Genomic DNA, 60,948 nt, shown 5'->3' with positions numbered 1-60,948 from the left:
TAAAGGTAAAGGTTGATTTTTTTAAAGATGAGTCTGTGCAGGATTTCAGCCAGCTCTTCAATCCCTCACAAATGGAGGGAGAAAACATTGTAGTGGAGGCTCCTTTCTATAGTGTTTCCATCCTCTACCTCTCAATGTCCACATATAATGTTTAGCTGTGATGTGATTTTTCTCAATGGCTACCATGTAGAAGCATCACTCTTTACTGTAGATCTCCATAATTCCTTTTGTGTGGGATAAAGAGAAAAGCTATATTCCCCTCAACACATCATGAGACCCTTCCATCTAGACACACGCCACCCAAAAGGAAATTGATAGATCTATGATTCATAAATTACCCAATCTTTAGTAGCTGAGAATTTTGCCATCTGAGTCTCCTTTGTCAGCCACTAAAAGTCACAGTTTCCCAGGGTAACATGGCACATAACCTTAAAAACTGGCATTTCTATCTTCAGGACAACTATATTAGTTAGAACAATCATGTTTTCAGAGAGAAATCCATTCTCTGAATTCTGACCTATGCCTAAAACTACCCCCTATCCTGTACCAGGCTCACCAATGTCAAAATGATCAACAAAGCCCTATCATGAAGCTTTCCAAGTTATCTGACCAAAATCTCACCCTAAACTACAGCCAGAGATACCTGTTTAACCAAGGCACAACTGCATTTCTAAAACTGGCCTCCTAATGATGTTGCTGGGTGCCAAGTAGGAGAAAATGAAGAACTATAGATGATGCTTCCACCAAAGATTCCAAAAGGACCAATTACTAATTCTCTGAGGACTTGAGAAATCAAAGCATTACCAAATCCCACACTTTGTGAAAGTCTATTTAAATACTTTTCTAAAGTCAATGAAACAGAATTATAGGATATTTAAGTAAATGACAGAAGCAGAGCATACATATATATATACCAACCAGCTTAAAATTTATATGGGAGACACTGCTCCTAAGCTTAGTGGTTTAAAAGCAGGAATAAAAAGAACTTTCTCCATACTGCTCATGAACTTGTTGGGAAACATAAATTTGGCAGGATTTGAAAAAAAATATATCCAATCAAGTGGATCCAATGCACTTATACATTTTATAGTTCCATATACTAGCTTTCTCTGACTTGAAGATTTTGCTTTGTTCCCATTATTTTTACTTTAGATTAAATATAGTTCTGAGATCTGAAAAATATGTTTATTTTGAAGATGTGCTTACACTTTCATAGAAGGCCAAGAAAGTGAGTAGAAATTAAATCCTAGAGCTATTGAAGTTTCCTAACATAAAAAGCTGATAATTTTCTGGGTAAGTTCAGACTGATAATGGGAACCAAAATAAACTAAAATGACCAAGACTGGAAGAGTTGTCCAAGAGAGAATTCCAGTGTCCCACCTGTTAGTACACAGAGTGTATATGCAACTGTGGAGCTATGCCCTCAGGAGAAGAAAATAACTGGGTGTGGTCTAAAAATAGTGGAATCCACAATCAACTAGATCCAGGTTGGTAATAACTAAATCTTTTTCCCCAAGTTATAAGCAGATTAATTTAATTTAGCCATGTGTTTTCACCATACAGTTTTTTTTAAAGATTTTATTTATTTATTCATGATAGTCACAGAGAGAGAGAGAGAGAGAGAGGCAGAGACACAGGCAGAGGGAGAAGCGGGCTCCATGCACCGGGAGCCCGACGTGGGATTCGATCCCGAGTCTCCAGGATCGCGCCCTGGGCCAAAGGCAGGCGCCAAACCGCTGCGCCACCCAGGGATCCCCCATATAGTTTTTATAGCTAGATTCTGTGAATTACATGTAGTGTTTTTCCCTAAAAATGAATTTGAACATAATGACATGAAAATACAAGTAGAAAATATAATCTATAATGCTGCTACACAAGATGCTGTTGAGAACCACTAAGGTCACTTTTTTAACATTATGGTTTACATGTATGTAGAAGTGGATTGCTTGGTTACGTTTCTATATGTGATAATTTGAAATTCTTTCCCCTTTTCATGACCTCCATGTTGCCACAGTGAAGTTAGAATTCATAAATTAAATCTATTAATACTGATTAAGCACATACTTGCCACCTATAGGAGCCATGGGAAGAGAAGAAACAAGTAAAGAGACTGAGATTTCTGGAAAACAAAAGATATCTTTCCTTATCTTTATTGAAGCTGAAAGATCATGATGCTGACTTCTGTGTCCTGGAAGTTTTGAGAAAAAAAAATATGTGGTTATGTTTTTTTTTTTTTGGCAGGGATTGGGGAAAGAAGAAATAAAGGGGGAGAAGGAATAAAATATCCCATGATCATTTGTAACATGTACCCACTCTTTAAAATCCAAGCACAGATCATTCAAAAAAAAAGAGTATATTCTTGTATATATTCAATTTTTCCACCAATTGGTGATGAAAACTTCAAGTTCATTTTAACTGATTAAAATTATGTCAAAAAGAAAAAATTGTATTTATCTTAGATAGTATTTCTGTCTCAACAGTAGGAAAATCAGGGAAACCTCATGACTCATTTAATTCCATTTGTAAAATGTGACTACGATTATTTATGTATTCCAGAACATTATTCTATATGTGATGAAAGAAAAATTGCACAGGAAATTCATTTAAGAAATATTGAGGACTTTCAGGGATCTTTGTATCGCTTACATGTCTGCATCTAAAGATGTGAGAAGAGTGAGTATGTAATAGCCATGTTGAGCCAGACACAACATCCAGGGCCAAGTGAATGTGACTCAAAGAGCTGTTATATAGTTCCTTGGCATTTTGAAGGGGAAACACTCCATCTGCAGCTCTGTCTCTGTGTGTATGTGCATTCGTTTAACAGAAAGGAATCACAGCTCAAAGAACAATGCTTTTATAGACATAGTAAGGATGGCACTTTCCTATCTGTTATACAGTTGACTTTTTAAGAATGTTGTGTTCATATACCTATATTCATGCCAATGAGCAAATATAATTTCAAAATATTGATGAAATCTGTCCCAAAAACAATGAGAGAAAGCCATCTGTAAGGTTTCAGAGCCAGAATCTGGAAGTCAATCATAAGTCAACATTCATAATAACACGTTGCTTTTATTCTAGTGTTTATGACATATTGTCACTATTCAATGTATATGAATAAGAGAAATTTAACCTTTTGACTCTTTTTGACAACTATCTCCAAAGCAGTAGAGGTGAATGGAAGGTGTGATTCCATCAATGCCAGAGACGAGGACCAAGAAGTGATGGAAGATTTTCATGTTGAGTTAAAAATACTGGTCAGAAATCATTATATGGTTTCACTCATACAGGAAATATAAGAAATAGTGAACGAATTATAGGGGAAAGGAGGGAAAGTGAGTGGGAAAAACTAGACATGGTGACAAAACATGAGAGACCTCTACTCTGGGAAACGAACAAGGGGAAGTGGAAAGGGAGGCGGGCAGGGGATGGGGTGACCAGGTGATGGGCATTGAGGAGGGCACTTGACGGGATGAGCAATGGGTGTTATGCTTTATGTTGGCAAATCAAACTTCAATTTAAAAAATTAAATAACTAAATAAATAATCTTTTTTTTTAAAGAAATTCTATGATCTTTCCAGATGGACCATGTGCTCATAACCCAAGCTGACTCCATGGAAAGGATGAACAATGTAACAGAATTTGTTCTGCTGGGCCTGACCCAGAATCCAGAACTGCAGAAATTCTTATTTGCTGTGTTTTTAATCACCTACTTGATCACACTGGCAAGTAACCTGCTCATCTCAGTCACCATCTTCATCAGCCCAGCTCTGGGTTCTCCCATGTACTTTTTTCTGTCCTACTTGTCCATTATAGATGGTTTATACTCCTCTTCCATAGCACCTAAAATGATCTTTGACTTAATCTCTGAGCAGAACACCATATCCTTCAATGGCTGCATGACTCAACTCTTTGCTGAACATTTCTTTGCTGGAGCTGAGATCATCTTATTAATTGCCATGGCTTATGACCGCTATGTAGCCATCTGTAAGCCATTGCATTACATGACCATTATGAGCAGACCTGTCTGTGGATTCTTGGTAGGAATGGCTGGAATTTTGGGCTTTGTTCATGGAGGGATCCAGGTTTTGTTCATGATCCAGTTACCATTCTGTGGCCCCAATGTCATCGACCATTTTATGTGTGATTTAATACCTCTCCTGGAGCTAGCGTGTGCAGACACTCACACTTTGGGGCCCCTGGTTTCTGCCAACAGTGGATCACTATGTTTGCTCACTTTTTCTATGCTGGTTGCTTCTTACATTGTCATCCTGCGCTCCCTGAGGACTCATAGCTCTGAAGGGCGTCGCAAAGCCCTGTCTACCTGTGCTTCTCATGTCACTGTTGTCATCTTATTCTTTGTACCTTGTTCATTCCTGTACCTGAGACCCACGACCTCCTTCCCTGCTGACAAAGCTGTGACTGTGTTTTGTACCCTAGTAACTCCTATGTTGAATCCTTTAATCTATACCCTCAGAAATTCAGAAGTAAAAAATGTCATGAAGAAACTCTGGGGACAAATAATGAAAACTGGTGATAAATGAATCTTATGATTAGACTATTTACACAAAAATATCTAGTAATAATTTATAGAGATTTATTCCCTTTATTAGTTGATTACACTTGGGACAATCAATTATCCTATCTGGGTCAGTTTTCTTCAGGAATACTTATATTATGGGCAGGGTCAATGTACCCATTAAAAAGCACAGTACACACAGTGCCTAGAGCCTGCAATAATTTTAGGAGGCCTTGGAACAGTTTAATTTCTTTTAAAATATGAAGAAAAAATAAATATAAGCTAAATGCAACTTGGGGAATAGTCATCTTTATGCTAACACAGTCATAAAATATAATTTTTGATATTTTTATGGAGGAAAAGGATTCATAAGGATGAAAGGAGCAAAGGGCCACAAAAGTCATAATGCTGTCCTGATTGTGGGTATGAAACAGATCAGCAGCAATATTATTGAACACACTTTATATCCAGCACTACAGCTAGAATTAAATGTTATTTTAAAAGAGGAAAAGCAACTATATATGCAAAAAATATAGAACACCAAGGAGTCTTCAAGAAGTACTTTCATCCAAAATGTTTTTTTCTTCCTAAACTTGAAAGGATAGATGTTATAGATGTTCCTGCACAGCAACAATAAAAAAAACTTATCACTTGTCACAGTCATGAGAACACTTGCTGTGTTCTTTTAAAAATTACATCACCACCATTCCCTGTAGTATACAATTGTCTACAGAAAGAATTAGAGGCAGAATTGGCTGGTGCAAAAGAAATACAATTGATCAAGTCTGCAGAGTTAAGGCAGAAAATATCTGTATGTTAAAGTCATGTTTTAGACGTGGACAAAGGAAGACTCTGAACAGCTGGGGCAGGAAATTACCAATAATGCCACAAAACTGAAAAAGGACCACAGATCTGGATTACAGAAAAGAATTCATAACATGTACATAATGAAATTCTAGGAAAGATTCAGAAATAGATGCTTTGAAGTCAGAGATTAAGAGCTTTGGATCAAATAGGCTTCATTTCTCATCTTGTCTCCCACATTAATTAGCTTTGTGAATGGAAGTAAATTGCTTCATTTCTCTATGGATTTTTTTATTCTATAAAATTAAAATAGCATTACCCACTCTCTTAAGTTGTAAGAATAAAATGACTTAGATTGAAAAAACAAATCAGCTAAAAATTAGTGAAATTGCTTAGACATGGTTACAGCCTACATATGTCACCAGGACAGAACGTATGCCAGGAACTATAGTTGCTGACAAGAGGAGGCCAAGAACATTGCTACTATCATTCATGATGGAAAGCATGATCACAGGAGGACCAAACATCTGTGCCAACCCCACTTCACTTCAAAATAAAAATAAGTCACATGCTTATGAGTAAGGACAATATAGAGGAGAGTTATCTCCACAAGGAAGCTAATGGAACCTGGGAGCAGATCTCTGGACACTAAAGCTAGCCCACCAACAACTCCCTATTCTGGGATAAAATGCCCTTAACACCGCTGCAGTAACAAATGGGGAAGCTGGATAGAGCAAGTGTGAGATGTTTAAGCAAAACTTATTTCAAAAGCTCTCACTAATGATGGATCCCACTCTGGTGCTCTGGAAGGAGAAGGGAGAACCCAATGCCAGGGACCAACAGACACATCTCTGTACAGAGCTTATGATTCCTGAGGAAGAGCTCAGAAGCTTGTCTTCAGAAGGTGATTTCACAACCAGGGATTTGAATATCATATGGTGCTAACATTTCTCATGTTCTCAGGACTTCATATCAGGTTAAATCTTATTCCATATGAAGGCCTTTTAAAAATAAATGTTTTGCCATAATAAACAAACAGATAGTTAAGAGAGCAAAGTGGTGGTTGCCGGTGGTAGTTGACAGAGGTGGTTGTGGGGGGAAGAGTGAAATAGATAAAGGTGATTAAAAAGTTCAAGCTTTGTTATAAATAAATCAATCAAGGGAATGAAAAGCACAGCATAAGGAATATAATCAATAATATTGTAATATTGTAGGGTGACAGATGGGTGACTACACTTGTCTTGGTGAGCACTAAATAATGTACAGATCTCTCAGATCACTATGTTTTACACCTGAAACTTCATAACATTGTATGTCAATTACCCTTCAATAATAAATTCCAAAACATAGATGTTTTACCAGAATTTCCTTTGAATGACCACCTTGTAGATGGAGGAGTATGTTTAAAATATCAAACTTATCCTTTTGGATGATCTGCCTGTAGTTCCCATCAAAGATGGGATGAAATAGGATAATGATAAAATAAGAATGATGATGCTCATGATGCTGATGATGACAGCTTATGTTTTGAGCACCTTCTGTGAACTATGTCCTAACCTGCACACTCATTTGTATGCTTTGGAGGCAGTAAATTTATGTCCTTATTTCTTTCCTTAACTCTAGTCTCAAACTGTGGAACTTACCTCTGTTTAAAACATTTATTTGAACATAATGGTGAACCTGCCCATGGAATGGTGTGAACATCAATGAAACAATGCCAGTATAAATAATTATGATACCTTATTTTTATTTTTTTATTTTTAATTTTTTAAATTATTTTATTTACTAGGTGCAAAGTGCTTTGTATTCACTTTTTTTGTTATTGAGTTCTTACTATGGCCCAATAACTGCAACAATCCTGATTTCCCCCATTTCATGATTTAGGAAACAATGGGTTGGAGAGGTTAATTATATATATATAGCTCAAGATCAATTAGCTAAAATTTTCCTACCTCATAATTCAAATCTAAGCCTGTCTGATCCAAAGCCTTTGTGCATTATCAAATCCATTTGTATCTGCTCAATACAGCCGGAGAGCAAATTAAAATTTTTACATTTCTCTTCAATCTTTGAATTGAATTTTCTTCTTGGAACCCTTTGGGTCTTCATTGTTTGGACCAATTTGAAGGTGGATTTACCTTCATAGATAGGCCAGGCTGAAAATATAGAAGTCTGCAAAGACCAGTTAGTGACTAGGCAATAATCTGTAACTCCATGAATGTTTTGATTCCCACATAACAGGAAATTTTTTTGAAACTATCTTCTCCTCCGTTGGCAATAGTTTGTACATAAAGAAGTGACCTGTGGCTTATTGCACTACTTTCCCCTGATAAAGAAATATCAAATATTTTGACATGAATATGTGCTCATTCTGCTGTCATCCACTAAAAAAGAAAGGAGGAAAAAAACTTCATGAGGGAAGAAAGTTCAAGACAGAGGAAAAGGTGTTTTTTTTTAAAGTAGATTGCCAGTAGCCACGTAACAGTAAGCACTGGAGTAAAATTCGCAAATACAGTTCTGTTTTTACGCCACAAGCTTATTTTCAACAGTTTTTAAATTTGGAAGCTAAACTATTTTTAGCCTTTCTTCCTCTGTTGCCCACTGGCATGGAAGGGCACCAACATTAGATGCCATCAACCTGTCAGGTGCTGTGCTCTTCATGCACATTCACCTTTCACAAGGGCATATACTAAGAATTAAAATACCCCTTTTTGGACAAGGAAACCTATGATAAGGAAAGTTTAAGATGGCTTGTAAGCTGAACAGAGAAATCAGTTAGCCCCAGAGAGTACCTTTCAGGATAGCAGAGCCTTAACCAAGTTTATAGAACAAATCGAGGGAGGAGTGGTGGGACAAGAAAAGAGAGGAGGTGAGGGAGGAGGAGAGAAGCAAAAGACAACCAGGATAACCAGTTATCTACCAAAACACTGATAGGGACTATCTCTGGGTAATGGCTTATAGATGGATTTACACATGCACAATTGTGTGTGTGGGCTCACACATGTGTGGATTGCCCACCTTTGTTTTCCTAGATTCTGAATTTTAAAATAAATGTGTATTTGGGGAGAAAGGTGTTTTACCCCAGACTCCAAAATGGAGATACTGCTACCTTTGTAAATAAAATTAGTAATAATTTTTAAATCATATAGAAAATTTCTGGTGATATTTACTCATGTGTTTATTCTAGCAAGTTGAAATTTTTCAAAAATAGGGAGCATTCATAAGTTAGTTGGGCTGTTGTTAACCATGATTCAGGCAACAAAAAACAAGCATTAGGATCAGTCCATTATGCTAATTGATATCTTAACTTTACTAAAAGGTGCTTGTCAAATTTCAAAGAAGTAAGTATGCTTTTCTAGAAAGTCTCTGGAGATAAAATTGTGGGACATTGTGGCGATTGTGGGAGGAAAATGATATTTTTTAATAAGCTTCATCGTGACTTCATATTTATTAGTTGATTGGAAAATTGGCTCAATGGCACTTTTATTTTCCAACAATAGAAACGAATAGGTAGAGAACTGAAGGTCTCCATTACACCTAGTTTTATTAACTAGACTATTGGAATGTGACAAAATGAAAGATGATATTAATTTTTCCTAGGAACTTTGAAAGTTTATTTTTGTTAGACTACATAGCATTTGGGAATAAAATAAGAACTACTTCCTGATGAGCTCCTGAATTTATTGGTTCTTGGAGACTAATTGTTGAATATTTGTAGTAGACAGATTATTTTTCATATTAATTCCTAGTTTGTTTTTTCTTAGTGTAAAAAGTAGATATGGTGCAACAGGATGAATTACAGATTATTTTTGAAATAAAGGAGAAGTTTATTATAAATTATAGGAGCCTCCTAACTCTTAAAGAATGAAATCTGAGAAGGGATGGATCAGAATGCTTTTTTTTTACATTTTTTAAATTTAAATTCAATTTGCCAACATATAGTATAACACCCAGTGCTCATCCCATCAAGTGGATTAGAGTTCTTAAAAGCAGGAAAAGAATGGGGCAAATGTGGACATACATTTCAGATTCCAGAACACAGGCATCCCTTGGAATATCAAAAAAAGAGTAAAGAAAAATAAAAGGAAATGCCACTTTGCATCACTTGCCCAAAAAACTAAGCCAATCTACTCTAAGCACAGCATGTATTTCACACCTAGAAGAGATAGAAAAGTGTAAGAAGGCAGCCTCTGTATGCAAGGTTAGGAAAAGGTTGAAGAACAAATCAAATAAAACATGCTGTGAGTAAATATGCCAGAACCTGGATTCTGAATTTGACACAGATTTCCTAATTTAATTCTCACAATAACACTTTAGATATGCATTATATTTATTTTTATTTTAAAGACAGACACCAGAGGTCAATAGAACTTCTGTCACTTAGGGGCACCTGGGTGGCTTAGTGCCTTAAGCGTCCAACTCTTGCTTTAGATTCTCTCAATCTCCCTCTCATCTGCCCTCTCTCCTGCCCACACATGCACACACACATGCTCTCTAAAATAAAGAAATCTTCAAAAAAAATGAGAAGAAGCAGAAGAAGGAGGAGGAGGAGAAGTAGAGGTGGTGGTAGTGGTGGTAATTTGGTTACTTATTCAAGGTCATGCTACAAGTAAGTGTAGGAAATAAAACAGAAACTCAGGTTCATCTGCCTCCAGAGCTAAAGTCTTATAGAATAGCACCTATGCCAGGGATGTCATACAGGGTGATGAGAAGGAATAGAAGCTCTGCCTAGATGGACACAGACTGCTGTACACAGCTAAGCATGAAGTGATTTGCCTTAAGTTGTATTTTGCCTCATATTTTTACAACTCAGTTATCACATAGACTTGAATGATACAACATGGGTTGCTATTGAAAGATATGGATGATGGATTAGAAATTTCTTCATTTCTAAAACAGACGTAATAATCATTTGTGCCCTATATGTCTCATACAGATGTATTATCATCAAATTATGGAATTATAGGAAAACACTAAGCCATAAAAATCTACAAAGATGGACACATAGGTAAAATGGAATAAGGTGATATTCAATAATAAAAACAAGTTTTAGTTTGTTACACTTACAGAAATAAACCCATTTTTGTTTCCTGCTTTACCACTCATTTTACACCTGCAGTTTCTTACTGAGTGAAGAGCTTTCTTATGGCATCTTTTACCTCTTCATTTCTCAGAGTATAAATGAGTGGATTCAACATAGGTGTCAAAATACCATAAAAAAACTGACACTATTTTGTCTATGGACAAAGTAGCCGATGGCCGCATATAAATAAATATACAAGGCACAAAGAACAGGGCAACAACAGTGAAGAGAGCCCCACAGGTTGACAGAGCTTTACGTCTCGCCTCCACACCATGGTACCTCAAGGAACGCAGGATGACAGCATAGGAAGCAACCAGCATGAGGAAGTTCAACAGGCAGATCACACCACTGTTGGCGACCACCAGCACGCCGATGACATACGTGTTGGTGCAGGCGACTTCCAGCAAGGGGTACAAGTCACAGACAAAGTGATTGATCACATTAGGCCCACAGAAGGGCAGCTGAAGGACCAGGAGGAGCTAGACCAAGGAATGCAGGAAGCCTCCCAACCAAGCCACCCCCACCAGCAGGGCACAGAGATGCCTGGTCATGATGGTCGTGTAGTGCAGGGGCTTGCAGATGGCCACATAGTGGTCATAGGCCATGACCATGAGCAGAATGATCTCAACACCTCCCAGAAAATGGGCTCCAAAGAGCTGAGCCAAGCAGCCCTCAAAAGAGATGGCTCTCCCCTCACACAAGAAGTCAGCAATGAGTTTAGGAGCCATTGAGGAAGAATAACAGGTGTCAATAAAGGACAAGTTGGCCAGGAAATAATACATGGGGGAAGCCAGCATGGGACTGGAGGTGATAGTGACCACAGTGAGCATGTTGCCACACACCGTGGCCACATAGATGACCAAAAAAAAAACACAAAGAGGACCCGCTGTATCTCTGCATTCTGTGAGAATCCCAGCATGAAAAATTCTGTGATATTGTGTGGCATTTCCATAGAGTCCAAGAAGAAGGAGAATGCACATATGCTATTGCCTATAAAGTCAAGAGAAGAACATTATTTTAACAGAATCGTAGGAGGGAAAAAGTGTTGCAAGGTTTTCTTGGGACACCCCCACTTCCCTTTGTCTCTCCTAAATTCTTTCTGTTCCAAAATTTTTATACCAATTCACTCTGTCAACTACTAAATGTGATCATGTGTCTATTGTTTAAACTTTAGCAACACTGGGCAGTAGATATCTAAGTTATTACATGAAAATATTAATTGAATTATGTAAATTTTAAATTAGTTTTGTTACTCCTGACTGAACACGTGGCAGATTTTCTAATTCAGCAAGAGTGCACCTCTGACAATTTTCAGGATGTTCCTCATAGATACTATGGCACTTGAGAAGATCATGAATTTTTAGGATCTCCTGAAATTTCTGCATATGTAGTCCATACCCTTTGAATTAAGTCTTTCTTCTTGAACTTTTCAATGAGGTTTTCTATACTTTCTGACGGGGTCTCTGATGGTAACAGAAACGGATGTAAAACAAACTAAAGCCTGACTGAGAGGACGTGAGTGGGAGAACTGGAGACCTCCCCAACTTCCCAGTTCTCCCCCTGCTCATCTCCTTGATGAGATGAACCCAAGCTGTGGGCAGCATCATCTCCAGGAAGCCAAATTTACATTACTCTTCCTATTTGCCCTTGACATTTTACATTTTTCTGCTTTTGCGCTCCCTTGGCTTAGTGCAATCATTCTGCTTAAAAGCTAACTTGTCCCTCTACATCTACAGGAAGGACTCAGAGCAAGAGTTTGATGATCATCAGTGAAAGATTCTCTTAAATAAGGAGTATCTGGCTGTTTACTAAAGGAAATACAGGGGCAGGGAGAGAAGATACCCCCATCTTAACCAGCTATAAATACATCTGGTAGAATATTCCCTCTCACCCTTTATTCTCATAATGATATGGAAATGCCTGGGCCTATCTGAGTTTTAAACAAACAAAAAAATGACACTAACCCAACCCACCACCAACCTATTGTTTTTCTGGAAACACAGGCCTCCTTAATAGCTGAATCTTCCAACTTGCTGAAGATCTGTATGATAAGAATTACGGGAGAGTCACTAAGTGTCAGAGAAAGAGACACCCAGATATAAGAACACTGGGGAGAAGATTCCGTGTTGATCAGCAAGTTGCCCCATTTTTCTCTCTCCTAGTTTTAGTGCAAGACAGCAAATGTAGGTTCTGCAAATGACATGTCCGATGGGGACCTTTACAGAGTAGAACATTATGGCCAAAAGCACAAACAGTGTGATAAGGGCAAACACCCGAGTACTATGTAGTTTTTGACAAGCACTATCCCTAACTGCTTTATATATATCAGCTCCTTAAATCTCAGGTTATCTCCATGAGGTAGATCACTGCTTTTATCCTCCTTTTGCTCAGCAAGAAAGTGAGACACATATTAGCAACCCATAGAAGCATAATCAGCTAGCTAATAAGTGCCAGAGCTGGCACTTGCACCCAGGTGGTCTTGCTACAGATTCTGTGGGCTTCAGTGCACTAGAATGTCACTTAAACTTATCTCAGTTTGAATCCTTCCTCTGCCATTTGTTGGCCATTTAACCATGAACAACTTCTCAGAGCGTCAATGTTCTTGTCTATAAAATGAAACTAAAAGAACTGCTACACCGTGTGGTGCAAAGAGGAGTAAATGAGAACGTGGCATGCCAGAGTGTCTGTATGGAGCCTAGATGTGATAAACATTCAATAAATGGCATCTCTGAAATCACTATCATCAACACCATAGGCAGCAAGCTCTTTATGTGGCATAAGGACCCAAGGACCTAAGTGGATGAATTCAAAATTAACTTAGTTATTTTTAAATAGCTAATTATATTCAAAACCATAATATTATAAATACAAAAAAATGCCCTAATACTGATCCTCATATAGAACACAATATAGAAAAGCACAGAAGTTAGCCAAATAATGAATTTATACAACAAAAATAGAAATGTTAAGCTGACTCATCTCTACAATCTGTGGGAGCATGAAAGAAATTATTTGTTAAAAGCTATTCCCCAAAAAAGAAGTCTCCTGTTTGAGTTATCTATGAGAAACAAAATTATTTTGTAGAAAGTAATGAGGCTTTTAGTAAAATTATTCTACTGCAGTTTTGGGTTGCATTTTTCTTTCATTTAATTTTAAAAACAGACTATAGAAAACTTACATTGACTGGATCTGAGGACAACAGGTCTCCAAGTGTTGTGTTGTGCTTTGTTTTTACACCCTAATACATGGACAGATGGATCTAGAAGAGTTCTTAAAGGATTATCCAGACCAACGCCAAGCATATCCCAAATTTCACTGTTTCATGTGATTAGACTCCTGGATGAGATTAGAATTGTTTTATCCACTGAGATAAAGCACAGACTGGGAAGGTGCTACTGATTACCAAAACTCATCTGAGCTGAAGGTTTCTTAGACTAGTACAAGGTAAGAACCCAAAAGATGGTCATTTATTTACAAGCCACTGGGAATTTGTTCTGTCATCCATTTCCCCTTTATCTGCTTAAGAACCTGGTGGCATTTACAATCATGGCTTCCAATTGACTATTTTAAAGATGGTGGATCTCAAACTCAGAGAGATTAGATGCACTGGTCCAAGGTCACATGGAAGATCTATGCCAGAGGTGCAGCTTGAACCCACGTTCAGCCTATCCCCTTTCCTTTTTTTTAACTCAGAAGTATTTATTCCTTCAAGACTATCTATATCTTTAAAAAATAGTTTATTATAACATTTCTTGAAAAACAACTATGTAGTTAGTATTAATAAAAAGATATGATACAATAAGTGGCCAGTGCTTGGTTACTTTCATTTACCATAGGAAGAAAAATGGGCAAATATAAGTGGAGGAATATTAAGATCCACAACTATAGATGCTCCTTCAACATAAAGACCCACAGCTTCAACATAAAGTTAAAATACCTGCCAGGATACTTTCAAATTATTGAGAATAACACTTTCCACTAGCCTCGGTATTTAAGTATAACACTCTCCACTGTTATTCATTTTTCTGAATATAGGTCAAAGGCCTTAAAAAGGCATTATGAGTGAAAGAAAGCAGGACGGATATGCTTCCAACCCAAACAGCAAGAATGCTAAACAACAGCAGGGAAGTAAGTGAAATGACAGAGTTGCATGCCACACTTTCAAAATACTGCAGCCAAGAAAAGAGAGACAAGAGTGGTATGGATGTGCATGGCACAGACCCTGCCTCGGCGTGACACTCCCACATACACATCCCACTGAAGTACCTGACTCCACTTTCCTTCCCTGCCCCATCCACACCAATCTGGAGTGAGGCTCACTGAGAAGGGAAGTTGTAATCCAGAGGGGAAAATTTCTAGAAATCCTGTGAGTGCAGAATGCCCTACTGACCCCCTGAGGATCTCTGTAAAGGCAGGATAACTACCAGGAGTCTTCACATTGTCTTTCCCATATGGGCCTGTCCCCTTTCCAATGCAACCATAACCTTCCATTATCTGCCTTCTCTTGAAGGAGGAGCTGACTTGCTAGCTCCCTTTTCTGCTAAGGATATTCACCAGCACAGTCTCAGAGAAAAGCTTTCTCCTTCCACTAGACAGGGCTTTTATAAGGGAGTTGGGAATGATAGCACAGGGACTGTCAGTGCCATGTGCTTCTGCCTTTCCAAGGGAGACTAATTCTCTCTCACAGGATCACTTGCGGAAGCAGTGCTGGAGCTTGTGCCTCCTTCACAGATCAGAACAAGGCTGGCACCATCATTTAATTAGTCCCCTGAATACTGTTTTGGTCTCACAAGGAAGGGACTCCTGTGCCTCTTAGAAGTGCCCAGTGTCCTTCTAGTGTCTTGAGAGAGAAACTATCAATCATCAAGAGAAAAGGAGAGTCGGGATATTTCAGGGACTCAAACTGGGGGGTGTTTTTAGAGAAATTGCTGACTGAAAAACAACATCAGGAAGGATCCATGGCATTTATTGGACATCTTCTGTGTTTTTAGACACAGGTCTTTCATCTCCCCGCTTAAAGCAGAGAGAAGAGGATGGCTGTCCTTTATCCATGCCTCTGCTGTGTAGTGCACCAAAAGATCGAAATGATATGAATTAGAATTGCACTTCCACAATTTTAATCATTCAATAGGGATTTTTTTCAGACCATACCTAATAAAAGATAGCACCTTTCTAAATGTCAGGAATACCATAGTGAATGAAGCAAACATGGCCCTTGGCAGCTTGGAATTTGTATTCTAAATGGAGTAGTAGTCCCTAAATAAATGGAATCAAATAAAATGTAATTGCTGGGTTCATTTTACACATTTTAAATGCTGACAGATATACACATATTTGATACTTATTGATGGAGGTAGCAAATTTTCTCCATAAAATATGAAACCATTTACCTTTCTAGCACTCTTGCCTTCTTGGTACATGCTCAGCTATTCCCCAGGACTGAATGAAACCTATTCTAAGCCTCCTCCCAACCTGTTTAGTGAAAGCTTCTAGAAAGAGTCACAAAATAGGGAGAATTTAGTCCACTAAAATTCAAATCATCACCTTTGAAAGGTTCATTAACATTGCTCAGGAATCCTACTCTGTTTCTACAATCAATACATTTTCCCAGTTACCCTCAAGGACCATTTAAAACCTTCACTTTCTTCAAAATTCCCTTCCCCAACTTCCAATCACTACTCTTTATTATTTATTTATTTATTTATTTATTTATTTATTTATTTATTTCCTTCCTTCCTTCCTTCCTTCCTTCCTTCCTTCCTTACTTACTTACTTATTTGAGAGGGACAGAGAGAACTTGAGCAGGGAAAGAGGCAGAGGGAGAGAGTCTCAAGCAGATAGCACACTGAGCACATAGCCCAATGTGGGGCCTGATCTCATGACTCTGAAACCATGACCTGAGCTGAAATCAAGAATTGGATACTTAACCAACTGAAACACCTAGGCACCCCACTACTCTTCATTTTAATTCAAGAATTTCCTAAGTCTTGTTTCTTAGAACTACAATGCAGTTCATGAGTTTCTTTCTTCCTTTTCTCAGTTCTCCTTCACAGAGTGGGATCTGTGTCATTCTGGATGGCTCCTCCCGCCTTCCCCCAGCAGTGTTTCCCCCAGTAATTCTCTTGCACATCTACTCTGCCTTAGCTTCTGCTTCTCAGAACCAGGAATGATGTAGAAAATATTAAGAACTCTTACAAATCAAGAAAATAAAAACAATCACATGAGATTGGAACAGCACTTCAGCAAAGAATATACCCAATGGTCAGTAAATATCTAGGAGGGTACGACTCCTCTCTTTTATCCTCTGAGAAATAGGATACAGAATCACAATAAAATACCACTGCAATGCTACCCTACATGCATAAAATTAAAAGGAGAGTCGATATCAAGAGTTTATTATCAGTATGGAGGATTGGTAACTTTCATAAGCTGCTAGTGGAAATGCATAATTGTTTTCCAAGTATATATTGGATATCCATAAATGTGCATATAATTTATGACCCAGAACCCGATTCCTGAATATAAAACCAAGACAAAGATATGCAGCTGTGCATTGGAAGACACATCACCAAGATTGTTAACAGAGCTATTTGTAGAAGCATAAAACTAGTAACAACTTAAATGTCTATAATTAATAGAATGGGTAAAAAAAATGTTGTAAATTTATACAACAGACTAACAGAATGAAAATAAGTGAATGACAGATATAACATGACTCAATCTCACAAGCACAATGGTGAGTCAAAGAATCCAGATACCATGATTTCATATAAGATTGCTGTATTTAAATTTTTAAATAGACCAACCTAGGGGTGTGTACATAGGTGATAAATGTATAAAAGTATGAAGAAAAGCAAAGAAGTTTTATCATAAAAGTCATGTTAGTGTTGACCTTTAAGGGAAAAAAAGAAAAGAAAAGAAGGGAAAAAAAGAGATATGATTTGAAAGAAATATAAGGAATCCTGAGAGGGCTAGAAATCTACTTCTTGAACTGCTTCATGGTTTTACAGGTGTTCCACTCTATAAATCAAAGATTTTCTTTCTCTTGGTTTTTTTTTTAATTGTCTGATTATGGTGTGTCTCCAATGGATTTCTTTAGGTTCATCCAGTTTGAGATTTGCTGAACTACCTGCACCTCTAAATTTATATATTTTACCAAATTTGGGAAGTTTTCAGTCATTATTTTTTTTAATTTTTTGAGCTACATCCTTTCTCCTCTTTTTTCTGAAATTCTAGTAACATGAAGGTTAGACATTTTGACATTGTCCCACAAATCCCTGAGACTTTGTCCAGTTTTGTAAATCGTTTTCCTCTCTGTAGTTCAGACTTGATAATTTCTATTGATCTATCTTCAAGTTCACCTTTCTTTCATATTCCTACAGTGCCACTGAGCCCAGCCAGTGAATTCTTTATTTTGGCCATTGAATACTTCAGTTCTCAATTTTCAATTCCATTCTTTTTTATAATTTCTATTTCTTTGCTGACACTTCCTATCTTTCCATTTGTTTCAAGTATGCTTGCCCTTACTTATGCGATCATGATTATAATGGTTGCTTTAGTCTTTGACTCTGCTGATTTTTTTTCCCACTTGCAGGTTGAGATTTCCTGCTTCTCTGTATGTTTAGAAATGTTGGATTGTGTCCTGGATATTTTGAATATTATGTAATATCTGATCTTTTAAATCAAGAGTGTTGAATTTTAAATTTTAGCAGGAATTAACCTTGTTAGTTTCAGGTTGCAATTTCCAACCCATCTTCTGTGGACTGTGATTCCAAAGTCAGAGTTCAGTTAGCAAATCCTTTGCAGTGTTCTTCAGGTCTTTCCCACATGTGCGCCACCCAGTGGCCAGTCTGGGACTTGAGTGGTGCTCTACCCTATAAAGCCATTCTCAAAGACCTTGGTATGCTGATTAAGTTCAGATTCACACATTCACAACTCTGAGGTGGAGAGTCCTGGAATTCATATACAATTTAATGAAATGACTTTCTTGAGTGCCCTCCTCTCATTGATATCCCTGGTGCTTTTTAGCTCTTGAAACCGCTTTAGTTTCTCTCTGTGCTGCGTGCTTCTGAGTCTATGACCAAGTTTCAGGAGGACAGAGGCAATAAGAAGGATTTGTCCCAGGCTCCTGAGATCACATCTCCAATAGTCAAATAAAAATATCCCCCTCCCTAAAATATTAAGGCACCGGTCCAACCGCCATTATTGTCCTTGTACTGCCTTTCTGCCAGAGGACTGACTGGGGTCTAGGACAGGAGAAAACAGAAAGAATAGGAATAGAAGGAGGGAGAGGAAAAAGAAAGGAAGAGATTCACCCCCTCATTCTCTGGCCCGCTTGTCTGACCAGCAAGAGAAAGTTTCTCTTAAATAATCCTAAAATCTGTATGGAACCAGAATGGATCCAGAAAAGCCAGACGACTATTGAAAAAGAAAACCAAAGCTGGTAGCATCACAATGCCAGACTTCAAGCTATATTACAAACCTGTAATCATCAAGACAGTATGGTACTGGCACAAAAACAGACACATATATCAATGGAACAGAAGAGAGAACCCAGAAATGGACCATCAACTCTCTGGTCAACTCATTTTTGACAAAGTAGGAAAGAATATCCAATGGAAAAAAAGTCTCTTAAATAAATGGTTCTGGGAAAATCAGCCTCATGTAGAAGAATGAAACTGGACCATTTTCTTACACCATACACAAAGATAAATTCAAAAAGGATGAAAGATCTAAATGTGAGACAGGGATCTATCAAAATCCTCGAGGAGAACACAGGGAGCAACCTCTGACCTCGGCCACAGTAACTTCTTTCTGGGCACATCTCCAAAGGCAAGGGAAAGAAAAACAAAAATGAACTATTGGGACTTAATCAAGATGAAAAGCTTCTACACAGCAAAGGAAACAGTCAACAAAACTAAAAAGCAACCTACAGAATGGGGAAGATATTGGCAAATGATATATCACATAAAGGGCTAGTATCTGAGATCAATAAAGAACTTATCAAACTAAACACCCAAAAAAAACAAACAATCCAGTCAAGAAATGGGCAGAAGACGTGAACAGGCATTTCTCCAAAGAAGACACAAATGGCCAACAGACACATGAAAAAATGCTCCACATCACTTGGCATCAGGGAAATACAACTCAAAACCACAAGGAGATAGCACCTCACACCATTAGTCAGAATGGCTAAAATTAGCAAGACAGGAAACAAAAATGTTGGAAAGGATGTGGAGAAAGAGGAACTCTCTCACATTGTTGGTGGAAATGCAAGCTGGTGCAACCACTGTGGAAAACAATATGGAGGTTCCTCAAGAGGTTGAAAATAGAGCTACCCTTTGACCCATCAGTTGCACTGCTAGGTATTGACCCCAAACATACAGATGCAGTGATCTGAAGGAGCACCTGCACCAAATGTTTATAGAAGCAATGTCCACAATAGCCAAACTATGGAAAGAGCCAAGATGTCCATCAACAGATGAATGAATAAATGATGAATGAATAAAGACGTTCCACACAAGGAATATTACTCAGACATCAGAAAGAATGAATACTTCCCATTTATATTGACATGGATGCAACTGGAGGGTATTATGCTGAGTGAAATATGTCAATCAGAGAAAGACAATTATCATATGGTTTCACTCATATGGGGAATATAAGGAATAGCACAGAAGATCATAGAGGAAGAGAGGAAAAACTGTGTATAAGAAGTCATAAGAGAGGGAGAAAAACCATTAGAGACTCTTAACTGTAGGAAACAAACTGAGGGCTGCTGGAGGGAAGGTGGGTGGGGGGATAGCATAATTGGGTGGTAGGCATTAAGGAGGGCACATGATATGAGGAGCAGCTGATGAATTATTGAATTCTACATCTGAAACTAATGATGTACTATATGTTAGTGAATTGGATTTAAATTAAAAAGAGAAAAAAGGATTCTCTTGGAGCTCTTCCTACATGTACCCAATGCATACTTCCAGGTCAGACCAAGTCATATAGAGAAGGGGGGGAGCTGAACCTTCAAATCTGATCTTTCTGAATAGGCCTACTATCATTCAGTCTTCAAAGTGTTCAGATGGCTTCTCCGTGCATTCTGTCTAGGGTTCATAGCTGTATCTCTGTGGGAGGGAGAAGGTGGACTGTGCTTACTCCATCATGGCTGGGACTGGAACTCTTCAAGATGGGGAATATTTTGAAGTTGAGCTAAGAATATTTGCTCAAGGATCAGCTGTAAGATGAGGGTGGAGGGAAGGGAAGAGAGAGAGAAGGGTCAGCATGACTCTAAAGTTTTGGGCTGAGCCAAAAGGATGATGAATGAAAGACTGGGCTAGAGAATCCTACCTAGAAAAGGAATATACATATAGCTACATCTCCTCGACAAAACTACAGCAGATAATGGAGCCGAATTGGTACCTCCTGACTCTCATTCACAATTTCCATGGAACACTGTAGGTGCTTTATATTGAGGAATAGATGCAATGAGTTTCACCTATAGCAAAGAGCTAGAATGTAAACAAAGCGAGACAAGGAGCAAGTGGACCCATCCCATTGACTACAGAAGGCAGAGTGCTTAAGCCTCCAAGACTTACCTTTTGGGGAAAAGGATGCCATACTCAAGAGAAAGTGTCTTCACCATGGATAGAACTGTTTTAAAAACTGAAGTCTCAAGATTAGATTAGAAAAACAGACTTGACTAAATTAAGTTCTCTGTTCTCAGGTGAAAATGAGAGTTCAGAGAAGCATGGTACGTTTCTGCAGGTCTAGTTATGTGTCCATTATAAACATACATACGGACAGCTTTATGCCTTTTCAAAACTTCTAAATACAGTGTGTATTCTTCTTTACAGTTGAGTAAATAAGTAAAACATTTCTCCTCCAATCACTATTTATCAACCTTAATGTAGAATAGATTTAAGTGCTAAGATGTGGGCCACTTGAAGGCACCCTGAGGAAACTACTTCTCCAACCTGCAGACCTCTATACATTGAGTTTTCTAAGCACAATGAGCACCATGGACCACTATACCTACTCCATGTGATGATGGGAAGATGTAAAATTAGGTAGGGTAAAGAAATTCAGTGGTAAAAACCTTAGGAAAAGCACTCTGAGTTGGGTTGTGCTGGAATGGGACAACTGCCCCACTCTCATTGGGTGACATATACAATAGCTAATAAAAGCACCTCAAACGTTGCTTGCCAGAACCTTCTTATTTTAAATCATCTCCAGGACCCTAAAAGAATTGTAATCACTGATAGATATATATTTGAGAGCTGAAAAATACTTTAGCACTATGTACTGAGATAATTATATGGTTTTTCTCCATTGGTCTATTAAGAGGAAAACCCATTATATTAATAAACGTCCTAATATGGCTTTCCAGGGACTAGGTCCTTTTCTGAAGATAGGATTTGTGTGTGATTCTATTCAGTGTGATGTCCCAGAATCTAGAACCACATCTGGGATGTTGTTTTTTTGTCAAGGAACCAGCTTGAGTTTGTTTATGAGTTACAATATATTCTGTTTTTAATGTGTCTGTAGTTTGGAGAAATCATGTATGCTTATTATACATTAAAAATAAACACAAGTAAAAGTTCAAAGTAAAACAGAATCATACCACAAAGTACTGTTGGCCTTATAAACCTACTTGCAAACACACATCCCTATCCAGAACTGAACAAGCAGATTATAAAATTTTACATCACCAGACCACATGATGTTTCATTACCTGATATTTTAATTCCATATCATGTCATAAACACTTTCTATGATAACAAATAATGATAAATGCTATCTTTCTTAAACAGATGAAGAAAATCTTCATACCATGGAACATAAAATCGTAGGGGAATGTGTAAGCTACCGGCATTAGCTGGAAAACAGGGAAATTATGAGCTGCTGAAACCAGGAAAAATACCCAAATGTAGTGCACAGGAAATGCTATTACACCTAATGAGATTTTTTGACTTTATGTCTATATTTTTCTTCCTGCCAAAGAAAGTTTTTTTTTAATTTTCTTTTATTTATTTATGACAGTCACACAGAGAGAGAGAGAGGCAGAGACACAGGCAGAGGGAGAAGCAGCTCCATGCACCGAGAGCCCGACGTGGGACTCGATCCCGGGTCTCCAGGATCGCGCCCTGGGCCAAAGGCAGGCGCCAAACCGCTGTCCAACCCAGGGATCCCCTCAAAGAAAGTTTTTTAAAAATTCCTTTCACTGTATTATCAATAAAATGCAGCCCTCAAACAGAATACCTGGGACAGCTGACTAGAGAACTCAATAAATTCAAGTTATAAGAAGACATACACATGGGAAGCAAAGTCTTTCCACAGTAACAAGTGAGTGGGAGCAAGCATCTTAACATGTAGATTAGAGAAAATCAAAGCCTCATGGATGTTATACTGGACAGTGACTCTGGACTTTAAATCTGGGCAAGTGCATATCACAGACTGACAATAAGAACATTAATAACTGATTGGGAAATATCAGAAAGGGAGACAGAACATGAGAGACTCTCAACTCTGGGAAATGTACTAGGGGTGGTGGAAGGGAAGGTGGGCAGGGGGTGGGGGTGACTGGGTGACGGGCATTGAGAGGGGGCACTTGATGGGATGAGCACTGGGTGTTATTCTATATTTGGCAAATTGAACACCAATAAAAAATAAATTTAAATAAATAAAGAAATAAATAACAGCATAGAACCTTCTCAGGGAAAAAAAAAAAAAAGAACGTTAATAACCGGAAGCTTACAAGCAGGAAACAAAGTAAAACATGCAGAGAAAGATCAGCAGATAGTAAAGCAGTGTGCATTTTGGCAAGATCATACTTAAGGCAGAAAGATGTGAATTTAAATTCTAGCTCAGGGATCCCTGGGTGGCGCAGCGGTTTGGCGCCTGCCTTTGGCCCAGGGCGCGATCCTGGAGACCCGGGATCGAATCCCACGTCGGGCTCCCGGTGCATGGAGCCTGCTTCTCCCTCTGCCTATGTCTCTGCCTCTCTTTCTCTCTCTGTGACTATCATAAATAAATAAAACTTAAAAAAATAAAATAAAATAAATTCTAGCTCAACCTTGGCTAAGTAAATCAGCCTCTGTGAATACATTTTCTTCATTTTTAAAAAGAAAACCATGTCCACATCTTATAAGGATAATATGAGATCCTATTTATAAACTGATGTACCAAATCAATGCTCAATCATTTGTGTGTTTGTGGTCACATAATGTTTAGACAATGTGGTACATAATATTTACACATTTGCTGCAGAATTTCACAACATATTAGAGTTATGTTAATTTTAGTGTAAATCTATTCTGTGCACTTCCATGACTTGGGCTCAATAATTCCTCATTGTATTTGCTGTATTCTCAGAGCCCCAAGCTACAGATCCTCTCCGACATTATTGTCCCCAAACCAACTTGTCCCTCCAGAGACAGCATTGATGCTCAGAAAGCCTCTGCCTTCACTCTTCCCTCAAAGTCAAAGGAAAAAACAATAACACTCAGGGAAAAGATATTTAACTATTAGTATCCAGGTTGTGATTTCAAAACTGTTCATGGCGTGAAAGATTTGGACCACCATCTAAGAATCCACATGGCAGATGGAAATTGCAGATTATGTAGTAAGGACAACTTCTATCTCAGGGCAACTGAAGACTGGTCAGTCCCATCCAGTGTTCTCCAGAGTTGGTCACTGCTCTGCGCCTTGTGGTCTTCTGTCCAGGACCCAGCAGTGTAGCAGCCTCTGTCTGGCACATGCCAGATAAAAGCAGTCTTGACCTTTTTGACTCCTGGCAATCTTGTGAAGCTTATGGACACTTCCTAGCATATTTTTAAATGTAATAAGATCACATTAAGCTACAGTTCAGTACAATTTCAAAAATAAATGTAGACAGAATCAGATAGAGGTGAACCATCAGTAATTACTCTGATCAATATTCCAATGTGCAAAGTTGGAGGACCAGGTTAGTAACATTTCTATAAGGGGATTATACCCATCATTGTTTCCCCAGGCTGATGAAGGTTCCATCTCAGACAAAGGCAAGGGAGAGAGAAAGATAGTGTTTCCATGTCCTGCAATTTAGTGTAAGAAAAAATTGAAGTTGTGTATACTAATCTGATTGGTCAGTAACATAGGACATGGATAGATTAGCCATAATTTGAAATGTTCAAATCAGTTTTATTTTGAAATTTTCTGATATCTCTAAGCTCTCATCATAACAATATGAATTCTTACTGAGAATGATAGGGTTTTTTTCCCCCTACTATATCAGTATCCACAATTGTTCATTTTTTCCATAGATTTTTCATGGCATTTTTCACCTCTGCATTTCTCAATGTATAAATCAGGGGGTTGAACATGGGTGTCAAAATACAATAAAACACAGCCACTATTTTGTCTATGGACAAAGTAGATGATGGCCGCATATAAATAAATATACAAGGCACAAAGAACAGGGCAACAACAGTGAAGTGGGCCCCACAGGTGGACAGGGCTTTACGTCTCGCCTCCGCACCATGGCACCTCAAGGAACGCAGGATGACAGCATAGGAAGCAACCAGCATGAGGAAGTTCAACAGGCAGATCACACCACTGTTGGCGACCACCAACACGCCGATGACATACGTGTTGGTACAGGCTAGTTCCAGCAAGGGGTACAAGTCACAGACAAAGTGATTGATCACATTAGGCCCACAGAAGGGCAGCTGAAGGACCAGGAGGAGCTGGACCAGGGAATGCAGGAAGCCTCCCAACCAAGCCACCCCCACCAGCAGGGCACAGAGATGCCTGGTCATGATGGTCGTGTAGTGCAGGGGCTTGCAGATGGCCACGTAGCGGTCATAGGCCATGACCGTGAGCAGAATGATTTCCGTTCCTCCCAATAAATGGGCAACAAAGAATTGAACCAGGCAGCCCTCAAAAGAGATGGCCCTCCCCTCATACAAGGAGTCAGCGATGAGTTTGGGGGTCATACACGAGGAATAGCAAGTATCAATGAATGACAAGCATGAGAGGAAAAAGTACATAGGAGAGCCCAGGGTGGGACTGAAGATAATGGTGATCATGATAAGTAGGTTGCCTCCAACAGAAACAAGGTAGACAATCAAAAAGAACACAAATAATACTCTCTGCACTTCGGAGTTTTGTGAGAGTCCCAGCATGAAAAATTCCGTGATGTTTCGTGAACTATCCATGAATCGTGAGCTACAGCAAGGACTTGGGTTAAAAGAGATTCACCCAAAAAAAAAAAAAAAAAAAAAAAAAAAGAGAGAGATTCACCCAGAAAAATCTGTAACTCCTTCTTTCGAGAAACTTCAAATTGAGGAAAAGCAGTGTTTCTGGAATAGCGTTATTCCAAATCCTGAATCCCAAAGCAAGAACCTGCTAATAATATAAATAATTTTCTGCATTCCTAATTAATAATTTAACCAAGTACAAAGTTAAATAACAGACATAATAACTCCCAAAATATTGCCTCTCTTGCATTTTAACTAGCACGAATAAATTATGTTTTCTGATTGAAAAAATCTTCATGGAGTTTTTTTTTTACTAAAAACTGCAATACAGGGCAGCCCCGGTGGCGCAGCGGTTTAGTGCCACCTGCAGCCCAGGGTGTGATCCTGAGACCCAGGATCGAGTCCCACATCAGGCTCCTTGCATGGAGCCTGCTTCTCCCTCTGCCTGTGTCTCTGCCTCTCTCTCTCTCTCTCTCTCTGTGTCTCATGAATAAATAAATAAAATCTTTTTTAAAAAACTGCAATACATATAAATTTTAGTTCATTAAAAATAACCATTTATGGGAAAATAATTTCCCTAAATATTTGTTGTAGTTGTTTTTTTAGAACCACACAACCAGCTCCTAATTGCACTTCTCACTGCACATGGGCATCTCCTCAAAAAGTGATTTCCTCATCTCAACCCCAACTCAACTTGCTCTTCCTTCTATATTTCCTCCATCACCCACCACAAACATAAGAGTAAGTCATCCTTGACTTCTCCCTTTACTAATCCATTTCATAATCTCAAAATTTGTCATCATACTTTACCAAACCTTGTTCCTTAACTTTCAACCATCCATCCATCCATTCATTGATTCCACAAACATTTTGAGCACCCACCATGCCCCAACCATAGTTCTCAGCACTAGACTTAGATCAATTAACAAAATAATCTGATGGTTGCTCCAACAACACCATAACTAGTCTCTCCTGCCTCATATCTCACGCAGACACCTGTTCAGTCATCCACACTGCAGCCAGTAATATGTATAAAATTCAATCATTCAATCATGTCATCATCCAGTTTAAAATCCAGTAAAGGCTCTCCTTTACATTTAAGATAAAATCTAAGCATTTTGGCCTCATCACAAGTCCCTGAATCTTAGTGATCCACCCATGTTATCCTTCCCTGTCCACTACCATGTGCTTTAGCCATATTAAACTACCTTAAATTCCCTGATTAAGTCATACTCACTAACATCTCATTGCCACCCACTTGCTATCCCACCAACCTTTCCCAATTCTACTCCCATACATCCTCCAATAATAGGCTCAGATATCATCTCCAAAAGGAAGATGGTCTCTTCTCCCAGCCTAGGCTAGACTATAAGGACTTGCACTGTATTCCTACAGCACCCAGATCGCAGCTCTATCCTAGCTCTTTGCACACACTATGTTGTACTAGCGCCTGTCCACCTTCCAACCCTACGCTTAAGAATATCTTGAAAGAGGATTCTTTGTGTTTAATAGCTATATCACCAGACCTAAGCAGTGGTCAATGACTATTTGTTGAATGAATAAAAAAATAAACCAAAAAATATAGGAAGTTTACAATACCTGGATCTAAGGAGGTCAGTAAGTTCTTATCAGAATTAGTTACTTTCTAACATGGCACGTTGATAGAAACAACACTATTCTTAAAAAGTCATCCTTCTGCATCATTTGGTCCTCTTTCTCCTGCTTTGAATGATGCATATTGTTCAATGCCTGAATAAGATTAAAGAAAGTTCCCGCAGGGAGGAAATAATGTTTCATAGTCTCTTCCCTGGTTTGGAAAATTCTCACAATCCTTAAGTGATCATAGTTCAAAAACCAAATAAGGGATTTCATCGATTTATGGGCTACGGGGGACCTCTTAAAATATCACTTCCCATATTCTTTGTCAATAAGCCTTTAAGGATAATCTTATTTGTATGGTAAGCTGGTACAAACATCTTTGGATTTCAAATACTAACATTTTGACCAAGAGATATTAAACAGCCAACCCAAGCCACAGGAAGTGAGGTTGTGGGGTACTGCACACAGATCCCATGTCTCCTGACTCCCAGTCTGTCTCTCTGTCCCACACTATCAAACACCTCACAATGCAGAGTACTGTCATGGAACAGACGAAAGGAGCAGAAGGAGAGACAAAGTTGCTGACTCTGGTTTCTGCTAAGGCTGTGTACCAGCAGATCCTCTTAGAAAAAGTGGTGGAAAACTAATTACAAACCTATCAAAATACCATGGAGTTTCTTCAGAGAGTTAGAACAAATTATTTTAAGATTTATGTGGAATCAGAAAAGACCCCGAATAGCCAAGGGAATTTTAAAAAAGAAAACCATATCTGGGGGCATCACAATGCCAGATTTCAGGTTGTACTACAAAGCTGTGGTCATCAAGACAGTGTGGTACTGGCACAAAAACAGACACATAGATCAATGGAACAGAATAGAGAACCCAGAAGTGGACCCTGAACTTTATGGTCAACTAATATTCGATACAGGAGGAAAGACTATCCATTGGAAGAAAGACAGTCTCTTCAATAAATGGTGCTGGGAAAATTGGACATCCACATGCAGAAGAATGAAACTAGACCACTCTCTTTCACCATACACAAAGATAAACTCAAAATGGATGAAAGATCTAAATGTGAGACAAGATTCCATCAAAATCCTAGAGAAGAACACAGGCAACACCCTTTTTGAACTCGGCCACAGTAACTTCTTGCAAGATACATCCACGAAGGCAAAAGAAACAACGAGAGAAATTGAACTATTGGGACTTCATCAAGATAAGAAGCTTTTGCACAGCAGAGGATACAGTCAACAAAACTCAAAGACAACCTACAGAATGGGAGAAGATATTTGCAAATGACATATCAGATAAAGGGCTAGTTTCCAAGATCTATAAAGAACTTATTAAACTCAACACCAAAGAAACAAAGAATCCAATCATGAAATGGGCAAAAGACATGAACGAAATCTCACAGAGGAAGACATAAACATGGCCAACATGCATATGAGAAAATGCTCTGCATCACTTGCCATCAGGGAAATACAAATCAAAACCACAATGAGATACCACCTCACACCAGTGAGAATGGGGAAAATTAACAAGGCAGGAAACAACAAATGTTGGAGAGGATGCGGAGAAAAGAGAACCCTCTTGCACTGTTGGTGGGAATGTGAACTGGTGCAGCCTCTCTGGAAAACTGTGTGGAGGTTCCTCAAACAGTTAAAAATATACCTGCCCTACGACCCAGCAATTGCACTGTTGGGGATTTACCCCAAAGATACAGATGCAATGAAACGCCGGGACACCTGCACCCCGATGTTTATAGCAGCAATGGCCACAATAGCCAAACTGTGGAAGGAGCCTCAGTGTCCATCAAAAGATGAGTGGATAAAGAAGATGTGGTTTATGTATACAATGGAATATTACTCAGCTATTAGAAATGACAAATACCCACCATTTGCTTCAACGTGGATGGAACTGGAGGGTATTATGCTGAGTGAAGTAAGTCAGTCGGAGAAAGACAAACATTATATGTTCTCATTCATTTGGGGAATATAAATAATAGTGAAAGGGAATATAAGGGAAGGGAGAAGAAATGTCTGGGAAATATCAGAAAGGGAGACAGAACGTAAAGACTGCTAACTCTGGGAAACGAACTAGGGGTGGTAGAAGGGGAGGAGGGCGGGGGGTGGGAGTGAATGGGTGATGGGCACTGGGGGTTATTCTGTATGTTGGTAAATTGAACACCAATAAAAAATAAATAAAAAAAAACAAACCTAACTCATGGCAAGTAGACAGAGTTTAAAAAATAAAGAGAAAAAAAAGTTAGTACTACCATTCAAAAAGAAAAACTTGCCAAGTTTTTCATGTATTTTTCTTCCATTCCTTCATCCATCTATGATTTTTTATCACTTTTCATTGACACTTTTGAAATCACACCATATGTTTCATATATAATCCTGATGAATACAACTTAAATATTTCCCATATCATGTCTTCAATAAATGGTGCTGGGAAAATTGGACATCCACATGCAGAAGAATGAAACTAGACCACTCTCTTGCACCATACACAAAGATAAACTCAAAATGGATGAAAGATCTAAATGTGAGACAAGATTCCTTCAAAATCCTAGAGAAGAACACAGGCAACACCCTTTTTGAACTCGGCCATAGTAACTTCTTGCAAGATACATCCACGAAGGCAAAAGAAACAAAAGCAAAAATGAACAATTGGGACTTCATCAAGATAAGAAGCTTTTGCACAGCAAAGGATACAGTCAACAAAACTAAAAGACAACCTACAGAATGGGAGAAGATATTTGCAAATGACATATCAGATAAAGGGCTAGTTTCCAAGATCTATAAAGAACTTCTTAAACTCAACACCAAAGAAACAAAGAATCCAATCATGAAATGGGCAAAAGACATGAACAGAAATCTCACAGACGAAGACATAGACATGGCCAACATGCATATGAGAAAATGCTCTGCATCACTTGCCATCAGGGAAATACAAATCAAAACCACAATGAGATACCACCTCACACCGGTGAGAATGGGGCAAATTAACAAGGCAGGAAACAACAAATGTTGGAGGGGATGCGGAGAAAAAGGAACCCTCTTACACTGTTGGTGGGAATATAAGGCATTGTTTTTAATGATTGCCTATCATTTTGCCTATTATTCTGTCAAGTAGGTGTACCTACTAATAATAAGTCATTTTATTCTAACACCACAAAAAACCTCATCATGCATTAAGTTACCTCTGGGTCCCTAGGATAATTGTTCAGATGTATAGGCTAAACAGAGGGATATAGATGTTAAAAAGAATTTTGAGATCTCTCACCAAAAAAGACAGTATCCAATTTACATAACTAACTCCAAAATGTAGATAACCTCTTTCACCCCAGCTAGTAATAGATATCAGGTTTATTTTTCACTAAATTTCAACTCACTTTTTTAATTTGTATTTTTCTAACCACTGGTAATGCTGAACTTTCTATGTTTTACTATCCAATATATTTCTCCCTTTCAGAAATTATTAAAGCTACAAAGAGTAATTTAGGGGGAACTGAGAAATAACTTATAGGTGATCAGTATTTCTCAATCTCAGCCTTTTAGATTCCAGATCTTGAGAGTTCTTGTCAAAGCAATTGTTGGAACTGGTAGAGATAATTTCATGCCCATACAATTGGTCTCTCTGAATATATAACTCAGTGTTTTATTATGTACCATACTATTTCATCATTACAATGAGACAGAAAACTAGGTTTTATTTTCTCCTTCACAGATGATAAAATTAAATATCAATGAATTTTCTTCCTTTATATACTTATCCCAGGGCAGTAAATGGTAGAACAGAATTTGACCAGGCTCCTCCATCTGACATCAATCCCACATGCTGTTCACTGCACTGTTCTCCAACTGAGAGTTTCTAGCTTCTTTCTCTCCTAAGCTTTCTCTCCAATAGGAGTCAGGAAGTTTGGGCTCTTGTGCTGACTCTTCCTTGAGGTAACTGTGAGACTTTTGGAAATTGACTTCATCTTCCTGAACCATAGTACTCCTTCTTGCCAAGTGAGGAATGCTGGCGGTGAGGAATAGTGCTATCAGCTATAACTGGTGGATCCTGGGAGCAAATAGAAGTTTCTCCTTGCATCTGTGAACAGATGCTCTCACTTTACAACCTCCCCATAATTTGAGACACTTCCTAGAACAGGTTTTTAATCTCTTTATGCTTCATTTCCTCTTCCATGTGCTATCTAGAAAGATAAAATCCATTTTCACTTTTTTTTCCCCCTTATCCTCACAGAAATGGCCCTCGGGGACTTCTCTGGTCCCGATCTTCTCTTAAGGCCCTGGCCACCAACCTATTGATTCTGGCCTGTGCATCTCCAAGATTAGTTATCTCAGCAGTTGTAAGTCTGGAAGGGTTCTAAACATTCTGCATGCACCCTGAAAGATGAGCTACTATCACATGAAGAGGCTATCACATTCAAATTATTTGTGAGCCAGATAAATTCAGAGTTCATCCCCAGGTCCCTGGGTTCACAGTAGGTTTAAAGGTCCATCCATCCATTCATTCAGTCAACAGATACCATATCGTGATCAGGTATATTGAGCTGGTGGCTGAGGAAACAGGAGATGAAGTCAGCTTGGTCCTCATTCTTACGGAGCATACAGTATTCAGACTGTGATAGAAATTTGCCTGAGGAATTATATGAGCCTGAAGAGGAGCCCTACCCTATCTTGGATGTGATTTAAGTTTTCCAAATGCTAACCTCATTCTCTCTGCACCACATACCATCAGTCTCACACCACACAGATATACTGAATGCTCACCTGGGTCCCTTGCTGCCACCACCTCATGGTTCCTGGCTGTTATACTCAGGTCTCCCCACCATCTGCCCCAGCCTGTCCCACCTCTGATCTCTCTCTGCTCCACCACTTTCTCCATCCCATCTGGGCCCTCCTGACCTGGGATCCCCTTTATTTCAAGTTCTGCAATGACCTTCTGCATATCTAAGCTCCAACCCTGACATCCAAGTTGGGGGTTTGAGCTTGTAAATCTCAATGCACTGACCAGTGTGGATGCTTCCAACCCGCAACCACAATTGTGAGATTCATAAGCAGAGAAAGTCAAATGATTGTCACAAGAATTACTTTTACAGAATGCTGCAGAATCTCAGAAGAAGGTTCTGGGCAATTGCCAGGTAAATCCATTGGTCTTCACAGAGAAAAGGTAGCTGAAAATATATTTTAGATTAAAAAGAAGCTGAGTCTTTCTAGAAAGAGCTTGAGAACACTCTGAATTATCTGTCTTCTTATAATCTTATGAAATAAAAAAAAGGCTGGCAGAGGACAGGTGAAGAAATCACGTAAAAGAAGTTTATCTCAATTCCAAATGGGTAGAGGACTCACTACGTGAGATTGGGATCTTCCAGGTCTGGGTTTGAGGGCATGTTCTGACTACTAGTGGATCCTGAGAGTCTGAAACAGCCATCAAACCAGGAAGTTCTCAGCTCCTCCAATCAGCCACTTTGAGCCTCAGTTTCTTCATTTGTAAGAGAGTGATGTTAATACTCAGTCTACCTGACTCTGATGGGTGTTGAGATCAGATAAGTGAATAAACAGACTATAGACGCTATAAATTTCTAAGAAAAAAAAAGTAAGTTCTTGATTGTTATTTGTATTTTTTTCTGAATTCAAACCCTAATACCAAGTTAAGATAGGATTTTGGAAACTTTAAATCAAAATTCAGAAAAGAGGATGGAATTAGGATCATTATCAAGAATCAAATCGATCTTGTTGCATAGAAAACAATAGAAAATTTGAATTTAACAGAAAAGATATCAATACTGAGAAACAACTTACTTGTATAGCCAAGTCGAAATGCTTGAATAATGTACAATTCATTATTTTGCTTGAACATTTTCTCTAGAAAAAGTGAGGTGGATTGAAAATTTCTGAAATACCAGTTGAAATTTCAGATTCCACCTATAAGAGCAGATCCCAACATGCCACGTTTTGCAACCACCATAGCACTGAACTCATCTAAAGTTGGTCCTAAGTCCCTGTTTGCTCTCTGTGGTAAGCGTGAGTTGGAGGATGACAAGAAGCAATGGCTGCTCCATCCCCTAGGTGACCCCAGATATGAAGTCCTTATGAAAGACCTCTTGGATGAAATCACTAATATGACACAACCAGATTGGGAATCCTATTGCCTTTCTTGCCCTAAAAACTGGAACAAGTTAAAAATGACTTTCTTATGTGTCTGAGCTGCAGAGTCAGCTCCTAGAAGAGACCAACTCCCTCTCCCAGCCAGGTGGAAGAAGCTGGCACCAGACCAGGAATTTAAACACCCTGGTCTTGTGAGACCCTGTCTCAGAGGCTAACAAGTCTCCTGATATGGCTCAGGGCCAAGGAAAAACAGAGAAGTGGACTAAGTTTATCACAAATGCTGAACCTATGGCCCAAGATTTTCCAGCCTCCCAAGGACTTACTTTTTTTTTTTTTTTTTTTTTTTTGGAGTTCAAGTTGCCAACATATACCATAACACCCAGTGCTCATCCTGCCAAGTGCCCCCCTCAGTGCCCATCACCCAGTCACCCCAACCCCCGCCCACCTCCCCTTCCACTACCCCTTGTTCATTTCCCAGAGTTAGGGGTCTCTCATGTTTTGTCACCCTCACTGATATTTTCTCTCATTTTCTCTCCTTTCCCTTTATTCTCTTTCACTAATTTTTATATTCCCCAAATTAATGAGACCATATAATGTTTTCCCTTTTCCAATTGACTTATTTCACTCAGCATAATTTCCTCCAGGTCCATCCACGTCGAAGCAAATGCTGGGTATTTGTCGTTTCGAATAGCTGAGTAATATTCCATTGTATACATATACCACATCTTCTTTTTGTGTGTGATATTATATTGTATTTGGAGAAAGTGGCAATACTAAAAAGAATACAGACCTATGTGTTTTAAAATTCTATCAAATTCTTTTGTTAATAAATTTATTTTTTATTCAATTTGGTGTTCAACTTGCCAAAATATAGAATAAGACCCAGTGCTCATCCTGTCAAGTGCCCCCCTCAGTTCCCATCACCCAGTCACTCACCCCCTGCCCACCTCCATTTCTACCATCCCTAGATCGTTTCCCAGAGTTAGGAGTCTCTCGTGTTCTGTCTCCCTCTCTGATATCTCCCACTCATTTTTTCTCTTTTCCCCTTTATTCCCTTTCACTATTTTTTATATTCCCCAAATGAATGAGACCATATAATGTTTGTCCTTCTCCGATTTACTTATTTCACTCAGCAAAATACCCTCCAGTTCCATCCACATCAAAGCAAATGGTGGGTATTTGTCATTTCTAATGGCTGAGTAATATTCCATTGTATACATAGACCACATCTTCTTTATCCATTCATCTTTCGATGGACACCAAGGCTCCTTCCACAGTTTGGCTTTTGTGGACATTGCTGCTATAAACATAGCATAAAATATATATAATAAAAATATATGTATTACATATATATATTTCTTCTTGATGAGAGCCCTTTTAACAGGTGTGAAGTGAGATAGATAGATAGATAGATAGATAGATGATAGATAGATAGATAGATAGATATACCATGGGAAAAGCTTGGGGAGGAATGAGGCAGCTATTTTGCTGTAATACAGAGCTGTGAAGTTTTAACTGCCTGCTTACCATATGCCATACCCCAGAATTGGGACAGCCAAGAAAAGAGCAACCCCCCACTCCTGGTTCAGATTTCTGGGTCATTAAGGAACTATATATCAAATTACAACGACATTACCACTTCCTACCCACTAGGATGGTTATGATCAAAAACAGGATAAGTAACACATGTTTGCAAGAATTTGGAGATATTGTATATTACTGATGAGAATGTAAAATGTGCCGCTGCTGTGGAAACACTGGTGGTTTGTTTTTTGTTTTAAGTTAAACATAGCCAAAAGCACAAACAACAAAAGCCAAAATCAACAAATGGGACTACATCAAACTCAAAGATTCTGCACAGCAAAAGAAACAAAATGAAAACAACCTATAAAATAGGGGGGAAAATTTGCAGACCCTATATCAGATAAAGGGATAATATCCAAAATATATACTTAGTCAACTCAACAACAACAAAAAAAATTAAAAATAGGCATAAGAATTAAACAGGCATTTTTCCAAAAGGGACATCAAAATGGCCAAGAGATACATGAGAAGATGCTCTACATCACTAATCATCAAGGAAATGCAAATCAAAATCACAATGTTAGAATGGCTCACACTGATTAGAATGGCTCACCTCACACCTGTTAAAAGGGCTCTCATCAAGAAGAGACAACAGGTGCTGGTGAGGAAGTGCTGAAAAGGGAACCCTTATACATATTGTTGGTAAGAATAAGTTGGTCCAACCATTACGGAAAAATAATATGGAGGTACCTCAAAAATTAAAAATCGATCTACCATGCAATCTGACAATGCCACTTCTGTGTATACACCCAAAGGAAATGAAGACAGGATTACAATGAGCTATCTGTACTCCCAATGTTTATGATAGCATTATTCACAATAGCAAAGACATGGAAACAACCCAAATGCCCATCAATGGATAAATGAGTTTTTAAAAATGTAGTACACATACACAATAAAATGTTATTAATCCATGAGAAGGAAAGACATCCTGCCATTTGTGACAACATGGAAAGAATTTGAGCATGTTAAGCAAATAAATGAGACAGAGAAAGTACGGTATGATATCACTTGTATGTGGTATCTAAAAATGTTAAACACCTGTAAAAAAAAAAAAAAAAAAACAATTAGTGAGGGCAGCCCAGTTGGCTCAGTGGTTTAGCACTGCCTTCAGCCCAGGGCGTGATCCTGGAGACCCAGTTTTGAGTCCCACGTCAGGCTCCCTGCATGGAGCCTGCTACTCCCTCTGCCTGTGTCTCTTCCTCTCTCTCTCTCTCTCTCTCTCTCTCTGTCTCTCATGAATAAATAAATAAAATCTTTAAAACAAAACAATTAGTGAAATGGTGGTCTTCAGGGGATGGGGGGTGTTGGGATAAGAGTTATCTTGCTTAAGGGTACAAACTTGTAACAAGTACTAAAAAAGCCATAGAGATCTAATGCACAGTATAATGAATACAGACAATATTATATTATAACTATATAACTTGATAAATATCTGCACATCAGTAATTATATTACAATATATAAATGTATCAACAACATGCTGAACACCTTAAACTTATACAATGTTACAAGTAAATTTATTCAATTAAAAAATTTGTTTTAAGTTAAATAGAGAATTACCACATGACCCAACAATTCCATTCCCAGATATATATCCAAAAGAATTGAAAACAAGTAAACAAGTACTTGTACATAAATGTTCATAGAGCACTACTCACAATAGCCAAAAGATAGAAACATCCCAAATGTCCATCAGCTGGTGATTGAATAATCAAAATGTAGTCTACTTATACAATGGGGTATTATTCATCCATAGAAAGAAATGAAGTAATGATACATGCTACAGTGTGAATGAATCTTGAAAACATTATACTAAGTGGAAGAAGCCAAATATAGTCACAAAAGATTCCCTTTACATCAGATATCCCAAACAAGTAAAGCCAGAGACAGAAAGTGGATTAGTGGTTTCCAGGGCTTAAAGTGAGGAAGGATAGTTACTGCTAAACAGTATGGGTTTCCTTCTGGGGTGGCGAATTATCTTGACACTAAATAAAGGTGATGGTTGCACAACAATTTGAATATACTAAATGTCACTCTACTGTACATTTTTCAATGATTAATTTTATGTTATTCAAATTTTAACTTAAAATAGATGTAAAAAATGTAGAATACTGCCTTATACACAGAGTATGTGCTCAGTAAAGGTTAGTAATTACTACTAGGTGACAGACACTATGGTAGGCACTGAGATACTATGGTTGACAAGACCAAAAGGATTCTTGCCCTCAAGGAGTTTAGTCTGGTGGAGGAAAGAGTTAATAAGCAAAGAAATATTTATACACCACAATAGTGTGAGGGAGAAAAAAAATGGTGGCATAATAGAGTAGTTATCTCTTAACTTCTTAATTTACCTCTATTACTAAAGATTTCTGATTTATACATATATATTTATAAATCACCTACACATGCTGTTTAACAGTTATTTGATATACATCTAAAATACATCAAAGAATTTAAAGAATTATTAGTTGAAATTAAATATTTTAAAACATGTTGTGGGATCCCTGGGTGGCGCAGCGGTTCGGCGCCTGCCTTTGGCCCAGGGCGCGATCCTGGAGACCCGGGATCGAATCCCATGTCGGGCTCCCGGTGCATGGAGCCTGCTTCTCCCTCTGCCTATGTCTCTGCCTCTCTCTCTCTCTCTCTCTCTGTGTGTGACTATCATAAATAAATAAAAATTGAAAAAAAATTAAAACATGTTGCTAACTTCAATAGTTTTATACTTTATACTATAAGGCAAAATGTACATTTTGGATGAGACTTATCAACATCCAGAAGGGACTTTGTGTGTGTGCATTTGCATTATTGGTATTATTTTTCAGTCCAGGAATTATTGGCAAGCAGCTTTTTTAGCATATGGCCATTTCAAGATGGTTAAGCTAGAAAATACAACGTAATCCACTAAATGAGATTCACATAAAATATGCCCAAATTTAGTAAAGAAATTAGTTCATCGTTAACTTTTCCCACAATGTAGAACTCCCATTCTTCTTTGAGAAGTCTCAAATACTTTACATTGTATGTTCTAGCATGCAGATCACCTAAGGGCTCGCTGTCAACCTATAAATTAAACATGGCACCATAGAAGCATTACAGGGGACTAGGATCTCCAAGAAATCTCACTGTAGAACAAGTAGATTAGTACTGGTACCTCAAGCAGAAGGCAAGATCCCCAAGGATGCTCCTCCCACTACTGAAATGAAAATATGAATGTATTTCATAACTTCTAAAGCCGTGATGAAATGGACAATATATGCACATATATAATCTTTTACTAAAACTACTCAAATATATATATAAAACCTTGATAGTCTCAAACCTACTAAAATTATTGAATCAGTAATCTAAAATAGTCCCCCCAAATTTTTTAAATAAGAAAACAAAATATTCCCAGAAAGGAATATTTTTCTACCACGCTAGATGTAAGTAATCTCTCATTGTGGCTTTGTATTTAATTTTTCACTAATGAGTTTACAAATCTCATAAAATTGTTGATTTGGGCATTATTTTAAAGAACAATAATAATAACATTCAACTTCCATAAGAATAACAAGCTAAAAATAGAAAGATCTTTCTTAATTTGAGAAAATATATCTACCCAAAATCTATATCAAGCATCATCTGTAATGGAGAAAGTTAGAAATACTCCCTTTAAAATTAGAAATGACAATCTTAATGTCACTGATTATATCTGACACTGTGCTAGAATTCCTACCCAAAGATGGTTAAAAAAAAAATGAAGAAGAGGAAGATATAACACCTACAGCATCCCCAGATGGTCTGCTAGAAAACACAAAAGTGTTTCCAGAAAAATTATTAGCAGTAATAAGAGTTTAGTAAAATAGATAGCTATACAATTAAAAACAAAAAAATCGTTACATCTCTATATAATACAAGTTAGAAGATGCAATACTTTTATTTTTTAAGATTTTATTTACTTATTTGAGAGAGCGAGTGAGCAAGCACAAACTGGGGAAGGAACAAAGGGAGAGGGACAAGTAGACTCCACACTGAGCATGGAGCCTGATTTGGCGCTCAATATGATGACCTGAGCCAAAATCAAGAGTCCAATGCTTAACCAACTGAGCCAGCCACGTATCCCAATGTTGCAATTCTTAAGGACACTATTGACAAAAGCAACAAAACTGTAAGTTTCCTAGAATAAATTTAATCATAGAATCTGTGTGCAGAAATGCATCAATTTGACTTAAAACATTAAACATCAAAATAAAAAATTAAAATAACACCAAAATAAACACCAAACACCAAGATAAATAAAAGCATAGTAAAGAATGTCAAAGTCTGTCCATATCCCTATTCAGTGCTGTCTTGTTTGCTTGTTTGCCAGTACATTTATGTGCTTTCACTGCCAACAGCTAGCACATGCTGCCTTGGGGCTACTAGAGTCCATTTTCCTTATATTATTAGACAAAAATGCCTGGGAATTTATGCTCCAACCCAACCCCAGAGAAACCCTCAGCTAATGTCTAAATAGTCTAGGAGTATCAAAACTCCATTCACTTGCATCTTTTTTTTTAAGATTTTATTTATTTTTATTTATGAGAGAGAAAGAGAGAGAGAGAGAGAGGCTCCATGCATGGAGCCCGACATTGGACTTGATCCCAGGTCTCCAGGATCACGCCCTGGGCTGAAGGCAGCGTTAAACCGATAAGCCCCTGGGGCTGCCCCATTCACTTGCTTCTTTATATATATAGATAGATAAATTTATTTTTTATTGGTGTTCAACTTGCCAACATATAGAATAACACCCAGTGCTCATCCCGTCAAGTGCCCACCTCAGTGCCCATCACCCAGTCACCCCCACCCCCCCACCTCCCCTCCACCACCCCTAGTTCATTTCCCAGAGTTAGGAGTCTCTCATGTTTTGTCTCCCTTTCTAATATTTCCCACTTAGTTTTTCTCTTTTCCCCTTTATTCCCTTTCACTATTTTTTATATTCCCCAAATGAATGAGACCATATAATGTTTGTCCTTCTCCGATTGACTTATTTCACTCAGCATAATACCCTCCAGTTCCATCCACGTTGAAGCAAATGGTGGGTATTTGTCATTTCTAATGGCTGAGTAACTTGCTTCTAATCAAACTCCAGGCACAATTTACACTCCAGAGTTCTTTTTTTTTTTTAATTTATTTTTTATTGGTGTTCAATTTACTAACATACAGAATAACCCCCAGTGCCCGTCACCCATCCACTCCCACCCCCCGCCCTCCTCCCCTTCCACCACCCCTAGTTCGTTTCCCAGACAAATACACTCCAGAGTTCTGCAAAATCAGTCTAAAGTGACCCTCTGCTGGAATTAATCTGAAACTGCATTCTTGTTTATGTTTCCCTCCTCTATCTTGCTTCCTCTACTCCCTTTACAGTTTCCCTGGGAACAACTGTTTAATAAATCATTTATTAGTCCCAGACACTATTCCTTTAGATTTTCAGAGGACTTTGTTTAACACATAACCAAACCAGAGGTATCCCATACTTGTGAGTATAAGTTCTTCTCAAAGTGACATAGAAATACAACTCTTCCAAAAAAATTCCCAATAACATTTTGTGGAATTTGACAATTTAGACTTAAAATTGTCTAGAAGATAAACGGACTCAAAATAGACAGGCTATTCTAAAAAAAAAGAACACATTAGAGAAACTTGCCCTACTAGATATCAAGACATAAACCAGAGTAAAGGAAAGTATAGGGTTGGCCCAGAAACAGACCCATGCAAATATAGAAATTTGATATATGTCAAATAACCATGTTGTATACTTTAAATATCTTATTTTTTTTTTTCAATTATACCTCAGTAAGCCGGGGGGGGGATTTTTTTCAATAAAACTTTGGCCCTAAAAAAAAAAAAAAAAGATTTGATATATGTCAGAAGATGGCATATATCTAGATAAATAGAGAAAAGGATTATTCAATAAATGATAATGAAATATCTGGTCTTCCACATGGAAAAAATAATTGAGTCCTTTCCTCCACAATGCCCCAAAATCAATTGTTAAGTAAAACAAGAAATTAGCTGCTGCCATCGTGCCAGCCCCTCGGGTCTCAACAAGGCCGGGTGATGCTCCAGAATGGAAGACAAGCCAATTTGGGAGCCAAGCCGATTCAATCCAGCTTCATTCAGCATTACTACCAGTTACTTGATAATGACAGAACCCAACTAGGCACAATTTATATTGATACATCATGCCTTACGTGGGAAGGACAGAAGTTCTGGGAGAAAGCTGCCATGGTGGAGAAGTTGTCTAGCCTTCCGTTCCAGAAAAATCCAGCACAGCATCACGGCACAGGACCATCAGCCTATGCCGGATAGCTGCATCATCAGCATGGTAGTGGGCCAGCTCAAGGCTGATGAAGACCCCATCATGGGATTCCACCAGATGTTCCTATTAAAGAACATCAGTGATGCTTGGGGTTTGCACCAATGACATGTTCAGGCTTGCCCTGCACAACTTCGGCTGACTTCTTCCCAGCCAGGCACTCATGCTGTTTCCTCCTCCCTCCTCTTCCTGATAACTATTCACACTCCTCAGATGCTCCAAATATCATACACAAATGAACAGGGCCGCGGTGGGAGCGGGCGCAGTGCACTGCTACTACCGAGGTATTGTGCATGAGGTTTGGATGCTAGACTAGTTGCATCTGACAGGAGAAGTTTGTGATGTACCAACGCATGACCTGGAAATACTTAAGTAATAGAAAAGGTTGTCTTTTTTTTTTTTTTTTTAATCTACAGACAAGTTGCTCTGGTAACCCAAAGAACTGAAGGAGAAAGCAGCTGCCTCACCACCCAGATACTGACTTCTTCGGATGTTTCAATGGCTCATGATATAATAAAACCACAAAAATTTTCTTAACAACACACACACACACACACACACACACACAAAAAAAAAAAAAAAAAAAAACAAGAAATTAAATGAAAAGGTATAAATTTAAATCTTTGGGACAAAATATCAGTTAATATCATCCTGACCCTGACTTAAGAAATGATTTCTTAAGGCACAAACAACACTAACAATAATGGAAATTTACAATTATGATACAAATGTCTGGGAATGTTTCACTATCTAATTGGATTGGGTATCTGATACATGGACGATCACTAAATACTTATGTTGATAACATTTACATATATATATCATGTATTCCTTTGTATCAAATATTTTTGAAAGTTGGTAAGAAAAACTAACTTTCATGAAAGACAGGGTTGGGGATGCATCTAATTTCTAGCCCAATTTCCTTTTCTGCCTTCACTGTGAACACCTTCCAACTCCATGAAGGAGTTCACAATCCCTTCCCCACAACCATGACAAACAGAGGAAATTCCATACCAGAGTGTGATGACAGTTGAGAAAATAAAAGCTTTTAACTAGGATTGAAAGAAAACCTAAGAGTGAGTGGCTGAGTGTCCAGCAAATGAGCTTTACCTATTTATAACCTCCAGAAAATCTGTAGTAGGAACATGAAAGTGGGATTTCACTGAAGGAAGAGTACTGGGAAATAATTAGATCTTCTTAATTTGATGTTTTTTCTCTTGAAATAATTGTCTCAAGGCCATAAATCTATGGAAAAATATATGAATTTCTTTTACAAAACGTACCAAAATTGATCCTAGGGAAACAAATGGTAAAATGAAGGGGGGAAAAAAGTTGACCCACGTTTAGCATAGAGATTAATAACCTAATAGATTCACAGGACATCTGAAATGGAGGTCCTTAGGGATTCAAGCCGATCTCTTTATTTGTGTGCCTCAGGAAACGGAAGCCCATGAACACGCAGGGAGACAGACATAACCCCATACCTACAACCTAGTTTCTTGGTTCTCCATCTAGCACAGTTTCCACTGTGTCACACACTGTATGGCACACCCACAACTAAAACATAGTTGGATTTCTACAACCTGCAGTCCATGAACTGTTCTCTCCAACCTCAACTTCCTCCTCTTTCCCCACCTCAGCATGACCAGTAAACTTCTGCCATAAGACACAAGCACCCCATCCCACACCCTAAGATGGTTCCAAGAGCTGGACAAACTCCTATAAACAGGACTTAAGGATGATAACAAGATTACTAAATAATCCCTTTCCATTCAACTCTGTGCTCAGAATCTTATCATGTAAGTGCTTGAATGTTCACAAAAAAGAGAGGAGAATTTCAAGACGCCAAGGGAATAATACTAGTGCACATAAGCACTTACTATCTATACTTTGAAATTGTACCTGGTATGGTGAATCTTCTCCAGTAATTACAGACCCATGTTTATACATGTCCTATATATGCCCTTATACACCTGTCTTCACCTACATGAACATATATATATGGGTACGTGTCCACACACATTAAACACACATCAATTTTAAAATGTTCTGTGAAGGCAGCAGTAGAAAGGCACTAAACTAGCGATTAGAAGTCCTTGTATGTGACCCTATGTAAGTAACTTAGCCCATATCTCTCTACTTCCATTTATCTTCAAACCTGAAGAGCCACACATTCTTCCAAGGACTTTTAAAGACAGGTGATTTATTCAACATGCATTAAGCTGATATATGAAAACTCCTCAGAATATTCTGTTTCCATGGTGTCAATTGCTGTTTTATTGCTATGATTCTCATGGTCAGGAGTAACATTTGCATTTGTGTTAGGCATCAGATGGAACACAAAGTTTTTTCAATGCTACCATCCTCACCCAACACTGATCACACTTCTGGTGAATAACCTGATTAATAACCTACTTAGTGAGGTTGTTGTAAGGATTAAAGGTTGTTGTACTACAGTCAAAACACAGAGATTTCACTTCAGTCTCCACTTCAGGAACTTGGAAGTCACCACTCCATCCTAGGTAAAAAAGCTGAATAGAATGAAAAGACAACAACTTCTCTTGGATCCATAGGAGGACGACACAGGGAGAACCACCACCCCCAAGACTGGGGAGAAGACAGATGATCACAGGGGTTGCCACTTCCCAGGGCAGAGACTCGTGGGTGGAAACTACTACAGGAATCTGTGCTGGGGTTGGGAAACCTAAACTAGAATTGATGAACTACTGGAGGCTCAGCGTGGACCAGTCTGGGAGCTACATGCTCCATAGGAACCCAGTAAAGGAGCCTCCCCCACCCCCAATAGTCTGAGATTTATGTACTGGCGCTCAACTAGATTCCCATGGTAAGTTTCAGAGAAAAATCCCATCATGATTCCAGAGGGGAGCAAAAAAGGAACCATTTTTAAGCAGACCAGAACACCTGTTCTTCACAAGGCCTGCACTCAGGAGAAACTAGTTAACCAGCACCTAGCCTGCTGGGGTTTTCCCAGAGGCTAACCTGGAGGGAGAGAAACACCCAGCTCCTGTCAGCCACAGTCATCCTGTCCCATCTAAGAGGGGAGAAAACAAAACTGAGAAACTCTTGAGCAGTTCATAGTCCAGAGACAACAACTCACTAAACACATTCCCATAGTGTCTGGTATCCTGGAAGATGCAGTAACTGTTAACACACTCATAAATATAAGCTTCAGGAGCACAAGGATTCTTGCCTGCTTCTATTCTGCTGTCCCTCCATTTCTGCCCAGCAAAAGCACCAGGACTGATCCTCCCTCCCTTCTTACCTGCCTCCCTCCCTCCCGTCCTTCCTTCCTTCACCTTCCCAGCCAGGTGGAGAGTTTGGTGTCTCTCCAAAGGACACAGGGAAGGACACAGAGCAGAAAGGAAAAGGGCTGGAGGTAGCAGAAAGCCCAAGACCTGTTCCTCAATGACACCTTCACTGCTGTCCACTACTGCCCCACCACCCCACAGCCTGCTAGAAATAGGCGGTTAGAGGTGGGCCTCCATGGTTAGGAGTCAATGTCTCAGGAACACTATCACCTCACCCCAGGCTCCACCCTGGTCCACACTCTCACCTCAGTGGCCTTTTTTTGTCCCCTAACTCAGCCACTTCTCTGGGAAAGGGCTGGATGCCCTGCATTGAATAAACACAAACCCAAATGGAAATAAAATGAAACAACATACTTACCACCTAGCAGATGAACATTACACAATTAAGGAATGAAAAATCCATCTGGTATTTACGACAAAGGGAAGAACACATCCGGGGTTTAGGAAGACAGAGGGAGAAGAGAAGGGCATAAGGAACCTGTGGCAGCCACCTACACAACAGACTCTGACAAGGCACTTTACAGACTAACCTGAAGCTGGTATTGTTACTGTCTCCTTTCTAAATGTGGAAACTGACATCCAACAGGGGTGAATGACCTATTGTCAGAGGAGGAAGTTGGAGGTCCTTGACAGGCCATGGCCACTGGGTAGCTTTCCAGCTAGATCCAGGCAATTAGAGGCTTCCCAACACTGTCTCTCCTTGGAATGTTCCATCTGCCCACCTTCCCACAGACACAGCCACTTCCAAATGAAGGAACAGAAGAAGACATGAGGACAAAGCAGAAGCTGACACCCTGCAACCCAACTCCCACCCTACCCCACCACCACCACCAAGTGGGATGTGTGTGACATTCCTCAGGCACTTCTGGCTGCCCTAAAGCTAAGGAACAGGAAAAAAAATAGTTAGAGATCACAATCCTGCAAGACATGAGCCTCCCTCAGTTTATAAATTGTTTTAGTGTTTCACAAGAACAAAACATTTTATCAATAACCTAGCTTCCAGAAGAAAACAGAGACACACATATGTCCTTATAACCTGCAGCCCATTGAAAGAACCTTGAAGGGAAAGGAGGGTCATGTTCCTCCAGGAAGCTCCCAACTGTCTAATGCTAATATCCTGCTAGAGAGAAAAGCCACCTCTGCTTGACAATGGCCAGGTCTCCAGTATTTGTAGGTCCTCTTTAGCACATGAAAATTCTTTTGAAAGTCTCCCTTTTCCTTACCTCCCCCAAATACCAAGTGTATATACACCACCCTTCACAACCCAGGGGGACAGCAGCCCCTCCCACCCATGAGTCCTGTCTCCGTGCCTTAATAAAACTACCATTTTGTAGGAAAGATGTCTCAAGATTTATTTCTTGGTTTTGGACTCAGGACCTCATCCCACCACACCTCACTTTTATTCCAAACTACATCACAAGCACTCACTCTGAGAGAGTAAGGAATTAGTCAGACTATCTGGACTGACCTGAGTACGGTCTCTGTTTCAACTTCTAATTCTGGCAGTGGGTGCAGAGATCTACTGGTCTGGGTGCCACTTAAGACAGCCTCCTAGGTAACTCCCCTTGCTCATTACACCTGCCACCAACTAATCTGGAGGGGTCAACCTCTTTCTTGCGTCTCTCCCTGCCCTCCATTTACAAGGGATGGTTTGCAAACCAACATTCATTGAGACATCCAGAGCAGCTCTCCTAATTCCATCCAGCTTAGCTCCCTCTAGCAGCAAAAATGAAGACAGAGGGGGATTACTGGGGACCACAGTCTCTGCTCCTCTAGAAAGAGAGAAGTGCTAACAACTTGCTTTCCCTGGCTCTGCTCTCCATCCCACAGCTCACCATGAACCCTGGGTCCTTCAAAACTTCCTGGTCCAACCTATTCAGTGTCCATTCACTCCATTTTTAACCTTGAAAGAAAAATGCTAGTTTTCTTGCCAGCAAAAGTGGGTTTACTCCTAAAAAGCTGAGGCTATGCATTACAACACTTTTATAAAGGAATGGGTGGGGTGGCTATTACACACAAAGTTCATTGGAGTAAACTAGGAGTGCTAAGCATAGGTTCTTTCATTGGCTGATCTGTGACGGTCTCCCATTGCCTAAACTGCTGCCCCGGAGATGGAAAATCTTTCTAACTCCTACTGGAATAGTAAAGTAGTATTGATATGTTTTTGGAGTAGCATTGTTGGGTTCCAGAGCTGCTGGCCAAGAAAGAATTCTCCAAATGTCTTTGGTGCAAAAAAAAAAAAGTTATTTTATTAATGCAAGGGGACAGGACCCATAGACAGAAAGAGCTGAGGCCTCTAGCTGCCCCAAGGTTGTGAGGGGCAACTGATTATATACTTTGGGGTTGGGGAAGAAAAGATAAGGGAAGTTCCAGAAGGATTTTCATATGCCAAAGAAGACTCAAAGAATACCAGAGGCCTTGCTATCTTCACACCAAGGTATTTTTCCCTATAGAAAGGTTATAAGGCAGTTGGGAGCTTCCTGAAGGAATCTTATACTCCGCCGCTGCAAGTATTTGTCAATAAGTGGCAAGTTATAAAGACATTTATTTTATCTGTTTCCTTCTTCCTTTGTTTCTCACTTCAGCATGGGCAAGCAAGGTGGTCTTTTCCTGTAGACTCAGTATTTGAGGACAGTGGAGGGTAGGGCATGAGCACCTGCCCTGCTGACCTCTTGACTACATTTTCAAAAGGTCTCCTCTTATTAATTTGCACACAATCATTGTGGAAGGAGTTCTCAGGTCCAGAGAGCTTTGAAAGCTGATTTAGGGTACCTGGATTGTGCTCCCCCCCCCGGCTCAGATATATTTGGTGACTTTGTGTAAATCTGTAACCTCTCTACACTTATTCATCTACCTGCTAAGAACTGGAAATGAAGTAGAATGCATAAAATACTTTGAATATCATGAGAGAAAGACTAAATCTCATTGAGCACTGTATAGCCACAATAAAGGAAATATCGAGTACTATTATCCATGGTATAGATGATATATTCAATCTTCCAGGATGTTCCTTCATTCATAGACCTCAGAGGTTTCCTGAATGAGCCCTCCTGGACTATGACCCCCCTGAGGGGAGGGATTACATCTTGCTTTCACTTGTGGCCCCAGTGCCTCACTCATTGCAGACATTCAATATTTAATGAATGAAGGGGTGAAGGAGTATGTGAATGATGATGATGATGATGATGATGATGATGATGATGATGATGGTGGTGGTGGTGGTGGTGGTGGTGATGATTATACGGTTGTCATTACAAGCATTAAATTGGAGATGCTACAAGATGGGAAGTCCCCCAAGGTCCAGGCTGGATTTGATTCCCTAGATGTCACTTCTCCCCCATGTTCCCCTCTACTCTAAACAGTTTCCTCATTGCATTTTTCACCTCATTATTCCTCAACGTGTAGATGAGAGGGTTCAGCAAAGGTGGCATGACAATGTTAAAGAGGATGACAAGTTTGTCAACAGCCAGGGTGGTGGAGGGACGAATGTACATGAACATGGGGGGCAGAAGGACCAAAAGAACAGTGACGATGTGTGAGCCACATGTAGAGAGAGCCTTGCGCCGACCCTCAGATGACTGGCTTCTCAGGTTCAGTAAGATGACCATGTAGGAGATGATAAGGATGATAAAGGACACGAGAGATATCATGCCACTGTTGGCCACCACAATGAGCCCCACCACATAAGTGTCTGCACAGGCCAGCTTCAGCAAGGGATGAACATCACAAAAGAAGTTGTCAATCTCATTAGGCCCACAAAAGGGCAGCTGGACTGTGAGAAGGGTCTGTAGGATGGAATGCAGGAAGCCACCCACCCAAGAGGCCCCTGCCAGCAGACCACACTTCCACCGATCCATGATAGCCGTGTAGTGCAGGGGCCTACAGATGGCCACATAGCGGTCATAGGCCATAGCTGTGAGGAGAAAGATCTCAGTGCCACCAAAGAAGTGGGCAGAAAAGAGCTGGGTCATGCACCCATTGAAGGAGATGGTCTTTCGCTCCACGAAAGTGTCAGCAATCATCTTGGGTGTGGTAGCAGATGGATAGCACATGTCCGCAAAAGACAGGTGGCTGAGGAAGAAATACATGGGAGCATTCAGGGTCTTGCTGGCATTAATGGTGATGATGACCAGAAGGTTCCCCAGGACAGTGAGCACGTGGAAGAGGGAGAAGACCACAAAGCACACAAGCTGCATCTCCCTGCTCTGGAAAAGGCCGAACAACACAAATTCAGTCACGTTGTTCTTGGTTCCCATGGCTTCTCTGCCCTGAGCACTGACAAAGTAGTTAGCTCTGCAAGGACATAAATTATATGATATTAGAAAGTTTCCCAAATCGGGGAAATCAGAATACTGTATTCAGGACTAATAATGATTCTAACACCTAACTACAATTGAGGGAGAAGAGTTCCCCACACCTAAAGCAATTCTCAGAAACCAACAAGGTGTCCTACAATTCAACTCAGTTCTGACACTATGTACCTGGAGACAGTTTCAGATCCTACCGGTTAAGGGTTCAGCCCACAAGACTGGCCGCTGTTCTGTATTCCAAATGCCAGTTGCAACCCAGATCATCAACTGTGCTTCTGATAATGTCTATTGATCAAAGATTCCAGTGACCCCCTTCCTTCTGTTTGATTCATTTGCTAGAGCAGCTCACAGAATTCAGAAGAAGATTTATTATAAAAAGATACAACTAAGGAATAGCCAGATGGAAGAGATGCATAAGGCAAGATTTGTGGTAAGGGCACGGAATTTACATGCTCTCTGACAGCATCACTCTCCCCAGATCTCCACCTGTTCACCAACCTGGACTCTCTCTAAACCTCAGCCTTTGGATTTTTTATGGAGCCTTCAGTACTTAGGCACGAGTGTTTAAATCATTGGCCATTGGCCATCATTCAACCATTAGTCCCTCTTTCCTCCCCCAAGTTCCAGAGGTAGAACCCTGCAATCACAGGGTTGGTTCCCCATCCACTCATCCCCCAACCTCACATGACCTAGGGGCATTCCAAAGGTCACCTCATTAACATAATGAAAGACACCCTGATCTCTCTCACCACTCAGGAAATTCAAGGGTTTTAGAAGCCATGTGCTACAAATAGCAAAGACCAAGTACGTACTTCTAATCATAAACCACTACATCACAAGGTCCCAGCTACACTATATACTAACTGTGGACTTTGGCAAATCAATTAACTCTTCAGGACCTCAGTTTCAAAGTTTAAAAAAACAGGCAGATTTCCAGTTCAAGATGGTGACACAGGAAGCCTGGTCCCACCTTCTCCACAGAACACACCAAATTACACTTAGAACAATTCCAAAAGAACTGAGGGCTGACTCAACAGCTCCTGAACAATCAAATATAGAATGGCAAGAGACACCAAGAGAGACAGAGACATAGTACAAAGGGAACCCCACCTTTGATGCTCTAAGTGGGAGTAGGGAGGTATAGTACCCAAGGCCTGAGAACAGATCCCTCTATCTTTGGTCACAGAAAAAAAGCCTTGGTTTAAAAGAGCAACTAGTGTTTTAAGCAGGTACTTAAGTTCTAACAGGATATCTGGAGGTCAGCAAAGAAGTTCTGCCAGCTAGTGGGGAAGTCAGAGGCCCATCCTCCTGGTAGTGTTCCAAAACAAAGCCACAAAAAGCCAGGTCAAACCAGACTGGCTCAAGATAAAAATTTTCTCAGATCAACAAAAGGTAAAGAGTTTATCATCACTAAACTAGCGAGGGCGGGGCAAGATGGTGGAAGAGTAGGGTCCCCAAGTCACCTGTCCCCACCAAATTACCTAGATAACCTTCAAATCATCCTGCAAATCTACAAATTCGAGATGGGATTTAAAGAGAGAACACCTGGAATGCTACAGTGAGAAGAGTTCGCGCTTCCATCAAGGTAAGAAGACGAGGAAAAGAGGAAAAAAGAAATAAACAAAAGGCCTCCAAGGGGGAGGCGCCCCGCGAGGAGCCGGGCTAAGGCCGGGGCGAGTGTCCCCAGGACAGGAGAGCCCGGTCCCGGAGAAGCAGGAGCTTCACCAACCTTCCCGGGGGGGAAAAGGGCTCGCAGGGAGTTAGAGCAGGACCCCAGGAGGGCGGGGATGCCCTCGGGCTCCCTGGGACACTAACAGACACCTGCGCCCGGGAGAGTGCGCCGAGCTCCCTAAGGGCTGCAGCGCGCACGGCGGGACCGGGAGCTGCTCGGAGGGGCTCGGGGGCTGCTGCGCTGAGGGGGCTGCGGGGCGGGAGCGCGAATCCAACAGCACAGGCCCCGGAGCACAGGGCGCGGGGACACAGCCCAGGATCCGGCCTCCCCCGGGACAGGCAGAGGCCGGGAGGGCCCAGGACAGCAAGGACGCTCCTGCCCCGAGCTGAGCAGATCAGAGCGGCCCCCCCCCCCCCCCGCCCAGCATCCAGGCCCCTGGAGACTGAGAGCTCCGGAGTTACTGGGGGAGCTGAACCCAGGGCTCTGGAGCTGCCGCAGCCATTGGGGTTGTTCCTCCTGGGGCCTCACGGGGTAAACAACCCCCACTGAGCCTCACAGTGGCCTCACCGGATAAACAGGATAAACATCACTCACTGAGCCCTGCACCAGGCAGGGGCTGAGCAGCTCCCCCAAGTGCTAACACCTGAAAATCAGCACAACAGGCCCCTCCCCCAGAAGACCAGCTAGACGGACAGGGGAAAAACAAATTATTGACCAAGCAGCACTGGAAAGTTCCAGGGAAGTCAAGGGATTTACAGTATGCAGAAACAGAGGATACTCCCCCTTGTTCTTTTGTTTTTTGATTTCTGTTTGCTTCCCCTCCCCTTATTTCTTTTTTCTTTTCTTCTTTTTTTCTCCTTTTTTCTTTTTTCTTTTTCTTTTCTTCTTTCTCTTCTCTCTTTTTCTCCTTTTCCCAATACAACTAGTTTTTGGCCACTCTGCACTGAGCAAAATGACGAGAAAGAAAACCTCACCTCAAAAGAAAGAATCAGAAACAGTCCTCTCTCCCACAGAATTACAAAATTTGGATTACAATTCAATGTCAGAAAGCCAATTCAGAAGCACTATTGTAAAGCTACTGGTGGCTATAGAAAAAAGCATAAAGGACTCAAGAGACTTCATGACTGCAGAAATTAGACCCAAACAGGCAGAAATTAAAAATCAATTACATAAGATGCAATCCAAACTAGAGGTCCTAACGACGAAGGTTAACAAGGTAGAAGAACGAGTGAGTAACATAGAAGACAAGTTGATGGCAAAAAGGGAAACTGAGGAAAAAAGAGACAAACAATTAAAAGATCATGATGATAGATTAAGGGAAATAAGTGACAGCCTGAGGAAGAAAAAATCTACATTTAATTGGGGTTCCCGGGGGCACGGAAAAGGACAGAGGTCCAGAATATGTATTTGAACAAATCATAGCTGAAAACTTTCCTAATCTGGGAAGGGAAACAGGCATTCAGATCCAGGAAATAGAGAGATCACCCCCCAAAATCAATAAAAACTGTCCAACACCTCAACATTTAATAGTTAAGCTTCCAAATTCCAAAGGTAAACAGAAGATCCTTAAAGCAGCAAGAGACCAAGATCCCTAACTTATATGGGGAGGAGTATTGGGGTAACAGCAGACCTCTCCACAGAGACCTGGCAGGCCAGAAAGGGCTGGCAGGATATATTCAGGGTCCTAAATGAGAAAAACATGCAGCCAAGAATACTTTATCCAGCAAGGCTCTCATTCAGAATAGAAGGAGAGATAAAGAGCTTCCAAGACAGGCAGGAACTGAAAGAATATGTGACCACCAAACCAGCTCTGCAAGAAATTTTAAGAGGGACTCTTAAACCTTTAAGTAGAAATCCAATGGAACAATCCACAAAAACAGGGACTGAATAGATATCATGATGACACTAAACTCCTATCTTTCAATAGTAACTCTGAACGTGAATGGGCTTAATGACCCCATCAAAAGGCTCAGGGTTTCAGACTGGATAAAAAAGCAGGACCCATCTATTTGCTGTCTACAAGAGACTCATTTTAGACAGAAGGACACCTACAGCCTGAAAATAAAAGGTTGGAGAACCATTTACCATTCAAATGTTCCTCAAAAGAAAGCAGGGGTAGCCATCCTTATTATCAGATAAACTAAAATTTATCCCGAAGACTGTAGTGAGAGATGAAGAGGGACACTATATCATACTTAAAGGATCTATCCAACAAGAGGACTTAACAATCATCAATATATATGCCCGAATGTGAGAGCTGCCAAATATATCAATCAATAACCAAAATTAAGGCATACTTAGATAATAACACACTTCTACTTGGTGACTTCAATCTAGTGCTTTCTACACTTGATAGGTCTTCTAAGCACAACATCTCCAAAGAAACAAGAGCTTTAAATGGTACACTGGACCAGGTGGATTTCACAGATATCTACAGAACTTTACATCCAAACGCAACTGAATACACATTCTTCTCAAGTGCACATGGAACTTTCTTCATAATAGACCACATACTGGATAAAAATCAGGTCTGAACCAATACCAAATGATTGGGAGCATCCCCTGTGTATTCTCACACCATAATGCCCTGAAATTAGAACTAAATCACAACAAGAAGTTTGAAAGGATTTCAAACACGTGGAGGTTACGGACCATCCTGCTAAAAGATGAAAGGGTCAAACAGGAAATTAAGGAAGAATTAAAATGATTCATTGAAAATAATGAGAATGAAGATACAACCATTCAAAATCATTGGGATACAGCAAAAGCAGTCCTGAGAGGGAAATATATCGCAATACAACCATCCCTGAAAAAACTGGAAAGAACCCAAACACAAAAGCTCACCTTACACCTAAAGGAGCTAGAGAAAAAACAGCAAATAGATCCTACACCCAGCAGAAGAAGGGAGTTAATAAAGATCCAAGCAGAACTCAATGAAATCGAGACCAGAAGAACTGTGGAACAGATCAACAAAACCAGGAGTTGGTTCTTTGAAAGAATTAATAAGTTAGATAAACCATTAGCCAGCCTTATTATTAAAAAGAAGAGAGAGAAGAATCAAATTAATCAAATCATGAATGAGAAAGGAGAGATCACTACCAACACCAAGGAAATACAAATGATTTTAAAAACATATTATGAACAGCTATACGCCAATGAATTAGGCAATCTAGAAGAAATGGATGCATTTCTAGAAAAGCACAAACTACCAAAACTGGAACAGGAAGAAATAGAAAACCTGAACAGGCCCATAACCAGGGAGGAAGTTGAAGCAGTCATCAAAAACCTCCCAAGACACAAAAGTCCAGGGCCAGATAACTTTCCTGGGGAATTCTATCAAACTTTTAAAGAGGAAACCATACGTATTCTACTAAAGTTGTTTGGAAAGATAGAAAGAGATAGAATACTTCCAAATTCATTCTATGAGGCCAGCATCACCTTATCTCCAAAACCAGACAAAGACCCCACCGAAAGGGAGAATTATAGACCAATATCCCTGATGAACATGGATGCAAAAATTCTCAACAAAATACTAGCCAATAGGATACAACAGTACATTAAGAAGATTATTCACCATGACCAAGTGGGATTTATCCCCGGGATGCAGGCTGGTTCAACACTCATAAAATAATCAATGTGATTCATCCTATCAGCAAGAGAAAGAACAAGAACCATAAGATCCTTTCAATAGATGCAGAGAAAGCATTTGACAAAATGCAGCATCCATTCCTGATCAAAACTCTTCAGAGTGTAGGGATAGAGGGAACATTGCTCAGCATCTTAAAAGCAATCTACGAAAAGCCCACAGCAAATATCATTCTCAATGGGGAACCACTGGGAGCCTTTCCCCTAAGATCAGGAACAAGACAGGGATGTCCACTCTCACCACTGCTATTCAACATAGTATTGGAAGTCCTAGCCTCAGCAATCAGACCAAAAAAAAAGGCATAAAAGGCATTCAAATTGGCAAGGAAGAAGTCAAACTCTCCCTCTTTGCCGATGACATGATACTGTACATAGAAAACCCAAAAGACTCCACCCCAAGATTGCTAGAACTCATACAGCAATTTGGCAGTGTGGCAGGATACAAAATCAATGCCCAGACATCAGTGGCATTTCGCTACACTAACAATGAGACAGAAGAAAGAGAAATAAGGAGTCAATCCTATTTACAATTGTACTCAAAAGCATAAGATACCTAGGAATAAACCTAACCAAAGAGGTAAAGCATCTATACCTTAAAAACTATTGAACACTTCTGAAAGAAATTGAGGAAGACACAAAGAGATGGAAAAATATTCCATGCTCATGGATTGGAAGAATTAATATTGTGAAAATGTCAATGTTACCCAGGACAATTTATGCATTCAATGCAATCCCTATCAAAATACCATGGACTTTCTTCAGAGAGTTGGAACGAATTATCTTAAGATTTGTGTGGAATCAGAAAAGACCCCAAATAGCCAGGGAAATTTTAAAAAAGAAAACCATAGCTAGGAGCATCACAATGCCAGATTTCAGGTTGTACTACAAAGCTGTGGTCATCAAGACAGTGTGGTACTGGCACAAAAACAGACACATAGATCAATGGAACAGAATAGAGAATCCAGAAGTAGACCCTCAACTCTATGGTGAACTAATATTCGACAAACGAAGAAAGACTATCCCCTGGAAAAAAGAAAGTCTCTTCAATAAATGGTGTTGGGAAAATTGGACATCCACATGCAGAAGAATGAAACTAGGCCACTCTCTTGCACCATACACAAAGATAAACTCAAAATGGATGAAAGATCTAAATGTGAGACAAGATTCCATCAAAATCCTAGAGGAGAACACAGGCAACACCCTTTTTGAACTCAGCCACAGTAACTTCTTGCAAGATACATCCACAAAGGCAAAAGAAACAAAAGCAAAAATGAACTATTGGGGCTTCATCAAGATAAGAAGCTTTTGCACAGCAAAGGATACAGTCAACAAAACTCAAAGACAACCTACAGAATGGGAGAAGATATTTGCAAATGACGTATCAGATAAAGGGCTAGTTTCCAAGATCTATAAAGAACTTATTAAACTCAACACCAAAGAAACAAACAATCCAATCATGAAATGGGCAAAAGACATGAACAGAAATCTCAGAGACGAAGACATAGACATGGCCAACATGCACATGAGAAAATGCTCTGCATCACTTGCCATCAGGGAAATACAAATCAAAACACAATGAGATACCACCTCACACCAGTGAGAATGGGGAAAATTAACAAGGTTAGGAAACAACAAATGTTGGAGAGGATGCGGAGAAAAGGGAACCCTCTTACACTGTTGGTGGGAATTTGAACTGGTGCAGCCACTCTGGAAAACTGTGTGGAGGTTCCTCAAAGAGTTAAAAATAGATCTGCCCTACAACCCAGCAATTGCACTGCTGGGGATTTACCCCAAAGATACAGATGCAATGAAATCCGGGACACCTGCACCCCGATGTTTCTAGCAGCAATGTCCACAATAGCCAAACTGTGAAAGGAGCCTTGGTGTCCATCGAAAGATGAATGGATAAAGATGTGGTTTACGTATACAATGGAATATTAGCCATTAGAAACGACAAATACCCATTTGCTTTGACGTGGATGGAACTGGAGGATATTATGCTGAGTGAAATAAGTCAATCAGAGAAGGACAAACATTATATGGTCTTATTCAGTTGGGGAATATAAAAAATAGTGAAAGGGAATAAAGGAGAAAGGAGAAAAACTAAGTGGGAAATATCAGAAAGGGAGACAGAACATGAGAGACTCCTAACTCTGGGAAACGAACTAGGGGTGGTGGAAGGGGAGGTGGGCGGGGGTGGGGGTGACTGGGTGATGGGCACTGAGGTGGGCACTTGATGGCTGAGCACTGGGTGTTATTGTATGTGTTGATATATTGAGCACCAATAAAAAATAAATTTATTATTAAAAATAATAATAATAATAAAATAAAATAGCCTTACAGGAAATGTTAAAGGGACATCCTTACATGGAAGATAAATGACCATAATTATATACTAGAACACTGTGAATAAAAAGATATAAAATATGACAGCATATACATAAAATGTGGAGAATGGAGTAAAAAGGGAGAGAAGGATACAAGAAAGATTTATCTTTTTTCCTGTTTTTTTAAAATATAGTATGTGTTTGAAGTTAAGTACCATCAAATTAATATGCACTGCTATTTACTTAGGAAGCTCCATATGAATCTCATGATAACCATGAACTCAAAACCTATGATAGATACACAAAAATTAAAGAAAAAGAAATCCAAACAACACTGTAGGTATCCATCAATCACAAAGACAGAGAATATGAGAACAAACAAAGAACTATTAAAAAAAAAAAGTGCTTTTGCCCCTTCCACACGGTCACGCTGGGCTAGTACCCGCTCCTGGAATCGGGCCGCAGCCTCGCCGCACCTGCCGCCCGCCGCCCGCCAGCGCCTCTGGATCATGGACCCCCGCAAAGTGAGCGAGCTTCGGGCCTTCGTGAAAATGTGTAAGCAGGATCCGAGCGTTCTGCACACCGAGGAAATGCGTTTCCTGCGGGAGTGGGTGGAGAGCATGGGGGGTAAAATACCACCTGCTACTCATAAAACTAAATCAGAAGACAATATCAAGGAAGAAAAAAGAGATAGTAAGAAGGCAGAGGAAAACATAAAGACAGAAGAACCATCAAGTGAGGAAAGTGATCTAGAAATTGACAATGAAGGTGTAATTGAACCAGATACTGATGCCCCTCAAGAAATGGGAGATGAAAATGTAGAGATAACCGAGGAAATGATGGATCAGGCAAATGATAAAAAAGTGGCTGCCATTGATGCCCTAAATGATGGTGAACTACAGAAAGCCATTGACTTGTTCACAGATGCCATCAAACTAAATCCTCGCTTAGCCATTTTGTATGCCAAAAGAGCCAGTGTCTTCATCAAATTACAGAAGCCAAATGCTGCCATTCGAGACTGTGACAGAGCTATCGAAATAAATCCTGATTCAGCGCAGCCTTACAAGTGGCGAGGGAAAGCACACAGACTTCTGGGTCATTGGGAAGAAGCAGCACATGATCTTGCCCTTGCTTGTAAACTGGATTATGATGAAGATGCTAGTGCAATGCTGAAAGAAGTTCAACCCAGGGCCCAGAAAATTGCTGAACATCGGAGGAAGTATGAACGAAAACGTGAAGAGCGAGAGATCAAAGAAAGAATAGAAAGGGTTAAGAAGGCTTGGGAAGAACATGAAAGAGCCCAGAGGGAGGAAGAAGCCAGACGACAATCAGGAGCTCAGTATGGCTCTTTCCCAGGTGGCTTTCCAGGGGGAATGCCTAGTAATTTTCCTGGAGGAATGCCTGGAATGGCAGGGGGGATACCTGGAATGGCAGGAATGCCTGGGCTCAATGAAATTCTTAGTGACCCAGAGGTTCCTGCAGCCATGCAGGATCCAGAAGTTATGGTGGCCTTCCAGGATGTAGCCCAGAACCCAGCAAATATGACAAAATATCAGAGCAACCCAAAGGTTATGAATCTCATCAGTAAATTGTCAGCCAAATTTGGAGGTCAAGCATAATGCCCTTCTGACAAAGCCCTTGCTGAAAGAAAAGCAACTTCGATCACCTAATGGATGTCGCAATAATACAAACCAGTGTACCTCTGACCTTCTCAAGAAGAAAGCTGGGGTGCTGTGAAGAGAATCCCTACCCCTCTGCCCCACATGCAACTGAAACATTCTACAGTGGTTTGCCATTAGGGTATTCATTCAGATAATGTTTTCCTACTAGGAATTACAAACTTTAAACACTTTTTAAACCTTAAAAATATTTAAAAACATTAAAAACAGAGCTTTTTAATGGCAATAATCACATACCTATCAATAATTACTTTAATTGTAAATGGCCAAATGCTTCAGTCAAAACACACAGAGTGGTAGAATGTATTTTTTTAAAAAAATATACATATAGGCTGCCCACAAGAAACTCAGACCTAAAGATGCATACAGATTAAAAGTGAATTTGTGAAAAAAATATTCACGGTGCAAATGGAAGTGAAAATAAAGCTCTAAGGCAATACTTTATCAGACAAAATATGTTAAAATAAAGACAGTAACGAGAGACAAAGAAGGGCATTGTAGAATGATAAAGAGATAAATCCAACAGGAGGACATAACAATTGTAAATTTATACACACTCTACACTGGAGCACCTAAACACATAAAGCATATATTAATAGACGTAATGGGAGAAAATGATTGTAGCACAATAATAGTAGGGGGCTTTAACACTCCACTTAAATCAATAGGTAGATCATCCAGACAGAAAACTGATAAGGAAACAATGTTTTTGAATGACATATTGGACCAGACAGACCTAACAGATATATACAGAACATTTCATCCACAAACAATAAAATACACATTCTTTTGAAGTGTACAGGGAACATTCTTCAGAATAGATCACATATTAGGACACAAAATATGCCTCAATAAGTTTAAGAAGACTTTTGTCTTCTTAAAAGACCATGTATCTTTTCTGACCAAAATACAATGAAAATAGAATACATCACAAGAAAAAAAAAACTGGAAAAAAAAACCTAGAGATTAAACAACATGTTACTAAACAACCAGTAGGTCATTGAAGCAGTCAAAGAAGAAATTTTAAAAAGACATTGGAGACAAATGAAAATGAAAACACAACAGTTCAAAATCTCCAGAACACAGTGAAAAGAATTCTGAGAAGGAAATATATAGCAATACAGGACTACCTCAAGAAATAAGAAAAAAAAATAAGCAATCTAACATTGCACCTAAAGGAACTGGAAAAAGAACAAAGAAAACCCAAGATGAGAAGAACAAAGGAAGTAATGAAGATCACAGCAGAAAGAAATGACAGATGCTATTGTTAATGACATTATTTTATATTTTTGATTTTCCTCTTTTACATTGCTAACATATAGAAGTAATTGGTTTTTATGTATACCTTATAATAAGCGAAATTGCTATGCTCACTTATTAATTCAAGAAGTTGATTTGTAGAGTCATTTGGATATTCTTATACAAATTCATGTCACCTGCGAATCATAGCAAGTTTACTTGTTGCATCATTTGTATGCTTCTTAAATTTTCATTTTGCTGTATCATATTTGATAGTCCTTCAGCAAAAAGCTGACTAGCAGGAGCGGTGGTCTCGGCTTTATCACAGTCTCGGTCCCTGAAGGAAAGATTTCAATTTTATCCCTTCAAGAACTGTATTGACTTGGATTATTTCAAAATACACTCTTTATCCAATTAAGGAATGGTATCTCTATTTGTAGTTTTCTAGGATTTTGTCATGAATGGGTGTTGAATTTTATTAAAAGCTTTTTTTTCCTGTAAAAAAAAAAAAAAAAAAAGAAATGACAGACCAAGAAAAATAATAATAATAATAACAAACGAAAAGAAAAACAAAAATGATGATGAAACCAACAGCTGGTTCTTTGCAAAGATAAAGTTAAAAAAAAAAAACTCTTAGCCAGACTCAGCAAGAAAAAAGAGAAACAACCCAAATAAATAATAGCAGAAGTGAGAGAGAAATAACAACTGACACCACAGAAATACAGATGGTTGTAAGAGAATACTATGAAAAATTACATGCCAACAAACTGGACTACCTAAAAGAAGTGGATAAATTCCTAGAAATATGAAATCTTCCAAAACTGAACCAGAAAGAAATAGAAAATCTGAGCAGACCAATTACAAGTAACAGAATTGAAGTGGTATTTTAAAAAACTATCAAAAATAAAGGTGCAGGATTAGATGGATTCACAGGCGAATTTCCACCAAAAATTGAAGGAAGACTTAGGGGCACCTGGGTGACTCAGGTGGTTAAAGTATCTGACTCTTAATTTCAGATCATGATCTCAGGGTCATGAGATCGAGCCCCACATGGGGCTCGGCATGGAGCCTGCTTAGGATCCTCTCTCTCCCTCTGCCCCTTCCCACTACTTGTGCTCATTCTATAAATAAATAAATAAATAAATAAATAAATAAATAAATAAATAAAAGAGTTAATATCTATTCTCCTCAAAGTATTTCAAAAAATAGAAGAGGAAGGAAAACTTCCAAATACATGCTATGAGGCCCTGATTCCAAAACCAGATAAAGACATCAGAAAAAAGAAAACTATAAGCCAATATCCTTGATGAACATAGATGCAAAATACTTGCAAAGCGAATCTGATAATACATTAGAAAGATCATTCACCATGATCAGGTGCAATTTATTCCTGAGATGCAAAGATTATTCAATATTCACAAATCAATCAACCTCATACACCACATCAACAAAACAAAGGATAACAA

General features: G+C 39.4%; 3 protein-coding genes and 3 pseudogenes across 3 annotated transcripts; 3 read left to right on the top strand and 3 right to left on the bottom strand.

The window, feature by feature from the left end:
- The first annotated feature begins 3,614 nt into the window (after positions 1-3,614).
- LOC144293233 (olfactory receptor 4C45-like) lies at positions 3,615-4,544 on the top strand. Its single transcript, XM_077864324.1, has one exon. The coding sequence runs from the start codon at positions 3,615-3,617 to the stop codon at positions 4,542-4,544; it is 930 nt and encodes a 309-aa protein (XP_077720450.1).
- A 5,902-nt stretch (positions 4,545-10,446) lies between these two features.
- On the bottom strand, positions 10,447-11,358 carry LOC144293232 (olfactory receptor 4C3-like; annotated as a pseudogene).
- Positions 11,359-24,688: 13,330 nt separating this feature from the next.
- On the bottom strand, positions 24,689-25,597 carry LOC144293231 (olfactory receptor 4C3D). The gene has a single exon (XM_077864323.1). It carries the CDS (start codon positions 25,595-25,597, stop codon positions 24,689-24,691), a length of 909 nt encoding a protein of 302 aa, XP_077720449.1.
- A 15,435-nt stretch (positions 25,598-41,032) lies between these two features.
- Positions 41,033-41,486, top strand: LOC144293229 (nuclear transport factor 2 pseudogene; annotated as a pseudogene).
- A 6,450-nt stretch (positions 41,487-47,936) lies between these two features.
- LOC144293228 (olfactory receptor 4S1) lies at positions 47,937-48,866 on the bottom strand. Its single transcript, XM_077864322.1, has one exon. It carries the CDS (start codon positions 48,864-48,866, stop codon positions 47,937-47,939), a length of 930 nt encoding a protein of 309 aa, XP_077720448.1.
- An 8,109-nt stretch (positions 48,867-56,975) lies between these two features.
- LOC144292625 (hsc70-interacting protein pseudogene) lies at positions 56,976-58,450 on the top strand (annotated as a pseudogene).
- The last annotated feature ends 2,498 nt before the right edge of the window (positions 58,451-60,948 follow it).

The sequence above is a fragment of the Canis aureus genome, chromosome 21 (assembly GCF_053574225.1).
Source record: "Canis aureus isolate CA01 chromosome 21, VMU_Caureus_v.1.0, whole genome shotgun sequence".
In the NCBI taxonomy this organism is placed as follows: domain Eukaryota; kingdom Metazoa; phylum Chordata; class Mammalia; order Carnivora; family Canidae; genus Canis; species Canis aureus.
This window is presented reverse-complemented; position numbering and strand designations above follow the sequence as displayed.

Coding starts and splice junctions, on each gene's coding strand:
- LOC144293233 (XM_077864324.1), top strand. CDS start 3,615: ATGGAAAGGATGAACAATGTAACAGAATTTGTTCTGCTGGGCCTGACC.
- LOC144293231 (XM_077864323.1), bottom strand. CDS start 25,597: ATGGATAGTTCACGAAACATCACGGAATTTTTCATGCTGGGACTCTCA.
- LOC144293228 (XM_077864322.1), bottom strand. CDS start 48,866: ATGGGAACCAAGAACAACGTGACTGAATTTGTGTTGTTCGGCCTTTTC.